The sequence below is a fragment of the Chamaea fasciata genome, unplaced genomic scaffold (assembly GCF_029207755.1).
Source record: "Chamaea fasciata isolate MVZ Bird 193981 ecotype frontalis unplaced genomic scaffold, bChaFas1.0.hap1 SCAF_11, whole genome shotgun sequence".
Taxonomy (NCBI): Eukaryota; Metazoa; Chordata; class Aves; order Passeriformes; family Sylviidae; genus Chamaea; species Chamaea fasciata.
The window spans coordinates 18,400,213-18,470,653 of record NW_027094096.1 but is presented as its reverse complement, the minus strand read 5'-3'; the positions used below and the strand labels follow the sequence as shown (position 1 = coordinate 18,470,653).

The 70,441-nt window shown below is 40.5% G+C and overlaps 4 protein-coding genes across 5 annotated transcripts; all 4 read right to left on the bottom strand.

The window, feature by feature from the left end:
* Nucleotides 1-813: 813 nt before the first annotated feature.
* KNG1 (kininogen 1) lies at nt 814-15,609 on the bottom strand. Of its 2 annotated transcripts, XM_066193517.1 has the most exons (11): nt 15,344-15,609; nt 12,363-12,473; nt 11,354-11,438; nt 8,941-9,113; nt 7,134-7,241; nt 6,595-6,676; nt 5,925-6,091; nt 4,386-4,493; nt 3,353-3,442; nt 2,179-2,338; nt 814-1,830 (listed from the first exon to the last, which is right to left on the bottom strand). In XM_066193517.1, the coding sequence occupies exons 1-11, from the start codon at nt 15,536-15,538 to the stop codon at nt 1,643-1,645; spliced, it is 1,467 nt and encodes a 488-aa protein (XP_066049614.1). In that variant the 5' UTR covers nt 15,539-15,609; the 3' UTR covers nt 814-1,642. The 2 variants fall into 2 exon arrangements, with proteins under 2 accessions (XP_066049614.1, XP_066049613.1); XM_066193516.1 differs by having other exon boundaries at nt 814-2,338.
* A 2,507-nt stretch (nt 15,610-18,116) lies between these two features.
* Nucleotides 18,117-28,712, bottom strand: HRG (histidine rich glycoprotein). Its single transcript, XM_066193515.1, has 7 exons — nt 28,460-28,712; nt 25,396-25,503; nt 24,324-24,411; nt 23,655-23,821; nt 21,873-21,989; nt 20,290-20,376; nt 18,117-19,668 (listed from the first exon to the last, which is right to left on the bottom strand). Exons 1-7 carry the CDS (start codon nt 28,643-28,645, stop codon nt 18,583-18,585), a joined length of 1,839 nt encoding a protein of 612 aa, XP_066049612.1. The 5' UTR covers nt 28,646-28,712; the 3' UTR covers nt 18,117-18,582.
* Nucleotides 28,713-36,296: 7,584 nt separating this feature from the next.
* FETUB (fetuin B) lies at nt 36,297-46,147 on the bottom strand. Its single transcript, XM_066193514.1, has 7 exons — nt 45,834-46,147; nt 41,393-41,503; nt 39,933-40,020; nt 39,236-39,402; nt 38,294-38,407; nt 37,313-37,396; nt 36,297-36,825 (listed from the first exon to the last, which is right to left on the bottom strand). Exons 1-7 carry the CDS (start codon nt 46,053-46,055, stop codon nt 36,370-36,372), a joined length of 1,242 nt encoding a protein of 413 aa, XP_066049611.1. The 5' UTR covers nt 46,056-46,147; the 3' UTR covers nt 36,297-36,369.
* Nucleotides 46,148-49,756: 3,609 nt separating this feature from the next.
* On the bottom strand, nt 49,757-56,433 carry AHSG (alpha 2-HS glycoprotein). Its single transcript, XM_066193513.1, has 7 exons — nt 56,180-56,433; nt 54,743-54,853; nt 53,501-53,585; nt 52,509-52,672; nt 52,112-52,225; nt 51,241-51,321; nt 49,757-50,397 (listed from the first exon to the last, which is right to left on the bottom strand). Exons 1-7 carry the CDS (start codon nt 56,381-56,383, stop codon nt 50,122-50,124), a joined length of 1,035 nt encoding a protein of 344 aa, XP_066049610.1. The 5' UTR covers nt 56,384-56,433; the 3' UTR covers nt 49,757-50,121.
* Nucleotides 56,434-70,441: the final 14,008 nt, after the last annotated feature.

The following is a 70,441-nucleotide window of genomic DNA, read 5'->3' as shown; positions in this document are numbered from 1 at the left end:
ATTTCCTAATGCAGTTAGAAAAAAAGGAAGCAGGCACTGAAAACAGGAGGTGTGCCTACACTGTCAGGGAATGCTTAGATTCAGGCAGTATGAGTTCTGTTCTGTGACGCGTTGGGGACTCTCCTGTCACAACCAGAGAGATCCCTCTCTTGCTTTTTATTTTTGTTCTTGCCCCCCCTTCTTGAGTTCCTGTCGTTTATACCTCCTTGACAATTCACCCAATTTTCCATCCCATTCACTCTGTTTCAATTTTTGCCACTAATTTGCTGTTTTCTTTTTTTCTTCTCACCCTGACCATATCATGCCACCCTGCCTCTGTTCTTCCCACTTCTGCGTCTTCTGACCTTTCTTGGCAGCTATCTCCTCTTTGCAGATCATCCTTTGCCTCTTCTGCCAAGACCTTCTGATCACGTTCCCATCTCTTTTGCACTCTCTGAGTCAACTTTCCCTGTCTAGTTCCTCTTCACCAGGGAGGTGATGGCTGTAGAAGCACGGCACACCAAAGGATATGTTCCCAGCTGTTGAGTATAAAGTCTTGAGGCCACAGCGATCTTAGCAGCTGGGATGAGCAGAATTGCAGCTATGGTGGAGGGTACTTCCACTGTGGTTTCAAGTAATGTGCTCTTTTACAACAAAATCAGTGAAGTGTTACCATTTTCAGGACCTCACCCTGTCAATAACCCTTTACTGGGTTGGATGGAGTAGCATTTCAAACTGGTGAACTGATCTGGCATTAAAATATTCATTTATTTATTTATTTCTGTTTTGGGTGTTGGTTTTTTTTTTTCAGCTGAATAAGTTATTGCAACTGTAGAGAGGGAAAACATATTTTTATTTTGCAAGAAATATTTGGTGCTTTTTAGCTAATACATTGCACCAAAAACTCAACCTTTGGAAGATACCCAGAACAGAAAAATCAGTCTAGTCTCAAAATGATGCACAACCTACTAATGGAAGAAGACACACAAATTTTAGGTGTCTCAAGAGTTCGTAATTTTGCCATCTGATCTGTAGTATTTGTGCATCTCTGCTGAATGAAAATCTGCCAATTAATGTGCATCTCTAGGTAGTTAATATGTATAGGGAATAATAAACCGGCTTTATTTAGGATTCTCTCAGCTGCCCCTGTTATCCAATAGAACAACTGCTAGTGATAGACTGGTGGCAATTTTGATTTGTTTAAAGAAATTAACAGGTAAAAAAATTACTTTGTTTTATTTTGTTCTTTTAATGATCCACTCAAGTAAATTAGAGAAAAATCATTTCACATAGCTAAGAGAGGCTCCCTTGTTCTATATTGTCTTCTGTTTTACCTATGTTTGGTTGAGATTCTTCACGTAATCTGCAAAATTCTTTCTGCCATTGTTTTAAATATAATACAGTAAGATTTGACGCAGTGACTCAGTTTGTGCATTTAGAAAATTGAGGCAGATGAGTTACACTGATTTACATATTTGCAAATATATGCAAATACACAGTATTGCCATATGGTCTTAGGTCCCCAGAAGTGCTGGTGACCTACTTGAGTATTTCAGTTAACAGAGTATGAGCTTTTGCCTCCTTGTGTTTTGTACATTTCAAAAGGCAGTATTATTCTTATTTTCTATGTAACATTTCTGAAAAGGATCCTACAATGTTTGAATTATGCCAAAGCATCTGTGAGATCAAAGTCTTCCTTGTTGTTTCCTGTAGCTGGATCGATGTTTTCTGCTGCAGAAGGCAAGAGATCCTCATTTGTGAATTCTCTGGGAAAACTAGGAGGGGCTGGAAAGCCCACAAGTTGTTTCCATGGTTTTCCAGGACATCTGGGGTGAGGAGATTCTGGGCGATCTGGCAACCCATTAAATAAAGAAGTATCAGGAAGAATTAGTGGCTCTGCAGGTCTACTGGTTTCCTCCCTTGCACCCCCTGTACCTACCAGCTCCAGTGCAGTTTCAGGACTGGATGATGGGAGGGTTTCATTTTGACTAAAACCCCTTTCATCTGACTCCTCAGAAGATCTGGAGTTTGGATGTTTCTGTTTATTCTTTTTACTGTGTTTTTTATGCCCACACCCATGGCCACTTCTGTGCCCACAACCAATGTCATGCCTATGCCTTTTGTCATTGTCACGATCCTTTTTACCTCCATGCCTGTGCTTATGCCTGTGTTTGTGCCTGTGTTTATGCTCAGGTTCACCTTCGCCTTCTGGTTCCTGTCCATCGTCTTTCCTCGTTTCTGTGCTAGGGCTTTGACTTTCTCCCTCATTTTTATCAGCATATGAAACTGCATGTCCCTGGCTTAGCATAGCAGTGCTTCGGAAAGGTGTGAATCCAGGAGGCCTTCTTGCAAAGAACACCTAAAAAACATTACAACAGTAGCCAGATTTGTTACATGAAAAAGAACAATTGCTTTAGATGTGGGAAATCCAGAAGCTGGCTCATTACAGTACATAAATCATTTTGCAGATTTTTAAAGTAAAATCTAAACTAAATAATTCTCTCCTCTGTGATAAGCACACAAACATAAACATCCTCCCAAATAATTCTGGAGTATCTTAGCAGCTGTATGAGTAAAAGAAAAATTTCTGTATCACTGAAATTTTGTCAGTGTAAGAGAGGAATTATATTACAGACAGTAAAACACATGTGCTGGTTTTAATTTATGAGCAATACATTTGGATTCTAGGACTAAATGTCCTGGCACTTATTACAGTGTTACACTCCCATGTATAGAACCAATTTTTGATGAAGGTTAACACATCTCTGAGTAGCATAAATGTCAGAATATACAGAAGATCTGTGTCATTTTGTTATATAAAATATAACTATTCAATTTTTTTATTTCTAGATTTGACACATGCATTTCAGAATATTGCCTGAAAAAAACACAGAGAGATTAAAGCTGATAGCATCAAACATTCTGTTGTTATTGAGTCATCTCTACTCCCTCATCAGCGTTCAACTGGAAGACAAAGGCTGAATACATGGTGTACAGTCACTGTCCAACACGAGTTTCATTTCTCTCCGCCAAAGTCTCTGATCATTATCTAACTGCAAATCAGAGTTATTTGGGTTGAAGCTAAATTTGAAAGTTGATATGGATAAAATACTGTAGTGGAAATAGAGAGGAGAGACATTAGTTGATACATAACAAATGAATATGTACTTATGAAGGTGCTGAGCACAGTGAAGTTATTAGTTATGAGGGCAGGGTAATCTCTCTTTATTCAGTGGCGCACTGGAGTCTCTCAGTCCTCAGAAATATCTGATAATAAAAAATATTTCTATTCCATTGTGAGATTTTCAAAGTGACGTGCACTCGGGACTAGTTCATAGTGGGACTGAGCAGGAAGAAATTGGAAGAATCTTACCGATTGCTGCTCTTCAGTGCAGTTCACCTGGGGATACATTTTATTCTGCCATGGGATCACGTGAATTTGTGCCTTGCATGACAGTGATGCCTGTGAACAAAACAAAAACCAACACATTAAGGCACCAAAACTTCAGACACAAAGGAAGAGACTTGGGCCTGAAAAAGAAACTTTTTTAAAATAATTCTTTAAAATCCTTGGAACTTTAATCAAATATTTATGAAATCTATCTCAGTGATGAGTACTTCTGTATTGGGACACATCATGACTTAGCTTTTCAAGGTTATGGTATGCCTGTGTGAACACTTTAATTCAACTTTGGATTTCAGTTTGGATCTTGAAAATTGGATTTTTCATCTCCATCAAATTTGAAGCACTAACTGCATAATCTTCATGATATTCCTAAGAAATGTTTTTTGTTTATGGTGTTTCTCCTACTAAAAATTGGGAAATTGAAATAAAGCCTTATTTTTTTCTTTATAGTGCCTGCTGCACTAACAAACGTTAAAATCTCACAGGTAAGTACTGTTCATATGGTGGGAAAAGAGGTGGGAGATAAAAGCTCTCTCCCTAAATAACTCCCTTGCCAGTGGTTTCTGGCCCTATCAGCATTCCTTTCCAGTGTCCAGAACACATTTTCCCACTATCAACAGCATGACGCACACTCCAGAAATGTCATTCCTTTGCACACAAGTAAGAGTCTCATGTTTTCCTTTGCTGTAAGTCCACAGAGCCAGGAGTATTGGAGCAATTTCATTTGGCAGCAGTCTTCTCCTCTCCTTTCTTAGACTGATTATTATCAAAAGGAAATTTCTTTGGTTTTGCAGTGAGCACTGATCCTGCAGCTGCAGTTTAAGTTTCAGGGTTTCTTAACTTGGGTTACAAACAGTGAAAGCTGCCCTTCTTGGAACAAAAGTTTACTGAGAGAGGTAACAGGGCCCACGATATGATTTTACTTAAACATTTACAGTTTCTGATGCAAATGAATTTGTCCATTACAAACATTACAGTTGATAAGATCATCATTACTTACACTGTTTGATGTGGCTGTACAGTCTTCATTAAGTTTTTCAAACTCACTTTTAGAGCAGTTTGTCTTCCAGATTGTAAATTTTACTTGGTACTTTTTCCCTGCAACCACCTGAAAAATTAGCAAGAAGACTTTCTGTGCTAAAGGCATTTTATTGAAAAGGTTTCACAGGAAAGATGATTTTCTGCAAGCTTATACAACTTGTATTCTACAAGTCCTAACCACTGGGCCCACATTTGTGAAGAACAATATTAAGATATTTGGCAGTAAATTTATCTGCTTCTAATCATGTAACTTATTTACTCCCTTTCCTGTTCTCAAAAATTCTAGCATTGAAGCTGAAGGAAACAGAAAAAGTCAGAATAATATCAGGCCTGCAATTATTAAATGTCTGTAGTAATTTCATTAGTAACAGATGAAACAATTAGTGATGGGACTGTAGAGAGCCAATTATGATGTCAGAAAAGTGGAATGTGAGTAAAACAAAGTGTGTGATAAACAGGCTCAGTTGAAAATGAACCCATTTGCCAAACCCATTAAAGAGAGAAACTGCATGGGTTCAAGAATGTGCCTGCTATGAGTTCTCTTAGTATTTTTCACAGAGCTTGAAATAATATATCTTCCTTCAGGGACATCAGGCAAGACATGAAATTCTATTTCCCTGAAATCTGTTTTAAAGGTGTATGCATGCTAATATTAGTCATGATAGGGAAAGTCAGAATGAAGAAAAAAGTTTGAAAGAAGAAAAGGCACAGATGTCAGTAAGATAATATGATCTATTTGGAAAAATTCTGGTGTGCTTTTAGTGCCTTCTCTAGTGGCACCTTATGCTCAGGAGTAGTTATGACCAGGTATTTTCTGAACTACTCCACTGTCGAATTTTCAATTCTATCCGAAATTTTGTTTTGATGTGTTAGGACAGTAAACAAGGCTGATGCAAATGCTGACCAATATTATCCTCCTGATTCCTTGTCCTTTATCAAACTCTGTTTATCTGTACGTATTAAGTTATGCACAGATGTCCTTTTCTGAATCTAGCTAGAGTAGTATTAGTAGCACAATCAGTATATAAAATAACAGATTTCTAAGGGAAATTAAGACACCTCATTTCTTGGACCATACAACAACTGTAGGGTCGACACTGCCTAAAATAACAAGGAGACTATTGGTGTGGTGGATCAAGGGAGTAGTCCTGTCTAATAAACTTTTGTACTTTAAAAGTCAAAGGTTTGTTACAAAGGTAAAAAGTAGGGTAGATACACAGAAATCAAATGCCCTGAGCCAACCTTCTTCACATCCTTTTAAAATCATTTTGTTTTAAGAAAAAAATAAAATTCAAGAGAATTCAAAGCTTTTGAATCATTTTTGAATCCAAGCCAACATTAGATTTTACAGGAAAAATTGCATGCATATTTCAGTTACCACATGAAAGCACTTAGACAAAGACATTATTTCAAATCTAAATACAAACTTAAGGTAACATTCAGCTCAGGCCAATAATTAACGTCATGTCTGTTCCTCATCTATGTGATATTTCCCAACCTGAACTGTCGCTGATTCTATTTCTCCACCTTTATAGTAGAAATCATCATTGCTCTCCGAATTATACTTCTCCAAAGAAACCTTCAGTAGTTCCTTCAGTTCTGGACTGTCATTTGGGATAGTCCTTGGACAACCTGGGCAAATGGCAGCAACTACTGTTTCTTCAACTGAAAGAGAACAACAGGTTTCAGATCTAAGAAACAAAAGATTCAATGTAGATAAAGGCTGGGAGAAACAGTTATAAAGCCCTGCTTTCTGGAACTCTTCATATTTGGGTCTATGAAATGAAAACAAAATATATTTGAGTTTTATATGATCAGCAATATCGTATCTTGGTTATTTAAAAGAACATCAGCACCTACTGTCACATGGGACACTTAACAACAGTTTTGTCATAGAAATAAGAATTGTGTGTGCCAGTTGTAGGCAGCCAGAAAATATGGAGAGGGAACAGCTACATGTATGGGAAGACCTGATTAGGGTGAAACAAGAGATGCATATAACTGGCAGTGAATTTGTGTGTTGAAGAAAACCTTGTCTTAATGGGTGAGAATGCAGCACTTACTACATGGAACAGTATCTGTGTCCAGATAAGCTGGAGGAAAATGTAGCAATGAATAAGACACTGAAAACTGTGGAACTTTCAAAACTCATAGTGCCTAAGACATACCTGGAAGCTTACAGTCGCTGGCAGTATCCACGATGTCTGCCTGAAGATTCTGATATGCTTTGGCCTCACATTTAGCTACACGCTGGAGTCAAAAAGGCAGAACAGCTCCTTGTTATTTAAAAATAATGAACAAGCTCACATCCTAATAACCTTCCTGCTAACAGAATAAGTCAAGCATGCTTCTAATAATTCCTTCCTTCCTTCCTTCCTTCCTTCCTTCCTTCCTTCCTTCCTTCCTTCCTTCCTTCCTTCCTCCCTCCCTCCCTCCCTCCCTCCCTCCCTCCCTCCCTCGGGATTTATTATTTGGGTAAGACTGGTTAGATTCTGTATTGTAATCTGGAAATCTTTCAGTAGTCCTCTTAGTCACTAATTCAGAAGATATGGATGTCCTCATACATAAGAGATAATTATGTATAAGACTGGATTTAAACTTTGTTCATGAAATAAAGCAAGACTATAAGTATTTTCTTGAGTCAGAGCTAAATGATTATTTGTTAATGTGATATTTTCTTGATAAAGAGATTTTGAAGAATACTTACACCTCTAGAAGTGATTTTGCATTCTGGAGTTAAATCTTGAAATTGGTCTTTGGAGCAATTAGTCTCCTCAATTTTGTATTTAATTATGTAATTCCATCCAGCTACCACCTGGAAGAGATATTTAGGTTATACATTATGTAAAACAATACAAACTTGAAAGTTAAACTATTGAATGAGATTAGCAAAGAAAGCAAAACTACTCATCTAGTGCCTTCTATCTATCAAATTACTTCGCACTCATTAAGCTATAGAGTGTTCACAGACAGCAAAAAAAATCTTGTCCTTGCAGTACAAAATGTAAACTAAGTCCTGCTTTTGTTAGAAGCGCACTTTGTATTTGATGTCCACTCCTGGCAAGCCTGCAGCCTCACGCTGCTGGAGTCCTTGCACCTTCCTCCAAAGATCTGTTACTTATTACTCCCCTTGACAGGAAGCTGGTCTAGATAGATGATTCCAGTAACACAGCCTGGCAAGTCCTGCATTCCTGAGCATGGGACACAGTAAAACAGTATCAGAATCATGTAACTTTATACTGCTGGCATCATTTTTACTGAGTGTTCTGCATTTATCATCTACCCATAATTGTGTCTACCCTGGGCTTTACCTTCCCACACACACTGTTTTGTCCAGGTTCATAACCCTTTTAAAAAATTTTCTCTCCAGGAAGCTCTTCCATTTTCCTAACAGTGGCTATGTCTTCCCACTCATGAAACATCTCCAAATCATAGTCTAGGGCCAGGTAACATTGAATTAAAAAGGAAAACCAATCAAATACAAGAACTTTTTATCCCAGGTCAATTGAAGTGGAGAACGCTGACTTTTCTCTGTTTGCAGAGGTGACATGATGGTTCTCTTTCCAGCTGCTAGATTGCAGTCTGTCTGCATCATTTTGTCATGTGGCTTCAATGTTGTGCAAGTTTATCTTTCAGCAAAGAGGATTGTTGCCATCAGTAAATATAAAGGGGACAGTGTGATTTAAATCATGAGTCAAACTGACATGAGACCAGAAGTTGCTTTTTGGCTAAGTTAATACATACAGGTTCAAACAAAAGGGTCTGTGTTTGCTGTTGGGTTGTACACTAGCTAAAAACCAAATAAGAAACTTTACTTTCTAGCAATGTCACACCAATCCATAGGAGAGCCTTTTCCTTTCACAGAAAAGGAATTCTTGCATGGAATACCAGATGACACCGAATTTCTGCAACCCGAGTAGTCATTTCTTTCAAAACAGATATTCCCATGAGCAGAAATCTTGCAGCAAGTTGGGTTTTTAGGTTCTCTTACCCATTTTTCCTATGTGGGGTTTACCTGTCCTATAGCACGTAGTAGTTGCTGACAAATGAGCCCTATTGCCTGCAAAAACAGAGACGCCTGCTGCTGTTTGAGAGCCTAGTGAGTGTGTGAGACATCTGTGCAGGCTGGCAGCTTTGGCTCAGCCCCTAGGAGGGATCTGCTCCTGCTGGAGCCTCAGGCCAAGGCTAGAGGAAGTACTCAGGAGGATCTGAGATGATGCAGGATGCATGTGCCAGCACAGAATGCATATAAACTGGTGCTGAACGTTGCTTAGAGGCAACTGCAGGTAAAGAAAAAAATGTGTATACTATCAGTTGAGAGCTCTGAAAATGCAGTAGGTAACTGTTAATGATTCCTTATAAATGAAGATAATCATTTATGGACTCTACCCTCTACATGCATTTTGTGTGCTTTATTATTAAATATAAGCCCCTTTAATATCAGAAACATACACAAAGTACCTGCTTTGGGTTGGATTATTTTGGTAAAATTTAGAGAAAAATCATGCACAAACCTGTCTCTTAGCTTCTTGTATTTCCACAAGCTTAAAAAGGGCAAGTTCATCACTGTGCTTGTTAAACTTTTGAATGGCTTTTTTCAGAATTTCTGACACTTCTGAACCATCACTTGATATAGGATGAAAGCATCCAAGACATGGAGCCTCAGTGAGTTTTATCTTCGACACATCTGGAAAAGAGACAAAACCAAAAAAACATAGGGCTTCATGCAAAACAGCCTTAGGTTTTCATTTTTCCTATCTGGTAGTGAGCAAGAACCTTTCCTGCTTTTAACTGGTGTGATAAGCAAACTTTATATTCCAGTTTCAAGGCCAACAAAGACATTTTTATATTTAGGAACATGCTCTGGTTGTGGTGGCAGGGACCACCCATGACCTTGGAGTCCAGGCATGGTTTTGGCAGTGTACCCCATTCCAGGAGTTACTGAATTTCAGAAAAGCCTTGCATTTTAGTTTTGACGCCATTAAGGAAGGTACATTACTCATTCAGCCAGGGAAGAGCCAGTGGAGGCTACAACTAAGGGGATGATTTTCAGATTCTTCAAAGCTCACCCACAGTGTGCAGCTGCTTGCTGTCCTCACCACAGCAGGATGGGGACTTCAGCAGAAGTGTTTGGGCTCACCAGTGTGAGCTGCTGTGACTCTGAGTGCCCCAGGGACTGTAGTTGGACTATTCTTCTCTCCCTGCCAGTTACCACTTGGTGCTAACTTCAGGCTTAACCAGCTGGATTGGCTGTCGATAGACAAGCTTGACAGGGATGCTCAAACTCCTGTTTCCTACTACTAATCCTATTAACTCTCTTCCTTTCTAGTAATCATGGATTGGATTTTCATAAATTAATTTTATAGTTCAGTACATAAATTAATTTCACGAGTCAGTGAGCTTGAGAATGGAAGTGGGACAATATGTGGTCTCTGTGGAATTGAAGTAAAATTTGTGTGCCTGATCTTCAGCTGGCATTAACTGGCTTAAATGGACTTGTGCCAGTTTGCACCAGCCAGGAAACCAGTCCAGGGTCAGTTCGATCAAACTGTTTCACCTAAGAGGCAGAACAGTGTGGTACCAGTATGGTGGGGAAATCCCTCACCTGTCAGGTGTGACCAAAGTCTGGCTTTCATATTTCTAGTGTGTCTTGTTTTGACTCAGTAATGACAAATAGATCCCTTACAGAAGAGTGTGACCACATTTTCAGTAAGTAGTCACAAAGGAGATAATGAACCAACAGCACACTCACTTCTACACCAACTGTGGTCTCAGCACTTTCATAAGGTCTATGCTGAACAAAAGTGTATTCTTTTTTCAGAGTTGCTGCACCTTGGTAAGAAGAGATGAGTTCCTTAGGCTGAAAACCTGATTCATTTAATCTATATATGGGGATTTTTTTCTTTCTAAGCAAAGATTCAATTGCAAATTTCCCGTGTGTTCTCTGTGGGATTCATACAACTTTTGCTGGCAACTAGGTGTCACCATTGCCCTACAAATGCAGCGTTTGTTCAGTGCAGAACATGGAGTGTGTGTACTGCAGTTCCTAGAAGGACACTGGCTGTAGGTAAAGCCATTTCAGCTTTAAACAAGATAGCTAGGAACAAAAAACAAACACCAACTGCCAAACATCTCAGAAATTGGGGTGAATATTTCTGTAGTTAATAGATAGATGGATATATTAAAGCAAGCTTGGGTATGTCTTTCAGAACACCAAGCATAGAGATCTCAGTTGGAAAGCTTTAAAACAATGTGATCACTTTTTAATAAGGGAAATTTCTATGTGAATATGATAGTCATAAATGAATATATTATAGGTGAAAAATGTGGTACTGCTTATTGTTAAGGTCTGAAAGATCAGTCTTACATAATTACATCACCATCAGATTTTGATTTTGTAAATGAATTTTTTCTTGTTTGGGGTAAATATTTGTTTTGGTAAACTTTCACAGAAATAATTCAGTCATTTTTATATTGGAGAAAATTAAGGTGCAATTTTGTCATACAAAGTTTTTTTTTAATAATTCCTGGCACAATTTTGTACTTAAATAAGTAAGGACAGAAAGTTGAATTGTGACAAGTTTTATCTAGTTTCTTAAGTTATCGGTATGCTTTTGGTCCTAAGCAAACTGAATTTTAACTTGGCGGAATTCTAGTGCTTGAAGAAACTTACTACACACATGTGCTGGTTTTTATTACCCTGGGCAGAGACTGCCTGTGCTTCACTGACTTAGTCTATATGTGTGTGACAATGAAGTGAAATTTTATCTTTAAACTGTAGTTGCTTACAAAAAGTTAGTTATAAATGTCTGGCTAGAATGATAAGGAGCTTCTACATTTAAAATTACCTGAAAGTCTCAGTATAATATTAATTCCATTCTTATTTGTCAATGTATTTGTTGAACGCTGTTCTAAATAGTTACGTACCTGAGAAAATTTTGCACTCTTGTGAAACATTAGTTGTTTTGTCAGCATCGTTCATATGAACTCGAGCTGTGCATTCTCCTGTTTTCTGCAAAAACATATGGCAACAATTGTCTGAAACTTGCTAAAGAAAAACACAATGCTTTGGCTATTGAACACAGCGGACAGTCGCAGACTGATTCTGGGGAAAAGGTTCATGTGTATATTTGTAGTAATGTCTAACTTGCCGTTTTGTTACTTAAAAAAGATCAGTTTTGTTGATGGTGAGGAAAGTAGGGAACAAATGGAGCAGATAACTTGAAGGATTGCTTTGTATCTGTATGATGTATACTGATTAACTAAACACTTTACGGTCAGAACAATGGAAATGAACACATGCCCATGAATGAAGACTGTATAAACTAGGTATTCGTCCATTTTCCTCTCTGCTAGCACAAGATATGCAGCGATGGCCATGGCATTTCACATAGATTCAAATTATATTGTCACCATCATCCCCTCCTGTGGACTGTGTGAAAGAGCAGTGCCATCCCCTGGGAATGTGCAGTGTCCTTGCAGTGTGTGCTCTCGATGTACCTCCCTTGTGTGCTCTCTGGTAGCATGAGCCAGACGTGTTTGGTACTGCTGAAATCCCTCTGCCAAAATTTCTGCCATAATGGCTTCCATGTCAGTATTTGGTTGTGCCAGTTTCCACTATCCATAATTGATACCCATTTTTACAGTCCTTAGTCTCAGAGTGCACAAATCTTATGTTGGGTTTATTGTGAACCTTCATATTGAAGCACTGAAATGTTTCTTTCTGCATATATTCAGGATTGTAATGGAAAACTCAGGATTATAATGGTTAACTTTGGGGTTGTAAACATTTCCGTACTGTAGTCATATATGCTCTCAAAAGCAATGCAGCTAAAAAAGTTAATTCTTCTACTGTGTTTTTCCCCAGGTGTTTGCGGTCGTGGTCATTATGCTGATGTTTCTGCACAGGGAACTTGTAAAGAGAAGAGATACTTACAGCCTCTGCAGATACTTTGTAATGACAGTGTTGCCAGTGTTTGTTTTCCTCAGGGGCACAAGTGCTTTCAAGTATTCTGTATTTTACATAGAACTGTGGGTCAGGACCTGCCTGGATTAAAACAATATACACGTCATCATTTGCATGGTAATAAATCAAGTGAAAAGATAAGAGTTTCAAAAAAGGAAATACTTTTCTTTGGTTACCTTAGATTTTATAGTATGGTTTCCCATTAGCTGCTGGTCTCTCAGATCTTGGTAGTTCAAATATTAAAGTACCTAATTAAATTTCTTAGCCCTTACCTACAATGACAATATGTTTATATAATAGATACAATATGCTCAACTACCCTTATTTTAGCTTGTAGTATCAATGGGTTCAGAACCAAAAAGAAGTGGTTAGGTTTTATACTCTCATTCAACTGTACTCCAAAAAAGCCATTTTGGGTGGCTGTTTGGATAGTTAGCATAATTACCAGCTTGGACTGTGCTCCTGTCTGTCTCCTGTCTGACTCGCTGTCACTGTTAGCCTCCTCCCAGATTTTTCCACTTTCCTTCTGTACAGCTCCCCTGGCAGCCCAGGACCAGCAGCCAGCAGCCCTCAGGCAGCCTCTGCTCCTTGGTACCGGGGAGCTGCAGCAGCCCAGCCTGCCCGGGAAGGGCTGAGCAGGGATGTGCTCTGGAGACAGCCTTGGGCACTGCCTGCGGTTTTCCACGGCTTTGAAGGCTGGGCTGCAGGGCAGGACAGCCTCAGGAATCCCATAAGATGAAATAAAAAGCATTAAGCAAAGTTTGGCCCGGCCAGTGTAAGTAATTCAGAAGCTGGTAAATCAATAGTGGGCATTTTCTCCTTGCCATAAATCAAGTAGTGGGCCTGTGCCTTCAGGTGACAGTGACAACACTGAAAGGTTTGTGGTTCATCCTTTAGAAAAGACATTATGTCAGAAGTTACTAACCTTTTACAGCCACTAAAAATGCTCTGCCAGTGTGACTTTTCAAAGACAAACAGGCAGCTGCTGTAGTTTAGCAGCACTGATATTTTAAACTGATTATTCTAAAATAGCCAGTTATTGTTCTCTGTTTCTGCTGGGAGGATTAAATGATAATTCTTGCCTTAGTGCTACCGAAAAAGTGAGACTGAGCTGATATGGTTAGCATATACTGGATTTATACTGATGTAGACCCAGAATTATATTCTGCCTTCTCCCAATTCCTGTTGTGTATTGCTACAGGTACGAAGAAGTGTAGAGGTACCTCATAAAATGGTTGCAAAAAAGGATAAAAGGGGCTCTAAAAATATAATAGACTTAATCTTCAGCAGGTAGAAATTGACTTTTATGGAACTATATCAGATTTGGGACTTAAAAAGAGCCAAATTCTGTTCTCTGTTACAGTGTTCTAAATCTGCAATATATCAGCTCAGTAAGTAAACAAATAAGAAAAGACATTGTTTCTGTATAATTTGCTATTAGTTTATTTCATTATTATTATGAACATCTATGCCTTTAACTGGGGCAGGTTTAGTCTTTCACTAGTCAGCTTTTATGTTTTATTACGCTATCAATAATGAATGTACATGAATATGTAATAACCAGCTATTTAATTAATGCATTCAACATTGTGAGACTAGCGAGGAGTAAAAGCTATACTCTTTTTAGAAAAAGAATCTCAAATATGAGGAAATTTCAATTGCAGATTCCTTTTCTCTGTTTTTTACTTAACATCATAGATCAATGATTCAAAGCAATAATTGATTTCCACTTCATATCTTTTAAGAAAAGGAAAGATGGATATCTAGAGAAGGAAAATGAATAATAATTGCAATAAATATGTATTCTTAAAAATAGAACATTGTTTAAGATAAAATTCTGAAAGTCCTATCTCTCCTTTGGGAACACCAGCAAAAGGAAGGTAGGTGGTACTACAGCTCTGATATGGAGATATTTGCATTTGGCTGCTGTTAAGGATGTATACAATTCAGTGATAACAATGAGACTATTCATTTACTTAATATTAATCATATAAAGGGTTTTCTGATTTTACTCTTTGTCTCCACATGCTGAAATCTCCCCAGTGTGCAAACAGGAACACGAAAGTGCAGGTGCCAGGAGATGTGGGTAGTTTACTGTAAGTGTTTAGCAATGCATGGCTCCTTTCTGAGGTCAGTTTCTATCTGGGTAAAAGTGTCTTGTGATTTTGGAGTGCAAAATAGTCTCTCTAATGCTGGATTTCTTGTGGTTTACATCTGAAAATCCAAACCAGCAGAAAAAAATGCTAATGTTATTTTCATGTAAAATAATGCTTGTCATTATTATGGTAATACCATCTTTGTATCCCTCTCCGAGGTAAATACTCTTTTGTTAGATTAAGGCTATACAGAAGGACTCCAGGCAAAGGATCATGTTGCATTCTTCTTTCTTCTGTAATTTTAGCTGTCACCCTATTTGATTAAAATACCACCTAGTGCTTCTAGATAGATCTGTGACTTAGGACTGGTGTCAATCAAATAATATTCACAAACAATTCAGAATATTGTGAAAACTTTATCAGGTGATTCTTTTTTATGTGCAGCACCAGCTCTTTCCAAGTCAAGATTATATTAATATTTTTTAATAAGTGTGATTTTGCCGTTGGTCTGAAAACCTTACAGATGATGGAAAGGGGTAAAATTCCAAATAAAGAAAAAGGAGAGCAGAGTAGAATAGTAAGACAAGTTGTGCTGGTGGTAGAAATTTTCTATTCTTTAGTCCTTGCATTAGTAAGCAATTCACCAGCACACAGAGTTCTGCTGATAAAAACACAATATACATCCCTGCTTGTCATGAGAACAAGTATCTTAGTGTGCAAGTCACTTTAATTTTTTTAAAACATTTTTGGAAGACACTGTGCTGTCATGCTTGCCCCCTTATAAATGAGATAGAGATAAGCTGATTCAGAGTGCATAAACAATTCCAACTTTTTTTTTTTTCAAAGTCTACTTACAGTTCTCTTGGCTTCCATCACCACGTATAGAGCAAATTGGTTACCAGTTGCACTGTCTTCATTGTATTTCTTCAGTGCTGCGTCAACAGCTTTGAAGACATCAGGGTCATCACAGTCCGAAAACTCCAATGCAAGAGGAATGGCACTGCTAGAGAAAAAACTACAGCAGAGTGCTAGTACAATGAAGGCCTTCATAATTACATGAAAAAGGCCCCCTGAATTAGAAGGCTCTTTAAAACCAGATGGAAAAGGAATGCCTGACAGGATTTTAGTCACCTCTTCTCTTTTTCAGGAGCAATAGTTAAGTAAACAGAATGAGTGGTTGCTGGGGTTGGTTGGTTCTCATCATACCTGTTTATACTGCAAATAAACTTCTGAGTTTATCTAAATAAACTTTGTTTGTTCACCAGAATGACACTAAGGTTATCCACCTGCCATCAAGATAACAGGATAAAAGGCTGCAACTGGGGAGCAGTTTAGGCAAAGCAAAACAAAAGAGAAAGAAGTGTCTGTAGCTTTCTGACTTCTTAACACCTAAACTGCTACTGAGAATGAATTTTACAAAGCTTAAAAAAAACCACCCAAGAAGGTCACAGTGGCAATGAAGTTTTGGACAGCAACCTTGTAAATTTTATAGATCTATTTAGTGTTCAGACTCCAACAGTTCTGAGAACTACAGTACTCAGAACATGTTTGAAAAGTCTTTGGACAGATGCATGTGGTTGAATGTCACGTAACCCTTCAATAGCACTTGATAAACCTTGTCCTTCATGGTCCTATTGGAAAGTCCATCTCTGCTGCCACATGGACATTGCCTGGACTATGGATTAGTCCGTGACCATAGTGCTTTGTTATCGTTACAGATATGTGACCCAAGAACAAAGGATTAAACACTGTTGTCTAAGTCTGACCAAGACAGGATTAGAGCTGGCTGAGAACAACTGCTGCTTGTCTCCTGTGTTTGGCCCCAAATAGCTTTGCTTTGGATCTGTGAACACCTTGGGGTTGCCTCAGCTCCTGTGTTCCAGCTGTGTCTTGCTACATTGGGTTTGTGTGGCAAGGTTTTGATAGCAGAGGATTACAGGGGTGGCTTCTCTGAGAAGCTGCTGGAAGCTTCTCCTATGTCTGACAGAGCCAATGCCAGTCAGCTCCAACATGGATCCAGTTCTGGCCAAGACTGAGTCCATCAGTGCTGATGGTAGTGCCTCTGAGATAGCGTAGAGGAAAATGGAAAAAAAAAGAAACTGGGAAAGAACAGGAGAGAGAAGAGTGAAAATATGTGAGAAAAACAGCTATGCAAACCCCATGGGCTATGAAGAAGATGTGGGAGGAGCTGCTGTGGGTGCAGAGCAGAGATTTTCCTGCAGCCTATGGAGCAGGCCATGGTGAGGCAGCTGTGCCCCTATGGCCCCTGGAGGTCGGTGGTGGAGCAGGGAGGATTCATGCCAGAACAGTTGGATGCCCAGTGGAGGCTATGACCCTGTGGAAGCCTGTGCTGGAGCGGGTTTGCTGGCCAGACTTGTGAGGGCATCCATGCTGGAGCAGTTTGTTCCTAAAGGACTGCACATCACGGAAAGTACCTACACTGGAACAGTTCATGAAGGGCTGCCTCCAATGGGAGGGATCCCTGGCTGAGCAAGAGAAGAGTGTAAGGAGTCCTTATCCTGACACAACATGTGATGAGCTGTCTGCACCTCCCATTCCCATCCCCCTGCACCAGCTGGGGGAGAAGGTAGAGAAAATCAGGAGTAAATTTAAGCCTGGGAAGAAGGGAGGGGTGGGAAAAGGTGTTTTAAAATTTTGACTTTATTTCTCGTTTTCTTACTCTGGTTTGATTTGTAATAAACCGATTCCCCCAAGTCCAGTCAGTTTTGCCTGTGATGATATTTGGTGAGTGATCTCTCTGTCCTTACCTTTACCCATGAGCCCTCTGGTATATTTTCTCACCCCTGTCTGGCTGAGGAGAACAGTTACAGAGCAGCTTTAGTGAGTGTCTGGCACCCAGCCAGACCAACTCACCAGACTTGCCACAAGTTTTGATTAAAGAAAATGCATTTTAGAGACTGTGGATAGACTGCACCGGAAATAAGTGTTCATACATGATAACAGACTTTTAAAAATTAGTCAATCTTCACTCAGTCACACTAAGTCCTCATTTTGTTTCTTTTTCTTCAATGTGGCCCTTGCACTGTGTTTCACTTTATGCCATTAAAAAGCTATTTGGATGGTCAAATTACTAACTTTTCTGAGATTAATCCCATATTTTTGCTTATGACATAGCTGTTCTGAACCAGCTTGCTGGTCCTCGGACAGTCTGAATGAACTCGACCTTGATGCAGGCTGGAGTATAAAGAGGCACCACTATTCTTTCTTCCTGTTCCTCCCCACTCAGTTTCCAGTGAGGAAGGTTCAGCAGTAAAGAAAACATTTACATGAAAGAGTTATTACATGCATCTGCTTTTCTGTTCCCCTGAGAGCAATTATGAACTATTTGAGAAGGGCTGTCCTTGACTGCAATATATCTGCGTATCAGCACCAGCAGCTGTAGCGATGGAAGCACCTGTGCAGGCCACCCTGCAGTGAGACAGCAAGTCATTAACTGTTCTCAGACCTCTTCTAGATAACAGTGCTAACCCAAACACCATTAGTCAATTTATGCTAGAGTTTGCTTTGTGGATGTTTAATGCTTGATAGTTTAATATAATTTCTACTTCAATATCTAATAGCTAATTACATGTAGTGACAAAAGCCAAAACCAAAACAGGCAACTGTGTCAAGAAAAAAATGCTTGCATGTTTTTATTCTCTTTAAATCTATATAAAGCATGGATGAAGTGTCATGGATTACTCTTTATGGAAAGCAGTCAAATTTCTTCTAGGTCAGATTCTTCGGAGAAGTACATTATAATTATGAATGATGAAAAAAATGACAGATTTTAGATGGTAATTTGCACTATTAGGGAATTTTCCTTTTAGTTAGAACTGAAGGAGCATTATTTTCTGGGGAGATTTTTACCCATTCACATTATCTGAGGCACTCAGAATTTTGAGCCTTTCAGTTACAGCGGAGCTTGAGATAGCCAGGATGAAGAAGCAGGTTGAAATACTTAATGATTATTTTCAGTGGTTCTCCTCCCTAGAAACTGAATGCTTTTCCCACTTCTCCATGTGCTGTTTTCATTGACTGTGGGACTGTGATTGCCCCTGAAATTATCAAGTCAGGAACATCTTTCTCTGAGGTCATATAGGAGATTTTTCTGTTACAAAGCTATGAGGAAATAAAGGCAAAATTTTTGGAAGGTCAAGTTTGGGTTTTCCAGGGCATGACTTTGATTGTGTGGGGTGATCTGGAAAGCCTGGAGCTTCTGCCTCCTCCTTCAGTTTTGAGGCAGTGCTGGAAAAGTGAAGGTTGCATTGGGATAGTTTAGGAAAGTTTGCAGTGGGAGGTGTGAGAGAATCCTGCTGATTTAGAACTGGGATACGATAGAGAGCTCCTGCTACCTGGCAGGGAAAATACTTTCCTGATATGCTTGTCTTGTTGTGATGATGTCTGTGATAGTGATGACGGTGATGAGGAGGGTGTCCTGGAGGAGGGGGACAGGGTGGTCCATGGTGGTGAGGAGGGTGGTCGTGATCTGGTCCATGGTGGTGGGGAGGAGGACAGGGTGGTCCATGGTGGTGAGGAGGGTGGTCGTGATCTTGTCCATGAGGAGGGGGACAGGGTGGTCCATGGTGGTGAGGAGGATGATCATGATCTGGTCCATGAGGAGGGGGAGGAGGACAGGGTGGTCCATGGTGGTGAGGAGGGTGGTCGTGATCTTGTCCATGAGGAGGGGGACAGGGTGGTCCATGGTGGTGAGGAGGATGGTCATGATCTGGTCCATGGTGGTGGGGAGGAGGACAGGGTGGTCCATGGTGGTGAGGAGGATGGTCATGATCTGGTCCATGTGGGGGGGGACAGGGTGGTCCATGGTGGTGAGGAGGACGGTCATGACCTGGTCCATGGTGGTGGGGAGGAGGACAGGGTGGTCCATGGTGGTGAGGAGGGTGATCGTGATCTGGTCCATGTGGAGGGGGAGTAGGATGGTGGTGATCTGGTTCATCATGGGGAGGATGGGGAGAAGGTCCTTCATTCCTGTCTTGATCTTGCATGCTGGATTTGGGGTTGTGCTCAGGGTCTTCAGGTCTGGACTGAGAAGAAGGGGGATATTCATGTCTGTGGTGATGTTTATGGCGATGTCTGTGTCCAAAATGATGATGACAAGGGGGATGTTTGTGTGGATGTCCCAGAGGTGGATATTTCCCTCTTCGCCCACAGCCATGGTGCTGTTTATGAAAACACCAGGGAGGAAGTATTAATCAGGGTTTGATAGCGCAGAAGAAATTGACGAGAAGGAGAGAGGTGGGAGTTAGGTTTGCATTCATAGCTCTGATGATCTTTAAGGATAAAAATCTGCATTTTTTTCACAATGGAGGAGAAGGAGGAGATAATAAAATGCCAAGTTACTGAAAATCTGCTGGAAACACTACACCATGTTGAAATTATATAACCAGCTGAGAAATCTTTGTGACAGATCAAAACAAAATAAATCCACACTGGAGTAGCTGTTCTGATATAAACTGGAATACCAAATACGATCATCTCCCTTCCTCTTGCTTTCTAAAATTTCTTTGAACTTGTTTGCCAATATCTACTCACTTGCACTTAGTCAAGTGATTGATCCAAGAGAAGACACACTTGGAAGGAGTAGTAGGGGCAGCTCAATTATGATTTATCCTTTGATTGATCTAGGACTTGCACGTCAGTGTGTCCTGACATGCGGCATTGTACCCGGGCAAGAGATTATTGTCATAAATGTTACAGTCATCTGGCAGTCTGGACTAAGCAAGGTTGCTGTAAGCTGCATGAGGATACAGCCAGAGATGTGTCTATAACTCAGTACATACCCAGGGACGGTAGATTTCACAGCTTATATCTGTTCCATCAGCTTCATCTGCATCACTGATAATTCTTGCCTTGCAGAATCCGGTGTGCTAAGTGAAAGACAAGGGAAAAACCCCACAATGCACATCTGGGTTCTTGTGATGGAATTAGTACAAACTACTGAATGTTCAACATTTTGCAGGTTAGGCTATTCCTTTGATACCTGAGTGTGTTCACATAACTTAGCCAGATCCTGAGCCTTCTGACCAATGCTTGCCAGTGATTTATAATGATTAATATATGTGCCATTTTTGAGAGTTCTTGACTGTGATGCACTCCAGATGCACTTTGCCATGTGCACCTAGAGGGCTACTACTCTGCATCTTGCTTCCCTTTTGATGTCTGAGAGATTGGCCAGCTACTAATGCCTCCAAAATTAGTACACTTGGGTGCCTGATTTTACTTCTTTTTTTTTTTTTTTTCTGTCTTTGCTTGTCAAAATCTGTTCAAATTGGACTATTCTATAATTCTGCTCGAAGCTCTCAAAACCCAGAATTGTGTAGCTATGCTGCTTCCGACAAAGCTCAAGGCAGAGCTTTCTTCCATTTATTTTTTAAAAAGCAATTTGTTATAATTTTTTTGCATTGCTTCCCTTAGCATCCTGTTAGCTGTGACTTTCTCCTGCTGTCCAGTCATTGTGTGTGGAATTGCTCATGTGAAAGAGCACAGAACTCAGGTGATGGGTTCTATGTATGCTCTCTGTAGCGGGTGCTTTATCTGGATATTTGTTTGGGCCATTAGTAGCCCATTACGATCAGTGACTGCAAATGGTAGTGGCATTTTACACACTAACAGCATCGGTGGCAGCACTGAGAACAGAATTCAGACCCTCTATAGCCCTCTGCCTTGTGCTTTGTTCTAGTGAACTTGTGGCTCCCTTACCAGTTAATTCACAACTTTTTCCAGTCTTCTGGAGTATGAAAAGCCAGAGAAGGTGATGGGTGTATATAAAGCAAAAATTTTGCATATTTTATTTTTGTCATGTTTTATTTCATTATCTCAATTTAATTTCTGGGGAATAATTTATTCTGAAATTATGAGATCTTGCCTAGCTGTTTCTTTGGTGTAGACTATAATAGTAATGGAAAAATTGGGTGAAGAGAATACTTTAGTAGTGTTCTGCAGATAAGCTTGAGTTATTCCTCTCCATTCCTCTGCAGCAGAGAAAAAAGTGACCCTGAGCTCACTTGGATGACATAAAACATATATTTTTTTCAGGATCTATAACTTATATTGGTGTAAAAGTTTTTATGGACATAGCATGAATAATTTGCTAGGGATTGGCCACAATTTGAATGCAAAAGCCAGATACGACCTGAAAAACTCTAGGCCTCTAACATGCCAGATTCCAGTTACATTAAGATTTGAGAGTTCAGACTGTTTCCTTTTAAAAGATAAAGGAGCATCTGTAAAACTAGGATCTGGGCTTGGACATACTGGATTTTTAGTTTTGAGTTTGGGTGCATGCTTATAATAAACATTTGAAAATATATTGATAGAATCTTCCCGGTACCACCCATTATATCAGTTCTCACACTTTACTTACAGCGTGCCAGTCATGCAGAAAATCACATTCCAGTGCCTGATCTGTTTCCTGCATAGATTTGGAACAGTTGGTCTCTTTTATAGAGAATCCTAAAATGTGACCTTCACGGGAGGCAGTCTGAAACCAAGAGGTCAAAGAAGAAGTGGTAACTAGGTGTATTTAAAGTCCTGTGATTTTCAGAGCAACCATACATCATTTTATTGTCAAAATCCCATCTACCTCATGCTTTCCTTAGCTGTCCTGTTCAAATGTTCATGCACATACACATATTCAGCAAGAAAAAACTGGTTAGATAATTTATATCTCACAACCTTACAGCTTCCAGGAACACTTGCTTTAATTCTTTGTTCAGTATGTGTGGTTTTTTAGTACTTTTTTTTGGTATGTGTGTCTACAGCCGGTGTTTTTAGGAAATAGTGTCCTTAGAGTCTTCTCCCTAAGTTTAACTGCTGCTCCTGTGAAAGTAGAGAGATCTATTGGATGGCAACCACCCCTTTCCAGTGATGGGAGTGCATAGAATAACAGTGCTGATGTTAATTTGAGGTGAAATTCTGCCAGTTACTGTGAGAATGTTGCTTTCTCCATTGTCAAGGGCATTAGTTATGGAGAAGGCCTTACTCCATACGAACATGGGAGAAAGCCTTTGTGATCCTATTAAAATCCATGAAGAGGTGTTTCATTTTAATTTCCAACTATAGCAGTACTTTTATTTCAAGTCGGTGTTGAAGGTGTCCTTAGCACGTGTGCACACACAAGTCTCACTAGTTTAACTAAATTGGTTAAAAGTGCATGCACATACTTTATGGTATGTTTTTTTCATTGTAATTCATAGTTTCTGAGCATTAAAATCCATTGGTACAATGTAAAGTGTTGCTGTAGCTGAAGATGGTGAAGTGTGAAAACAAAGTGTTTGGGGAGAAACACACGAACCCAGGCAATGTGAAAACAATCCCTTTCTAAATGGCAGTAGGGATACATCATGCACAGGGCTACAGTGTGGGACACTGTCAGGTTTCTGAGCAATAGTAAAAGCTGCAGGGAGGTGGGTTGGGCATGCTATCATTTAGGAGGTTTCCAAGATCAATATGTATTATGGTGGGAGCCATGGGACCTCATTACAGAGTTGTCCTAAGCTGACACATGTGTTGGCAGAATGATCCTGTGCTGTTTAAGTGAAAGTCCAGTATCTACCAACAAGAAATTTTGTTATTAATATACTTCAAATCACCAAGGGATACGTCTTCATGTTGACATCATGTAGATAGGGAGATATTTACCAGACCCAGAGGTTCTTCAAGAGCTGTAGCACAAATTCACCTCCCATCCTCAGAGTGCTGCTTTGCTCAGCAGCAAGAGTCAAAATGATGCTGAGCATGTTCCACTGTTGTACCCATGTGCTAAATATTCTAAGAGTAAAAATTTATCTGTCTGCAACTGAGAAAATGTGTGACTGTGATAATACATTACTGTCCATCTTGAAGTCTGCTCAGTAGTAAATAAACTCATGTATGTCATGATAGGTAAATAGGCATTCAAAATTAAAATGTGTACACATAGAAGGCCTTGAATTCTGAATGTCATCACACTGCCATAGTTCTTTAGCAAATGAGAAATCCTTTTGCTTTAACACACCTAAATTGAAGTTGATAACTAGTCTTTGCTAAAGCAGGACCTTCAACTTCGATCTGATCCTAGAAGGGTTTGAGTTCTGGTTCCATGGTCTTGGAGTTGCTCGCAAAATCGTGTCATTTCTAAGCAATTCTAGGAGAAAGTGCTACTTACCATCTTTATAACTCTTTCAACTTTATCCACAGCAAAGTTGTTTGTGTGGTTACCTTCACTATTGAATTTCTTCAGGGCCTTTTCAGCAATGTCTTTATGTTGCTCAGTGACTTCTAAGGCTTCAAGTTTCACAGGACAATCTTTGCACTCTACTAAGTCAGGTGGAACTGTGAAAACAGATAATTTATTAGTATTACAGTGGATATTAATACTCTTAGGAGTGTGCCCACGCCTTTAATGTGAATTCATAATGAGAAACTTAAATGCAGCGTTTCCTTGGAAGTGAAATAAACTGTCCCTTGCTCCACAAATATGGAATGTAATGTGAAAAAGCCCCAAACCCATGAAAATGAGTATTCTTATAAATCACCTTAGAATCTTACCACCCCAAATCTGCAGTCTTCCCAAGTTTACATTTGTTCTGATATTCATTATCTTATTTTGGTGGACTGGAATGGTGATATCATCTGACATCAATAAAGTCTGGTTTAGAGGAGTAGGATAACCTTAATTGTATTACTCATTCTTAACATTCCATTTGAATTATCTAAAATATGAATTACAAGCAGATGAATGAATCTGTTATGGTTTCCATACACTGGTAGTGTGCAGACTTTGGTAAAGGGCTGGTTTGAGGTATGCATTGGCTTACAGCAGTGGTTATTTTACCTGGACTTAATGTACAATTAAATCCATATAGTTGAGGTTTCTTCAGCAGATGGTTTGTATATGTGATAATCTTACATTGCCCAAAGTCCTGAGAGGAAAAAAGAATACATGATTATGATGTTATTTTCCCTGGATTTAATTGGATGTAGGCAATCATAGAAATTATACCTCCTTTTAATGTGCAGTACCTCTAAGAATAACAGATGTGGTCATTAATGGAATGTTTGATCAAGTACCGCTCAAAATTTGTCTTCAGATAAAATGGGATCTCTCTCTACAAGAGCCTTTATTTTATTCTCAGTTTGGACGATTGAGTAGACAGTGGAAAACTGAACCAACTTTCTTAGTCATCCTGATAATTATTTAGAGTAGGATTAGACAAGGTGGCAGGGAAAGTTAGAATGCCAAGTTACACAAATCTTTGTCAAAAGTGGGTGGGCCTTTTCATCCTTTTTTTTTCCTCCATTAAGAAAAAAAAAAAAAAGGAAGAAGAAGAATAAATGCTTTCTCTCCTCTCCTCCTGGCCTTTCTGCTTTATCCTTTGTCATAGCATCACAACTCTCCTATTTAAATAAAGTTTTGGACTGGGAGTTCTCATCATTGGAGTGCAAAAGAAAGGACTAGTATTGCTGTATATTGTTCGTGTACTGACACTACCAATATTTCACATTGTCATACCACAAATGCTATGACAGAAAACTGACAAAATATACCACTGGTATTTCTGGCTCGTATACCAGGAATATGCTTTAAAAATAATTTCTAGTGCCCTTTAGTTGTCAGCAAATTACCCTTAAAACATAAGTTCTGCTACAAGCAGTGGAATGTGGAGTATAGTTCCTTTGAGACAACAAGTTAAATAAAGCTATATTTATTTGAAGAGTCAATCCTTTCCCAAGCTTTTAGCATATGTTTAACAGTTCTAAAATTAGATAGATTTTGGTTTAGAATGAGCCATAATAAAGCCCAGTCTTCACTGAGAGATTTTGTGACACAAATTTCTGGGCAGTTCAGATGAAGATCAAGTTAGTGCGTTGTTGGTGTATGAGTTAGTGCAGATTCCATTACTTGCCATTGGATAGGTGTCACTGTATTCACAGGACTCCCAGTGTCTTCTGGATAGGACAGGGCATTCAGTTTCCAGCACATCCAAAGTTAGATAGAGGACCGTTGAATTTCCCTGGAAGAGAAGTGCAAGTAAAAAAGAGTTTGTAGACAAGGAGTTTGGTCTGAAAGAAACTTTTTTTGAGGTCAATATGTTTAATCTTTAATGAAGCTTCTCCAGTTCACTATTAAGGTTTTTCAGAGCTGACAAGCACAGGAAGGGTTCAGGCTGGAAGGGACCTTGGGAGGTCATCTTACCCAGCCACTTGCTCAAGGCAAAGCTGAAACTTCAAAGTTTCAACTGCATTCTGTGTATCACCAAGACAGACATTCCACAACCTCCCTGGGCCATTCTTTCTCCATGATTCTTTTTAGCCTTTTATGGAGTCAGAATTTCCCTTCCTGCAACTTACAACTGTTGCCTCTTGTCCTTTTGTTGATAACTTGTGAGAAGTGTCCGTTGTTAATCTGACATTCATCAAGTAGGGAAAATGCTGCTGTTAAAAGGTTGCCATTCCATCTTTCTGATTTTCCCATAGAACATACTGCTCTATTAGGACATCAGTTGTCTAGGCAGCCAATTATGTAGCTACATCCATTTCAAATTACCTTAGTGACCAGATACTCTTTCAGAACATTGCTTCTTGCTCAATTTATTCAGGGAGTGATGCAACAAAACTCTAATAATCCCAGTCAGAATCCTTAACTGTGAAACTCTTCTAGTATTTTCTGTCTCCTCAGCAAATTAGATCAGGAAATTTAAAATTTGAATTTGGGTGGCAGTGTAATGGGATGTGGTGCTAAGAATTTTCTGTGGCCCACAGTAACAGTTTTGGAGTGGATTATTTAAACTTTATTCAACCCTTGTATGAACATTCAGAGTAAGCGCATATGTATTTTATTTTGTCATTTAGATAAAACCATGCAAAGCCTTCACTGTGAATAAGTGTCCTTGGGTTTTTCAGAGTTCCATCCATTCAGCTTCCCTTTGCGAGTGTTTCTGTATAGATGACACCTTGTGAAAGAATTGCTGCAGTCTAGTGTAATATTTTCATTAGTAAGAATCTATCAATGTCATGTTAAACACTGGTTTTGCAATATTTGTATATCTTAGCATTGTCTCTAATTTTAAAATAGGGCTTAAGTGTCTACATCCAAATACACAGTAGAAAATTCCTCTTTTCACCTGCTCAGTAGCTCTTAGGGAAATAAAAGGTGCCTTCTTGGTTGTTTTAAAAGCATTTTGGTCACTACAGTTCCACAGAAGTCAAGAACTGTTTTGTTGTGGATACTTGAGTACCTTATGCTTCTAGAACTCCTGCGTAAACCCAGTAGAAAATTGGCTGGAATTGTTCTGCTTAGTTTTCTGAGGGGACTGATGGGATAAACCTGTTTCACACTATTGCATGGAGAAACAAGAATATTGTTCTGGTCTTTTTTTTTTTTTTTTTTTTCTTTTTTTTTCTTTTTTTTTCTTTTTTTTTTTTAAATAAATGCATATTCTTAATGTTATTTTGGCAGTGGAACCAAAAAAAGTTCTTGCACAGTAGTGTACATGGTTAGTGTGCCGGAGGTCACATCTGGTGGCTTTGGGCCTGAGAAGGTTCAGAGACCTTACAGGGAGGATTCCTTAGCACTCAGATAGTTAGAAGTGTCTTTTCTGTTCTTGCAGACACTGTGTGACAGCTGAAACTGAAACTGTGGCCCTGGACTGCAAAGATGGCAAAATTCTTTAAGGGTACAAAGCAACACATAAACATGGTGATTTAGTGCTTATAGCATTCATATGGAAATGAGAATCCTCAGCACTAGTCCATATTCCAAGTTATGGTTTATACCTTATATAATCAATAGTTGCTTAAAATGTAGAAACACTGACATTTTTCTTTGTAGACACAACTTTGCTATTTATCATTCATCCAATGCATTTTGCATGTTTTACTGCCTGCTGGTACCACTTCAGAGGGGTGGCACACACATAGCTGCATGGCAGCAGAATTCTTCAAAGACAAGAGATTTCAGGGTTTAAATCTCTTAATGCAGAAGAGATCTTTCCTAGATCAAGCTCTTTAACTGCCTGGCTATTGTGTAAAACCCAATGGTATAACTTGCTGCACTTGTTTTTGAAAACCAAAATAATCCATCAGGGTTTTTGCAGGTGTACGTGAAGACCTGTGGCAGCCTGGGCTATGGGACACTTTCTGAGTCTGTGCTTGTCCTTACAGGCAGTACTAAGCAGCTCCATCAAAAACTAGCCTGTTTTTTCTATTGCCATACTGAGACTTTTGGGATGGTGCACAAATGCCTGGAAACTAATTTCATCGTCAAGAGCTAAAAGCTACCAGGTGGATTAGTAAATCTGCCTGTCCTTGGTCTCTTTTATGTACTAGATAAAGATATTTTTATTCTATTGCTTTTTCCACTATTGATTTGTTTTGGCATTTCGGCAGTCACTGAGAAAGGTTTATGTATCCTCTTTAAGAAACAGAAATAGAAATAGGAATGATATAGGAAATGACTGGTAGGGGTTCTCTGTCCAGTCCCTCCCCTGTTTTGCAGATTAGCAAATCCTTTGACTTCCTCTGCTTTTTTTCCCTTTCCACCAGTTTATTCACCTCTCTCTGAAATTAAGAAAATAACAAAATACCAGTCTTGGAGGATACATTGGTCTAATTAATGTTAGACATTCATGGATTAAAGAAACCTTCTGAATATAAATTTTGAGTATAACATCTGAAACCAGACAGCAGACAGGACAGATGAATTTGAAGAGTTGTATAAAGCTGCTCAGAGCATCTCTTATGCAAACATCATGCTGACCAAGAGAAGAGAGGCCATTCAGCATTGTTTGAAATCAAACTTACATGCAATAAATCATACACAAATGAATACTGAGGTGGCATAAATCACAGCTGATTCATTGGATTACATCAACATTGTTCCAGTAAAAGCAAGAAACATAAGCTCTTAATGACCTGGCTCATTATTTAAAAATCAGTCTTGTGTAAATCAGCCTTTAAGTTCATACTTACTAATTGTAGTTCATGTGCATCAGCAACCCGGAATAAACCAAAAACATAACCATCTCTGCGATGTCTGTTGACCAAATCCAGGGCCACTCCTGCATCTGTTTCAATGTTGTTACAGTCTGCAGGTGTAATTTGGGCTTTAGAGCACTGCAGTAGTGTTAGAAAAAAAGCTGAAGCTAGAAGCAACATTTTGTTTGCAGTGTTAGGTCACTTGTGCCCATGCCCTGATAAAGCCAGCCTGCTTTTAAATCAGAGCAGCCCACCAAAGTTATAAATGAATGCTAAAAGGGCATGGTTTTATATATATTTAAGTGTCGTGTCAGACAGTCATTACCTTGACCCTGGCTTAACGTTTGCAAACAGCAAGTAAATGATTATATGGTGATTGGGCAGATTTTGAGTAAAGTAGGCTTTCTAACACTCTCTGGACTACCCATCAAAGGGCCTGTTTGTGATTCTTTAAGCTGGCATTGTGCAATGGTGCTTTACCACGGAAAGTACTTCTAACAGCGTAAGGCTGAACCTGGCAGAGAGAAGGTCCAGTTTATGTGTGCAGATATTATACAATCTTGGTCTTCTGTTTACTATTAAAACAGTTGAACTGAAAATATGCTGAAATATTTGTGGTCACATTATGGCTATATCCATATCCCTGTTTTTACAAATCCTTAACCACCAGGCAACTAGTGAAAGGAAACCAAGGAATTCACTCAGATGTGGAAAAGGGATATAGCTCAAGGTCCACTGCAGGCTGGTGGTCTGTAGCTGCTATGTGAGTACCTGCTACTCCTTCAGCTCAAGAAAATTTAGAGCAGATTTCTATCAGCTTTACATCATTTCAGACTGGTATTCAGAAAGCGACTAACTGGCCTAATACCCATGTAATCTAGGTATGGCAAGAAGTTACATAAGGGTGCCCTCACATTCTCAGCCTGAGCAATTTTGTGTGCTTTTTAGCTGTGGTAGCCTTCATAGACTTCTTTAGAGAATTGCTGGTAATTTTTCATTCTGTATTTAATAAAATAATGCAGTACCCAGTAAGATTTATACCTTTCAAGGATATGCCAATATCCTGTCCTAAGCAGAAAAGATGAGATATTGTCTCATTGTATTCAAAATCTTTTATTCAGGATAGTGTAAGACATTCTTAAAAGGCAGTAATTTCTTGTCAGGGAGTGGCTGAAAATGGAATACAAAATTCAAACTGAGTAAGAAAATGCAAAAATGCAAAGCAAGTCCAAAATGACAAGGTCAGACTCGGATGAGGAATTTTCCAAATCTAGGTTGATGTGAAGATTGGATTAGCTTCTCACAGAAAAGGTGCTGGCTGTGTAATTGACTTGGGAGTTGGAAGCTAGACGATCTTTTAGGTCCTTTCCAACCCAAGGCATTCTATGATTGTATGACTTGGATTTACATGTTTGATCATGAAGGGCTTTTTACTTTTTTTTTTTTTTTAATGAGAAACCTTCAGAAATACAGTGAATAATCACCATTAACAATTACCTCATTTCATTAATCTTTATTTTAAAAAATTCCACCTCTTAATATGTCTGCTGTCTAAGAAATCATGTTTTAATATAAAAGTTTGAACTGAGCTGAAGCGGTAGATTTCATTCATAGGTAGTTCAGGACACACTTAACAGTTCTTTGGTAATAGATAAGCTAAATGGAGCATCTTACAAGATTAGAACCAGGGGCACCCCAAACCCTCATAAGTAAGTTTAAAATGGTTAAAAATAGTCCCCCCACTTGTGGAACTTGTTGCCACAGGAAGATCTGGATGCAGATGCTGTCCTTGGGGGTAGAAATTGCTTAGAAATGTCCATGGGCAGCAGGTCCTTACCTGGATACTAGAAGGACTCAGTAGAAGAATACCCTTAAAAACCCCTGGTACAATGATTCTGGGTGCTGGAAAAGTACAAGGGGAATGGTTTGAAGAGAGGGGCAGGTCATAAGCTTCTTCTAACCACAATTGTCTTTTGCCACTGGGAGAGATGGATACTGGGCTGGGTGAACAACTGTTCTGATGAAATACGGCATTTCTTTTAGTTTGGTTTTATAATATTTCATTATAATGACTCAGAATCTCCTCCAGAAGATGGAAAAATAGCAGTGAAATAAATGTTGTGTAAATAATCAAAGACGTTTAAAATATATCTCATCAGTTAAAAATAAAATTCCCATTATTGCTGTGTTACAAATTGCACTCCAATTCATTTATTACAATACTGGTTAATTTTTTCAATTGGGCAGTGATACTGAAGACAGGCGTTGGATTAGGTGATTTATAACATAATTCCCTCAGCCGTCTGTTGTTTGCAGATTGTTCTTTTTTCCTCTTCTGTTCTGGGTTGTTCATTGTGACACTCATCATTTTTTTGACCAGAGCTTATGTATATTTTATGTATGAAATTGAAACAGTATGAATAAACAGTGGAAAATGTGCAATTCCTGCAAAATTGACTGTGGAAGTAAAGTAAGATTCTGTTCCCACTCTAGAGAGTTTTGTCCTTGATTTCTTTGAAAAAGAAAGATTGGGCTCTATTATTAAAGTATGGCACTGACAAGAACTCCAGGCACAGTAAGAGCAGTTAATTAAATATTGGTTATACTTAAGTCGGGATAATGTATTTTTATCACTTCTCCTTCAGTTTGATATCTTTTCAAGAACTTTTTTTTTTTTTATATTTATTACTTTTCAGTTTTGTGTATTGCTATAATGAAGCCATCTCTGTAAATAGATTGCTGGAAGGAATAGAACTATTTATCCAAACATGGCATTTCTCTTGCGTAGCGTATCAAAACCTCATTTATGACTTTTACCAAAGCTTGACTTACAACAGTAGGAGGTGATCCACATTCAAACTTTAAGGATATGGTTATAAACATCCATCCTAAACCTCTCCAGAGCACTGGGAGAACACATCAAAAAGAGGCTTATCTTCTCCACTTGAAAAACAGTGTATGAAATGCGTAATAAATATAACTCTTAACTAGAGGCATAGGAAAAGGAGAGCTGACACATAAAGGAGATGATATGCAATAACCAATTCCTCCTTTCCTAAAGTACAGCTGTAACTATTTACAGATATCCCTGGTTTCTTGGGAGCACAGCTGCTATGAGCAGACTGGTCTCTGCCTTCTGCAGGAGTGCTTCACGCCCAGGCTGGTGCCACCACATGGCACAGCTCGGTCATCTGTGCGGGCAGCAAGGCCTTTCCCATCTCCTCTGCAGCCACTCCTGTTCCTGCTGCCAAGCCAGAGCCCAGGTAACACAAACACGTGTGGCTCCAGTTGCTTAGAGGTTAATTCTGGGCTGGCTTCTCTCTTTTTTTTTTTTTTTCAGTCTGAAATTCCACAGAGCTTCAGACCTTGGTGGCATTAATGCAAAAACCAAAAAAGATTTGCAGTTCTTAGGGTGGTTCTGCTCTTTACAGGAATGCCCCCCAAGTAGGGTAGAAAAATATGTAAATGTGACATGTCTTATTTTTATCCGCTGGGTGTAAACAGGATGCCCCCAATGCAAATGCAATGTTAGATAAATTTTCTTTGGCTGTGGTTTTCAGAGCTGCAGCTCCAGCTTCGGCTTCCCCTCTCTGCCTGCAGCTTGTTTTTCTGTACCAGTCACCATTTTTTTAATCAAACTTGTAGAAGTTTCATCACCATGTCTATCAAATTTCATTCAAAGAGACCTTAAGTTCAAAAGCATTTGGAGGAGACAAACTGTCAAGTGAGCAGGTTGACAATGCAGTTACAGAAGTCTCGTTGCTTAAGGGGCCTCAAGGTCTAATACAAGAAATAAAAAGGGTCTCAGTATTCCTTGTCTTGTCCTCAGTGTCTTTGGCTGCTTTTCAGGAAAAAACAGTAATTGTAAATCAATGACTGTAAGGATATGTTGAAAGACTGACATTTTTGCAGAGGGGCTTGAGAGGCTGGGAGAAAAGGTGAGGTTAAGAATTTGATGTTAAGAATGGAGTCAGAGGGAGTTCTACATCTCAGATGCAGAAGAGAATGTTTAACTATGAAGTGTGTGCAATAGGTAGGTTCTGAAGTCATACAAATAGAATTTTTATTTTATTTTATAAAAACCTTGTTTTTAAAACCCGTCTCAAGAACTTTGATGTCTGGGTCTTGCTTTTTAAAATCTTCTGTTTCCTTTGACTATTATTGTTCCTATTTTTGCATTCACGGTGCCTCACTTATATTCTGAGGTAAAGGCTTGATTCAGATAAAAATGTCAACAGTCCTGGAGGTCATTGACCATCATTTATCTGCGCCTGAATAAAAAACGTTGTTTATCTAAAATTGGAATGTTTGCTCAAATAAACAGACCACATTTTAGCTGGACATTGCCCAGATAACGAGTTATTAATGGATGATATTATATCATAAGATCAATAAGTGTTGAAAAATCACAAAACAAAGTCGAAAATTGATTTGGGAATTGTCTGCCCAAATCCATCTGCTTCTCATCTCCAGTACTGGTTGAAGGGCTTCATTGTGTCACTGACCTGTTTTTCTGCTGGACAAGGACAAGCAGCACGTAACAGTTCAGAGTCCTGGCAGGAGGTGAGGAGCCCTCGGGGTGTGGCTGAAGGGACACAGGGTGTGCTCCTGCCCAGCTACTTTGTCAGAGAGTCACTGTGTGGAGACAGGCTGCCCACGTGGGTGTGCTGGAGGGAGAATGCCGCAGTGCTGGCCCACTCGCAGATTGGCATAAAGGTGCAGAATCAGCAGCAGGATTTGAAGTTCTGATGACTAAATGCTCCCAGCTGTTAATAATATCAATGCCATATGGGAGTGCTGCAGTATCCAGGTATGTCCTGAGGACAAAGGAAACGCAGGAACTGTACAACCTCAGGCTCCTTATTGCAATGCAAGAATTTAATCTTGGACATCAGTACCGAGACTCTATTATGGTAAACACTGGCGGTGGCCCAGGTGACACTGAAACTGGGTATGGTCTCTGTGCTGGAATGGCCGCAGCAAATGAAGGAAATGCTCATGACTCTGCACTGACCACTGGTGCTCTGCTGATCTGTGCTGGAGGTACAGTTACTGCTCAGATAAACAGCCCTTCTGCTGTTTATTTTTTAATCGGAGAAGTCTTTGAACCCAAATCCCAGATCCAAGTTAGGGAAATTATTGATTCAAATGTAATTTCTGAGCCTCATCTGCAGAACAGGCTACACAGTATCCAAATGGAATACTCAAAACTGTGCATCCAGACTTTCCAGTTTCCCTGCTTATGTTCACACCAACTCCACTCCATTTATCCTCACTCACTGCAGCTGTTCAGTTTACTGCCGTGAGGAGCCATAGTCAAGAAAACGAACTGAGTGAAATGGGGTATTCTTGGCTGTGACTAGCAGTTAATGAAGCTGATTTCTTCCCCAGTGCCCCTTCAGGGGAAGAATCTGGTTGTATATGTTGATAAAAGTCTCAGTATGGTCATTAAACTGATGGAGCCCCAGTGAGAATAGAATCAACATGCGAACAGTTAATAAAAAGGACTGTGCAGCAGAAGTGAGAAGTGTGGTGATTAACTGGAAAGAGGGGCAAACCCAGCGGTTTGAAAATCCCTCAAGTGTGACAGGCTGTTGCCCCAGTGCTCTGTTCCCCGACTCACTAAAGGCAGCCATGGGTGCTCTGTGTGAAGGCATGGAGCAGTGCCCGGGATGCCAGATTTTGGCATATGGCAGATCAACAGCTCCTGTCCAGGGAAGGAGAACACGCTGGTTGTGCTGGAGAAACCTGAGCTGGCAAAGGTGAAACTTTCCAAGGGAAAAAAAAGATGCTGTAATTCAACGACTTGATGAAAAAAGGAATGCTGACACAATCTAGAGCTCCTACTGCAATAAAAATTAGTTAGAATTTGAATTTTAGGATTTTTCAAGAACTATCTTATTTTGAAAGCTCTGAAATGAATGAAACTGAAATATATTGAAATTTTTCATAATGTAGGATTGAAATGGAATTATTTTTGGCTCAGTTGATATTTCACACATCAGTTTTTGGCTTATTTTAATCTTTGAAGCAATTAAATTACTTCTTTATATCAAATTTATGTTTGTAAGAGTTTTGCAGACTGAAAATGTAAACACAGTTTCTGTGAGTATAATTCCACACAATATTTCAGTATTATTTTGGCCCCACTCAAAATAAAATAATACTTTATATTTTATTTATAATAATAAAGTAATACATTTTAATCAGCATGCATAATGCCAGGATACTTTAACAAAACCATAATTTTTTTTGTTGGAAGGCTCTTTAAATGTAGAAATTATCCGGGATCTCTAGGGATGACACAGTATCATAAAAGCTTCAGAAACAATATTTTATTGATTTTGTTTTGAACAAACGGTTTTACAGATCTGGTGGCAACTGGAAAAAGGCTTTATGGTCTCATACAAACCCCTTATTGTTGCAAATATCAGTGTACTCCTGGCCACAGATGACATTTCTTTCCTACATTCATTCTTTTTCTTCTTGTCTTCTCATTTATTTATATTTGTTTTTGTCAGTACAATTACCATGTCTGACTTTAGTGAAATCGATTTTTCTTGGCTGCAGGCTGCCGAGTGTCCCTGTGGCTTTTATTATAAAGCAGTTAATATGACCTATCTCAAGAAAGAATTAGGCTGATTTTTTAAATCATTGTTTTTCCTGCACAGCAGCCTCACTAGAGCATAACAATCTCAATAGCCTGGATTTGATTCTTCACCAGCCAGAATTATGTGCAGTGGCTTCAGATGTGTGTAGGCTTTTCCACGTGCTTTAAGTGAGGTATGAAGCATTAAGGAAAAAAAAGTCTTTCTTGAGGTTTTCTACGGGAAATAAAAAATTAGGTTAAGGTCTTCACATTATAATTAAGAAGTTTCCCCACAAAATAGCAGAACCTCACAAGCTTTTAATGCTACCCAGTGCTGAAGTGTTGTCCCCCCTTCATGCCCTGTCACATGCTGTGACACTCAGGCCCCGAGAGTGTCACTGCTCCAGGAGGGTTTGGTATGGAGTGCCAGGCTCAGCACATCGGGGCTGTTCCTTGGGGACCTTGGGGACCTTGGTGACCTTGGGGACAGGCTCCCGGGCACTGCTGGGGGAGGCCACAGCCAGGGCTGACCCACCCCACTCCCCTCAGGAGCTGCTTTAAGCCGAGGCTGCTTGGGGCCCCTGCCCCAGGTCCAGCTCCTGCTGCGTCGCAGCTGTGCCTGTGCCTGGCCACAGACGCTGCAGACCCAGTTCAGACCCAGTTCAGACCTGGTCCAGACCTGGTCCAGACCTGGTCCAGACCTGCAGCCCTGTGTCCCTCACACCTGTCTGGTCAGTGCAGACTTGCTGGGAGACCGCTGGGCTGTGCCTGACTCTGGCTACCATAACCACACCCTCCCCTGACCAAGCCTTGCTAACTCACCTTCACGGCTTGACCTCAGACCTGCCTCCCTGCCCCTGAACTTACCTGGCTGACCTGGCTCCTTCCTATGACCTGACTTCCATCCCTGGGTGTGCCCTGCCACCTCCCTCAGGCACCACAGGACAGGCCCCTGCCCCACCAGCCTGGTTGTCACACGTGGCTCCATCTCCCCGTCCCTTGGGGAGCAACCATCCCACACTTTTGCACAGATTTTGCAACCAAGGATATTTTTTTCTGATGATTTTGGGCTGTCCCAGCCCTGAAAGTTCTTTTATCTTCCACAGTTACCTTTCCTTCATGCTCTGCCTGATGGGGGGAATTTGAGAATTAAAAGCCAAATACTTCCAGTGGAAAATACCCCAGTTAAATTTCTTTTCCCAAGCTGTTCTTGTGCTTTCATAAAGCTGAGAATGCCGAGGATGAAGACTGTAATAAACTATTTATTTATTTGAAGGTATTACACAAATTGAAAAGCATGTGGCCATTTTGGCTGCTATTTTGTTGCCGATAGTTGAGGGGCGTGGGCGCTGGCTAGACTGGGGGTAGGCTTTCTAGTTATCAAACGATGGAGGATGCCTTCTGCCTGCTTTGCTTCTCCTGGACATGAATCTGATAGAGAAGATTCTTCAGGAAAAGGGAGAATAACTGGTCCAGTGACTGGTTTGGTCAAGTCTGGTTTGTTTACTTGAGTCTTTTCTCCATCGTGACTGTGGGCAGATCCTACAGCCTTAGGAGGAACTGGCTTTCTGTCTTCATGTTCATTTTGACTTTCTTGTAGGCTATGGAAAGTGATGTCCTCATTTGAAGGGGGTAGAATTTTAACCCAGCCCACTGTTTTTTCCAGGTGTGGTGAGAAAGGATTGGCATCTGAAGGGGAAGCCTGTTGATCCTGCCTGGATCTTCCAGGTGTCTGATGAGCTTCCTGGTTTTCCTCTTCAGTGGCAGGATCCTAAATAACAAGGAATAAACATTATCTAAATTGAAGCAATTCCAAATTCCTTCAGATATGAAGATTACCCTTCACACTAAGGATCTGCTGCATCTCTAGTCCTCCAAGACCAGCTATGGAACAGAAGCTCAAAGGATAAACGGATGTAACTACTTCTCGTGCCAGTGGAGATGGGTGCATCAAACTTGTGTAACTACAGTAATATCCCCTTGCATGTATTCCCTTTGTGATTTACAATTTCATTGTAGAGCATTCTGAACACACTCTGCAGGATTGTCTCTATACTCACTCTATTGCGTTTTTATCCCCCCAACAACAGCCTGTTTTATCACAAGAGAGATTTCTTCCTGATCTGGCCTTATCACTTTCTTGAAGTACATGTCTTTGTGAATAAGAAAACTTAAAAATGACTAGGCTTTCAAAAGTTCAATACTTGTTTTGTAAAGGAGTATTACTCTTGCAATATTAAGATTAGATTAAGAAATACCTGCTGACTGTAGATTTCACAGGATGTTGTGACAAACTGTTGAGCAGGACTGTTTACTACAGAGCCTTTGCAGAAACCGATTTTCTGTAAGAAGAAAATACAAGCATTTTTTTCACATGGAGCCCTGATACTAAGCTCCTATCTTGTAAAATAAGTGATTATGAAAGGCTGAATAGTTATAGCTTCTTAGTGTATTTGTAGGGATAAACAGCTTGGGCAAACTTTTATTTTGCAATTGGCAACCTCACAAAGGCAGGCAGTGTTTTGATAAAGGCCTTGTGTTTGCAAAGGAGGGTTAGGTAACACAATAGCAAAAATAAGCTGGCTACTTAAGGCCAAACTACAACAGCTTGCTTGGATTCCCCTGCAGCAGAATATCCCTATGCAGGAAAGTTATGTGTGGAACAGAATATAATTTTCCACACAGAATCAATTTCACGCCATACTAGTGCAAGAAACCATGAAAAAGATGCTGTTTCTAGTAGTTGTGTTTGTACTGGGCTGTAGGTATCATGGCTTGGATCTCACTTAAGATGGGGCTTTAGATGTTCTCATTTTCCTTACGAGTTTTTCCTTAGTTCCTAAAGGTTTTCCTTAGCTGACCTGATTGTAGTCTGAATATACTCTTCATGCATTGTTTGTGATTTATTGTCAATGTCTTTTTCTTTGGAAGAAATCCTTCACACTCATTCAGTTTTGTAAGGCGATGGCTACTCCTTCTTTTTCTGGGTAGTATTTTTTTTTGTTTTCTTTGCTTATGGAGTTCTGGTATGAATTCAGAACTTTTGCCGAAATGTTTCTCTATTCTAAAGCAGTCTGTAAGAGTTGCAAGACACTATGGAGCTATGATCCATAAAAAGATGACTGTGGGTTTTGGTTCTTGTCTGCAAAAAGCCAAGGAAATAAATACTAAATTTCAGTATTTCACTGAGAAATCATAGTATCTGGAAAACTGGTGTTTCTCCAAGGAAAAGTACTTACAGCTACTTCTGGTGGAAGCGGCTCACACATCGAGAGGTCAGCAACCGTGTCATCTTTGGAGCAAGATGTCTCCTGAATTAAAAACTCCACAAAATATGCAGGACCAGTGACCCACTGTAAATGAGAGGCCAGTGGCAATTAGAACTCGTGCATGTCTCAGTAAGAATAAAGAATTCTAGTGACCTTGAAATATACGAAAAACTGCTAAGTCTGGAAGGAACAGGCGATACTTGGGGCATTACTGTTAGTTGTGTTACAGAGAATTTTTTTTTTTTTTGCCAGTGTTGCTTTATTGCCTGGTCATTTTTTACTTCTTATATATGCACAATCTTAGAAACTCATGGATTGGCGTCATGGAAATGGGTTTAGGTTTTGTCATAAATTAGCATCCACATAGAACTACATAGCCAAAGACCCTCTTCAGTGTCTTATTGACAATTTCTGGTTGTTTTAATGAACAGGATCATTTTACTATTTCTGAAATTGGAGTTAGGAAATGGAAGTGATTAAATAATACATTGTAGTAACACCTGATGGATCGACAAAGTTTTGCTATCTACACATACTGAATTTTAGAGAGACTAGATGATACTGTGGTAATCAAAGAGGACTGAACCATGAGATCATGAGCTCTCTGTTAGTTTAAAATTAGTTCTAAACTATGCTTGGACTCCTTCAGTGAATTACAGGTATGCATTGGAAGGTATGACTGTGCTTTTTTAAATACTTTCTATCAGGGAGTTGCGAATTCATGGGGTGGAAGAAGAAGGAGTTAACAGTGAAGCTTTTCTGAACTTTGGAAGCAAGTCTACATCTTGACTTTTGCATAAAGCCTTTCTTTTTACAAGAAATGGAATCAGAGTCTTGGATCAAGCAGATCAGGAGTATTCTGAATAGAAGGATTCTTGAGGGCTAAAATAAGTCAGATGAACCTTGGCTTACCTGCATTGAAGCTCTTGTGACATTAAGGACAGAGAAGTAATGAGTTTGTTCACTCTCTCTATTGAACTTGGCAAGACTTTGAACAGCAGTCTCCAAGTATTCAGGCTTATCTGGAGAATCATCAGTTGGGCAGTCGGGACATATTGACGTAATATATCTGCGTGGAACTTTTTATTCAAACACAACAGTGTCATTAGGGAAGGCATAGCCATAAAAGCATGTTGACAGTGTAGGTCTCTGTAAATGCATCTATGCCCCCAACCCTGCCCACTTGTCCTCCACTCCCCTGGAGTAAGAATATGCGGTTTGCACCCCTCAATAATTTTGAATCTTTATGTATTTGCAGACCCATAAAAATGTTTCAGTGAAGGCAGACGCTGAAGGAAAAATTCAACCTCTTGACATTGGGCTTGCTGGTTTTCCTTGCTTTTCACAAAACCACAAAAATGTTTTTTGGTTCAGAGGATAAAAACCCATACAGACATTCTGCTGAGTGTCCCAGAGGTTAAAACAGTTATTACTGAACTCTTTTGAGCTGCAGCACCTCCCTGGCCTTATGGTCACTGACTTGAGAAAATCAGGGCAGCTGAAGCTAATGGAGATACTGCAGAGTCATAATTACGTTTAAAATTTTAAATAATGCTATTTGGCAAATAGCTTCTCTGGTTCTTTTATAAAGAGTATGTTAAAGACATACCTGGTTGTAAAGTGCACTCATAAGTATTCAGGTGAGCAATATTTCTTGCCTGATTAATATAGATAATTGCTTTGCATTGACCGTAAACCTAAAACAATATGAACATTTAGAAACAATTAATATTGCACCCTTTACTGATCATCTAGTACCTAGACAGGAGTGGGTAATTTTCTTCTTGCAAGCATGGAATTCTTTTCAAGGCAAAAGTTCTGTTAAAACTCAAATGACAATGAAGCACATTTCTAAGCATCTCATTTTAAAATAAAAGGCCAGCTCCTCCCCTGGTGTGATTCTGAGCTATACAGATGCAATGCTTGACTGCTGGGTGTCCTGCCCAGGGCCTTTCTTCTGGCAGCTGAGAAGTGCCCAAGTGTCATAGAGTGCTCCTGGGTCTCTGTCCTGGGCTGGGTCTGTGTCTGGAACCAGAGAGTTTAAACCCAGAGGTAATTCAGAGTGTCTGGATCCAGTCACCTGTCTTCCACCTTCCCCCTTTTCCCTGCAATCATAGGTAGAGTGGTAGGAAGGACCATAAATCGGTTTTGTGGCATAGTAAGGTCATCCTTGCACACATAATCTCTGACTTTATGGCCAAAAAAATACAGGCCTGTTAATATCCATTGTGCTTTTGTATTTAAGAGTTGAAAGTATATTCTCTGGGAGCTTCTTAGATATTTCTACATGTTTGCTCGAGGCCTCTGGACATGCATTTCTTGGCTTCACTGAAGCCATATCAACCATATATGCTTTGTACCCTTTTTCTGCTGAAAACATTGTAATAAGAAGTGAGGAGAATTCTTTTTAATTTTTTCTAATTTTTCATTGAAAAGTTGAAATTGATTTGCCTTAGAAGCAGTCCAGGACAATTTAATCACAACTTTTTTTTTTCATATGAACCTTGTTTCTTGTCATTCTTCATTTTCTAAGAGGTGTTTTTCACTTTTTCAGAACAGTTTTGGTCACCTGTAGCAAAAGTCTTGGATCCCTTTCTGTCTTTGCAGCTTAAATTGCTGAGCTTTCCTTTTTCTCCTATTTCAGTACAATTTTTGCAAAGTTGTCGGAATAAAAGTGGAATTAAATTAAACCAAAAATCATGTGTTATATAGAAGTGTGTTTCTTTTATTCCCTCCTTGACAGGCTGTCTTTAAAATAAACTCTTACAGGGTTGCTATAAAAAGTAAATCATTATTCTAAATAGTGTCCTAGCATGGCTATTTAGTGTGGTCTCTTTATTAGCTCTGGTCAAAAACTTTCTTTTAATTTTCACCTTTTAAAATAAGTCTTACCAGTCTGTAAACTGATTAGAAGGCACAGAGTAAAATTGTGGATATTATAAAATGGGCTTTGATTTTTTTCTAAGCTTTGTTGCCCACTAAAAATGCAAGTGTTGGGATTTTGCAGTCATCAGTAGTACCTGCGTAACTCATCATATGTGAGATTAAATAGAAAAATAAAATCCTTACAGTTGAATGAGCAGGTCTGGTGTTACAGTTCTTCCACAACTTTTTGCTGAGAACATGGCATTCAGTATCTACTACATCCAAGATGAGATAGAAGACAGAACCAGCGATCTCCTGAAAACAAGAAACAAAGGGGTCACATCCCCGTTTTGTATCAAAGTCGGGACTCATAAAAAGGGGAGACGGAGAAATGGAAAACACACAGGTGGAATGCATAGATATCCTGAAAACTGAAAACTCTCTGTGACAAAAGTGGCAAATCAGGCAGAGTTCAGGTCCTGTTAGAACAGACTTGGTCATGCAGCTAGCCAGCTTTATATAACAAGAAGTGCTTTGGTCAGTTTTATTTTTCTGATTCTGGTACCAACCAGAACTCAAGAATAGAGACTAAACATGTTGATGTTTCCACTGTCAACTGCATTTATTATCAGATTTGAAAGGTCGGTTATTTTGCCTGAAATAAGAATGAGATTGTAAATACCACAACTAATAAAAAACTGCTAACATGGAACATTCCCAGTAGGCATTAGAAAGAGAAATATCTTATTTCTGAGGGCAGTGTCTTCTTCAAGTGTGGATGCTTTGCACTTGCTGTAGGGAGGCAAAGGCTGCATTGATAGAGAAGCCTAAATACTCTCTCAGCTATCAGGGGGTGCTGTGAGAGACCTTGCAGAGTCACATGGATGTCTCAGACTCACTTAAAGCCTCCGTCCAGTACTTGAGTTCTGACCTGTTTAAATCCAGAAACCTTTATTCAGTTCACTGCAGCACAAGGCACACAAAGCAATTCAGGCTCAAATTTTGGCCAAACATCTTTCCAGGCAAGAAGTACAAGGAAGGACTAAAAGTACAGCTCTGTGTATCTAGTGCTTACATCATGTAGTGCAGGAAGATGAGATGCTGTGTGGTGCAGCTCCTCATTCTGCTTCCACTGTAGATATGGGTAAGCACCTTTCCAGCGTATTTATCAAGGATACAGCTTCGTTGGATCATGTTTTATTTATATCCTTAGTGAAAAGCTAGGAAGAGGGCAGCTGTCATTTATACATCCCAAAGAACTTAGATGTGAGCATTAGCGGCGTGTTTAGACTGAGATGATGTCTTTGCTGAAGGGGGAGAAAAACCAAAACTGAATGACAGCAGTGTTCATTCATCCCTGCTTGATTTTGTGGGTTTGTGGAGAAAACACTAAATGGGGCAACAGTCTTGTGGAAGCCTGGGGCCAATATCTGTGTCATTTTGGCTTTAGTTTTGGCTTCTGTTTAACAGTGACTTAATACCAGTCCATAGGGCCTATAAAGCTGGAGTACTGCTGACTTTTTTGTCTTCATACTGCCTAGAAAACCACTAAGTGGTATCTGCTCTGGAGTTCTCTGCAGGTCAAGAAATAAAAAATACCCTGATCACACCCTGTAGAGACTTGTGAGATGCTGATTTTATGTGAGCTCTACCATATACACTTGTAATATTAAACCCTTTAAACATGAAAGGGCAAAACTAATAGAAAATAAATATAAAGAATGATTAAATTGTTTTGTTATCATTGTCTCTTAGTTCTATTTGTACATATGCAACTTCTCATGCTTTCTACTATTTTTGGTATTTTTTTTCCCCAAGTGCTCTATAAAGTCATCTGGTAATGCCTTGCACTGAGATCTCAGGGCTTGCTTACACTAATCCTGAGGTTTAATTATGAGTTTCGTTTTGAAGACTGGGAAAAGATCAAAAGTTATTTTGACAAAGAGCCATGCTGAGGTGCAGCAGTGTTTGTGCAGCGGGACAGCAATGTCTCCACACCTGGCTGCAGTGATCCTTCTGTGGAAGGGACTAATCATAATTGTTTATATACAAGATATCTGAATAAATATATCTATACTGATGATAATTCTCTTTAATATTATAGCTAATACAGCTTAAATCAGTGAACACAAAGTAAGACCAGTCAAAGAGTAATTGCTATTTGCTGAAAATGTGTTTTTGAGTAGTGCAGCATTTGGTACAAGTTTGTAACTTTAAATATGACTTCTGTAAGAAAAGAGCCATCACTAAGACTATCCCCATGAAGAAGAAATAGCCAAGAAAAATGTGCATCTTTAAGGAGTCTCATATTTGGAATTGGCGACTTGAGCTTTCAAACTGGTTGTTAAGGTATTCTGGAGGCAAAAGCACACAAACACCTCATTGAAGAAATGTTCTTATAATGAAATGTGTTTGGTGTTAGATGGGTTTCCTCAGCTGCATCATGAATATTGATTATAAAGCATGTTGATCTTAGAAGCACTAAATGGAACCAGGGCAGACCAAACTGTATTTCTTTTTGCCTATAGGTCTCTTGTATAATACCAGCTCTAATAAGCAGATAAGGTTATTACAAAATCTACATATCTTTTGGTCTACCTGCTCCTGTATGTATCATCCTCCACTGGGGAAAGGATAATTTGAGGCTTATTCAGAGCTCAGCAGATCACTGAAGGTTTAATCATCCTTATTTTAATTTTCATTAAAAAACCGTTATGCAAAGGCCTTTTGATATCTGCTTAGTATTGAATAAAAAGTTGTATATCTTTCCAGTGCCAAAAAGATCCCTTCCTCAGCACTGCTGGTGCCAAGCTGCAGCGTGTGCTGGGCAGCCTGGGGGCCAGAGGAGATGTGGCAGTAGGGTGACCTGGTGCAAGGGAAAGAAATAAAACATTTTGGCATGTTTTGTAATTTTGGTTAAGTGCCTATCAGTGAAGCTAATCATGAGTATCTTGTATGAAAGCAAGCTCTGTCCTACTTGCATATAAGTTAATAGCAGATGGCTCATTAGTTTCAATTAGAGCAAAGCTGAACCACAGGTTGCTTAAGGGCAGATTTGAATTTGAAACAACTTTGAAAATGTTTTTATCCTCAGTACTGCTTAAGAAAGTGAGAGGAAGGACCACTGATTGGTGTGGAGGAAAAAAAATTGTTAATTTTTGAGAGGAATGGGAGGTGGCATAAGGCTGTTACTGTCTGTGACAGTGACGTTTGACAATGCTGACTGCTCCTTATGTAGTAAGTCCCAGCAGTGGCAGCAATGGGACAATGGGCTTAGAATGTCTAGTATGTTATTGCAATGTCTTGAAACACCTTATTTACAGGATGCAATAATAGATGGGGGAAAAAAAGAAATAATGAAAGTAAATAGGTAAATTAAACCCCCAGATGAACAAAGTACAAAGAACAAACTTTTTGCCCTGAAGCAAAAAGTTAAATCTTTAGGAAGCTGAGTGACAGAGAAATCACAACCAAGGACCAAAATTCTCCTGTGCTGAGATATCTTTGGCACGGGTGAAGGGAGAAGAAGGAAGATAACTGAGGTCGTTTGCAGCATGTCTGCACCCACTATGCTGCACTCCAGGGTGGTCATAGGGGGCTCTAATTATTGTCAGTAGGAAATAGCCCCCCAGGAAGGAGTCTGAGCTCCTAACTCCAGGCCTGGTTTCTGGGCCAGCTCACATCCATCATGTGCAAAAATTCTGATGAGACCTGATCCAATTGCTTAGTGGGTACATTCTGTCACCTGAGCAAGACAATATAGAGAACACAGCGCAAAGCACAGCAGAGCATCTTTAGCTGTGAGATCTCGGGTTGCTGGAGTCCACAGTGTGTCTGCAGGAACCATGTCCTTGTAAGAGCAGCAGGAAGAAGTGTCATATCCTTGCCAGCACAAATCTTTAAGCGACTGGCAACAAGCCTAATTTTCTTTAGAGTTCAGAGCTCAGCCTTTCAGGTAATCCTATGGGAAGTGAGCAGGCATTGCAGGGAATGCTAGCAGCAGGCTTCCATAGTGCCTAATCTGCTGCAGGCCCTGGTGAATTCATTTCAGGCTGTCCCTAGTTAGTGCCAGTAGATTCAGTTATCGTAGCACAAAATCATCATAAATTAAGCACACACAGAGAAATACAATACTTGAGGAAATGTGAGTGATATTCTATAGGTATTTCCAGTGTATTTTTTGCCCTTGTACTGGGTTTCAGGTTTCTTCTGGAGAATGAGTCATCTTTTAGAGGTCTGTAAAGGAATTCCTTGGTCCCAAGCAGGATGTGTTTACACCTGTTAGTGCTCATATCTTTTGTGCAAAACACACGATGACTTACTAGCCTTTGCACTCCAACTGCTCAAGGCAGTGGGAGGAAGGTGTAAAATGAAATTAAATCAGAGTAGTGGTGTTTCATATCAAATTTGAACTGATGCCTGGAGCTATTCCAAGGGCCTGCAGCAGAGAGTCATGACTGAGATTTGCTCTCTAATTGCCCACAGTGTGATGAAATTGTTTCTAGTCTGTGCATAAAGTTGACATGGCCTCTGGAGTCCTGTGAACAGAGCTTTGCATTTGCCTTTTGAGATATTTCTTCATTCAGATAGGTATTTCTAAGAAACAGACACAGGGAGAAACATATTGAGCAAGAGGGTGACTTACCTGTGGCTGCTCTCGGGCGCTGACAATTCTGTAGAGGCTGAGTATGTAGCCCTCCTCTCGGTCAGCGTTGATCTGGCGGAGAGCCAGGTCTGCAGCCTCCTCCACTGCAGCGTCATCACAGCGGGGGGACAGCAGGGCAGCCCCTGCTCCTTGGGCTGCAGGGGCAGCAATGCAGGAGCAAAGCACTTGGATGCCACAGAGCATCCAAAGAAGCCAAGCCATTCTGCTTAGAGAGCTGTGCTGCAGATCAGGGTTGTCAGTCGGGATGGAGGGGCTGAGACCTGAGTGAGATCACAGACTTCTATAGTGGAGCCATGTCTCTTTATAAACTTGTGCCCCTTTTTTATTGTATACTGACCATCACCTTTAAACTTACAGCTGGAACAGTAAACACTATGTCAATGATTACAAGGCTTCATAGAACTGTTGTTGCTTCCTCTGAGACCAGAGAGCACTTTTTCCTCCTGTCTTTCCATCTCTAATTTGGACTTCAGTGGGCAGATCATGCAATTTTGACCTCAGGGAAAGGGATAAGAATACACACACAAAGCTGCTTCCTTAAGAAACCAGATTTGCTTGAATAAATCTATGTGCAGAACAGGTATGTTCTTCAGTGGTCCGGTTCTTCTCCCAAATAAAACAGTAACAAAGGTCTTAGTAATCTGAACAGAAAATGGATAAATGCCACAAGGTTGGCTGATTTTGCAATTTATATTTGTTAAATGCCAGTTTTAAACACAGATATTGACTCTATTATATCCAGTCAATGAGGTTGTGATAGAAAGCTCAGTTTGGATTCATTCTGTGAGCATTTCTACTCATCTGGGTACCTACAGTTGAATGCTACCCCTTAGCTCTGGAGGCATTGAGATCCCTCAAGGGTCATGGAAAATTCTTCCTGGAGAAACTTTAGTTTAGAAATGACAGCGGTGTGCCCTGTGAATAACCTGTCAGGAACTCCAGGCTGGAGACAAGGGGGAATAACTTTACAAGTAGCTTCTCTCTTGAAAATCTGGAGAAGTGACAGTGTCCATTACTTGGGAGGATCCCAGTCAATGTCACTGGTTTTCTACTAGGGGCCAATTCTCCAGCATTTCACCTTAAAGGATACCAGAAGCTGGGTTACCACATCCTTATTTTTTTTGTCATGGGACTCTGTGATTGCAGCAGTCTTCTGGAGGACACCACATAAGTTTAGGTTTGAAACTTCTATTGAATGAGGAAGAAAAAGTGTAAGTGAAGGGCATAACTGTTTCTTCAATACTACTATGATGTTTGGAGTAGTTAAAAATTTCTATATTGTCCCTTTTTAACTGGCTGTGTAAAGAATCTTAGCCCAGAAGTGTTTAAAGCATCTGGGAGACAGCAGAATGTGTCCCAGGGAATGTCCGTAGAAAGCTGGGATTATAGATACAGCCAGAAGACTTGCAAAAGCACTGGAGCTGAAATTCTTCTTGGAAGACTTTGTTTGGTGGCAAAGGTGCAAAACTCCAATAGCAGGACAGAAGGGGCACATGGCTGCTCGAGTGAGCCCCTCACGTGTTGGGTGAGGGATAATGCACAGGCTGTATCCCAGAGGGATGGGATACAAGGGCTGAATGTTGAGAAACTCTGCTGTAGCCATAGTACAGGAACCTCAGAAGCAGCAATGCAGACTCGCTCACATTGTTCCTTGTGCCTGGGGATGTTTCCCCTGCGGCTAAAGGATAATAACTCATTTTCTTTATCCTTACAGTGTGTGGCATTTCTATGGAGATGGGTGCCAGTTAGTACTGGCTGTGTCAGTGCTTCTTATAATAGGGGATTGTTATATCCCTGACTCTGTTCTTTGTACTCTTCCTCTGCCTGGAAAGGAAAAATTTCTCTGTTGAATTAGCTGACCTCAAAACATGGACACAGCTGGGAAATCCGAGCATGTCCAGCTAAAGCAGCACATGAAGTACATGGGCTTTTGCAAAACAGGGTCTGAAAAAGCTGAAAAACATTGTCAGCCAGCAATGCAGACCTGGCAAAACTCTTCATGCTGCATTTCAAGAGAGGAGGCATTTGTCTTTCATCTACCAACATTTCACATGTCTCATTGCCCAGAGAATCGATTGTTAAATACTGAATATGTTACTAAGGCCCAGGTGCATGAAAATGGGGCTATACTGGTGGGAGACAAACTGCTTGCTTCAAAGCAGTCATGGAAAACAGATCTGTAAGGGGGGACAATGCGTCCTTAAAAGGACAAATGTTAAGGAGAAAAAAGATGGAGTACAGCTACCAAAGTGGAATACAGAGAAAATTTTTTTCTTCCTATTTTAGAAAACAAGGGAGTGGTTTCACCAGGTATAGGGGAACATCTGTGAAGTATAGAGCCTGCAGATATTTCTGCAACATATCTTTGTTTTGTGTGGTTTGAAAAGGCAAGAAGAAAATGCAGCATTTCTGGATTTCAGGGATCCCCAAGGGCAGAGTTCCCCTTCTATAAACATTGTGTTTGCCATCAGATAATTTTTTAAGCCTGGAAAACACTCTCTTCTATAAATTAGTTCCTATTTCATTATATAGAAGACAATTTTGAACATTTAGTTATGGTGATTCCTAGTTTTGAAAAGGCTCATGTATCTGGTGTCACAGTGATGCAAAACAGAATAGTTGCCATTTCATTAGATCCTGGACTGTGTCTCATGCAGTGAGATGGGAAGACCATCTATCTTACTGGATGGAGAGATTTCTACAGCTTAATACTAGCACTTTTTGAAGGAATGTCTGCATGCAGGATATACTGGAATCGCTGATTTACAGAGAAACAAAAACTCCCTGAGCCACTGACTGGCTGTGGCTGGTGCAATTGCCCACAACACACTTCCTGCAAAACTCAGCATTTGCTTGAAATGTGAGAGCAGCTACCTTCACAGGCAGAGCTTGCCCTCAGTGTGCTGCCATCACATTAGACTGTGGTTTATAGAGTCTGAGCTGATTTACCTTTTCTTTACACACCCAACTCAAGCACTGTCTTTTCCCTTCCCCATTGACAGCAGAGCAGAACCTTTCTGTATTTGAGCTGTTGCACTATCAACAAGAGCAAGCGTTAGTTGTGTTGCTTACTGAGTACTGGATGGTTGTAACTAGAACAGGACAGGTTATTTGAAACAGTTCAGAAATGACATGTGTTCTGCAATATTTTTGCTGCCTGCATGATAATTTTCTTGTAGCAAGTGCTGTTCCTGGTTAAACATTCATGACTGTCTTTGAGACTGCTCCCCAGGGCCTGCAGAATTCCAGTCTGGCTGGCAGTAAAGAACCTTCTGGCCCCAGCCCCTTATTAATTTTCTACCTAGAATAGATTCTGCCTCTAACATGTGCCAGAAATTCAGCCAGGATTTGACTGCCAGGACAATGGTAAATTGCCATCACTGTCTGGGTCCTGTTATATGAGATACATGCCAGTCATAATTTTTTTATTCCCTTGAATTGGCATTTCCTCATATGCACACAGACCATGAACCCCATGATTGTACTGCACCTGTGTGTCTGCTGGAAGACAGACGATACACATGTATTTGGCTGCAGGGATTGATGCTTTCAGTCTGCCAGCAATGATTGTGTCCTGACTCCCTGTTCTTTTCATAGACATGGATGCTCTTGTGCCATGTCCAAAAGTTTTGAGGTACTTCTGGTGGATATCAATAGGTACATGGTAGGAAATACTATAGGTGGAAGGGAAAAATACCTTTTTTCCTGCCACTTCTTTAGTGTTATTGGTGTGTGATCAAAAGGGAGGACTGACCTGATTTTCCGCAGTGCTCAGCACCCACACATCCCAGTGAAGCTGATGAGAAGTGCAGGAGCTTAGTGTTTTTGAAATCAAGCCCAGAACATGACTCATAATGCTGTGAAGGAGATACTTGACAACTAAATGAAAATATATACAGATAGAAGGTAGCAAAGCATTGAACATTTTATTGTGAACTAACCTTCCAGGTGGTGTTTCTATCACAAAGCTGCAACTGTTGTATAGCTCTTACAACAGTTTCACTGAAACAGTATTTTCTGTATTTTAACTAGAGAATCCCTGTATGTAAAGTAAACTACTGCTATATGTTGTAATCATCTCTATTTTGGAGCAGGCCTTTGCAAGACCCTGACCATGACTCTGCTCTCTAGGAGGATAAAACTCATTTGGGCCCAGAGTCAAGTGTTCTCACCTATTTGCACTCATTATGGTCTGTGTGTTGCTGCTGCTGCTGTTGCTGCTGCACTGGTCTCTCAGTTTGGCTGCATTGCATGTCTGAAACACAGCCTAGATATCGAAATGGCGAATCCTCCCAGGGCAGGGAGGAGGAGGAGGCACAAAGCCAACTGGGCGAGGTACTTTGTCATGCTGAGCAGCCTCTGCAACTGCTCTCTTTGTTACTGATTTTGCTGAGAGCATGGAACGCAAAATTTCTGAAGAGCTGGATTCAGATGCAACAGGATTGTTGTGGGCAAGCCCAAGATTATGGTTTGTGAAGCCTGCAGCACTAGGTGCCAGTCCTGCTGATGTGTCTTGACCTGAATGAATGTAGGTAACTCCAGGCTGGAAAAGAAAAACAGGTTGTGTTAGTTTTCAGTGCTTTGGGGCTTGTGACATACTGGTAATTGATACCTTACTAGGTACCCTGCTCCTAATTAGCTATAGGCCTGCAACCCAGATTCAAATGTTCCTGACTATCACAGAAGTCTGATTTGCATTGGAACACATGCACAGGAACCCAGGAACACATTTTTTATAGCCAGTGAATCGTTAGGACCAAATTCTGTGCTATATGGTCTTTCAGGGCCACCTGCACAGCTGGCGAGACATTCAAGACCAGCTGTCTCATTTTCTCTTTCATATACCTCTTAGACAGCTAATTACTGTTGAGTTACCAAGAGCTGTTGTCCACAGGAAATCTTCAACCACCACAGAGTCCTCCTGAGACCAAATGCAGGCTAAAATACCTGGAGAGTACTCAGGTCAAGTGCATGTGTTTCCCTCCCCTTGCTACAGCAGTGCAGGACAAGGTCCCTGAATTCAGTCATGTCTAAGGACTAAAAGCCTCCAGCCTCACAATGCTGATTCCTGTTTGACATTTATCTGCCCCATCCCTATAGCTGAGCAGAGTTTGGTTCCCTTTGCCCTGCTAGACATGTGAATCTCCCAGATGGTCAGGAGGGCAAATTGTGTCAAACATGGATTGCAGACATGACTTAATTCCCAGCACAGAAATCCATAGGATAATCAGGAGCTACCTTACCTTGGCTTTTAGGATACAAAGTAAAGTTATCACAGGTGGCTAATGCAGTCTACAGTGAAAGAAGTAAACTCAAGGTGATAGCTTGCCACAGTACTAGTAGGCTAGAATAGCCTGGAAAGCAAGGGAATATCTGGAGGTGGTACCTGATGGCCGTACAGCTGGCAGTCCACCTGAAGGTCTTGTGAGGGACGTTTTACCATCACTGCTGTGCAGAAACCAAAATTCTGGCAAAACGAGACGTAGTCAAGAGAAAATAGTTAGAAAATAGAGGGAGGCTGCATTAGAATTTTAAATTTCATCACATTTAGAAATGGCTACTTGTTCTCATGTTTTATCTGAGCAGTAAAGTGTTTGCTTTTTAGCCTGCTGGGCTCAAAAGCCAAGCTCTTTAAATGCATAAGCAACAAATAAGGGAAACTCCTGTATTCTTCTATAGTAAGATCATTTGTATGTGTGGATATGAGGGAGGGAAAGAATATGTAAGAATCGAGGTAAAGAGCTCCCACCCCCTAAAACTGCTTAGGACTCAGTTCCATCAGAAAAAAAGAATTTTAACATGGTGAAGTATACAGTACAATTCTCAAGAGCCTATGTATTAGAACTGAGTGCACTGGAATTGTAGGAGGGGGAAACAGTCTGCTTTTTTTTTTTTGCTTTTTTTTTTTATGTGACTGGGTACTGTCCAGTACAAAGAGTCTGATTTTCTGAGGTGCTTATTTTAAGAATAAACAATAACATATATATTCTGTTGATTAAAATATTTTGTCTCTGGTCCTCAAGCCTTTTTCAAATGTATTCAAATCCGTTAGAATTCAGTCCACATACCTCAGAGAAAAGAGGTGTGATATAGCTTTAAGAATGATATATTGAAAAACATATCACGATGGTACACATCTCTTGCACCTTGATCCCCACAGGGGTCTATTTCTGCTCCAGTGGAAGCACATCCCAGCATGATGCTGCTTTTCTACCTCAGAGCTGGGGAGATTGGGGCTGATGTGCTGCCATACTCACAGACTGATCCTCGGGCAGCAGCTGACAAGCCCCCACGTTGACTTTAGCTTCTTCTGCAGAGCAGTTCGTGGCACCCACAGCAAACTCAGTAACAATAACGTGCCCTGGGTGATACTGATAAAACAGGAAAATTGGTTAACTGACTTTGCACTTGGAAACTGCAGAGCTGCTGAGAAAAGATAAAAGGCAAATGTTGCGGCTTCATCTCCCACTGGAGTGAAAGGGAATCCTGTGGCTAAAATGTCACATAATAGTTGGGAATTAAAAGCAAATCAGGAGGACAGATTAGAACAAGGAAATTGTGTCTGTTTGCAAATATAACTAGGTAGCAGTGCACAATCACTGTAGATGAAATATTATGTTTACATGAAAGGCTGGACATAGTTCTAGAAATTACCTGGATTTTGGCTCTTCCGATCTCGAGGAGTCTGAGGTAAGATTCAGTGGTTTTGCTGTTGTAGTCATTGAGTGCAGCTGACACCGTTTCTAACACCTCTGTGTTGTTCAGTTTTGCCAGCAGTGAACAGTCGGGGCAGACTCTGAGAAGGTCTTCACTGGAATCTGCAGGAGGAATAGATCATGTTTTGATCAGATTGTAAATTATTTAGAAGAGCATTATAGACCTATTCAGTAACACAAAACACTGTTAAAAGTCTGTCCCGAATTAAATTGTCAGGAATTTTTCCAGTGCAGGCTATAGATGGCAGTGTGTCACACGACTTGGCCATTCAAATCTTTCTGCAAGACAAAGTGCTGTGGGCTTCAGTAGCACATTTTATACGTTCTTACTCGGTTTTTAGTAAATTTTCTTTCTGGAAACCTCTACATGACACCAGTGAAAAGGTGCTTCAGCTCACACAAGGAATGTTAGAAAAAGGAAGATATTTTAATTTATTGGAGTTGTGTTTGTTTGTGTTATTTGAGTCATCAGTTTTGACAGTGGTACTGAAGACATCTTGTACAGAGCAAAGAGATCTCACACTGAGCATGCAGAATAGACATTCTGCTTTCCCATGACAGTATTGAAAATGCTGGTTTTGGTTAAAGAAGCTGCATCTGCCAATGGGACTCTGATGACCAACAAACACAAGTAAACCCAGACCAGCAAGGAATCAAATTCTTAAGGTTAAACTGCTGACTGAAAAGACTTGCTCCCCAGTTACTCTTACAGTACCTTAATTGTTACAGTAAAGAGGACCAAAGAAAAACAGTGGGTTTGTTAGGGGATGAAACCAGAAAAGGGGGCTGGATTTAGAAAACCCATTAACTGTTGTCCTTCATGCCATATTTATACCCAGCAGTTTAGAATCAGAAAAGCTACTGTACTGTAACCACTGAAATAAAAATACTCCAGCCTCTAGATTCAAACCTAGAGAACAAAGCCTTTACCTGCATGTGAGTGGCATTTGCTAGCAAGTACAGATAATGTCCCATCCACCTTCTGCATTTTAACATCACAGTCACCCTCAACTGCCTAGAGAGAGACAAAAATCAAAGGGTTACATTGTTCAGATAAATTGGATTTTCTGATAAAGGGCCACTAAATTCAAAAGAACAGATCCTGGCTGACCATTCCTGGCAACATTGTTCTGATGGCAAAGGCACTGCTAGGCATGTCCTGATGGCTGTGATTTTGTAAAAGGCAGATCAGAGCTACAGAATTTGGATCCAAATCTGGATCTCAAAAGTACCAGGGTAGCAAGATTGTGGACATTTAGTACTGGTTCATTTCGCATATAGAGCAAAGAATATGAATACTTATGAATTAAGACCTTCCACAGAGCTGTTTGATAACATTCTCACTAATCTCAGCTGGTCAGTGGCCATGGTAACAGCAGAGTGTGCTGCCTCGTGTGAGCAACCTGATCCAGCAGGGAGGAGATGTCAAAGGCAAAGCTGGAGTCACTGGGAAGAGGGAACAGTTAGAGTTACCTCCCCCCCGATGGAAAATAGAATCTGAGCCCTGATGAATACAGGGGTAGATCATGATTCATATTTAGTGAGCTCTGTGAACTGGGCCTCATTCTAGAAACAGCAGGCTTAGACGACATTTCCACTGCTTTGGTCAGGGAAAGCGTCTCACAACTGGATCATACTTGCATAAGAACAAAATATCGGAGGCCAGTAAATTCCAGCTGAGCATTACTTCAAAGGCAGAGCCCTTTCTGACGGGAATAGCTCATCTGCAGTTGTAACTAGGAAGAGATGGCTTGGTGGAATTGCGCCAGGTAACAACCCACATGTAGCCAAGGGAAGGGTGTTTTTGTACACATGCACAACCTGCCCTGTCTGTGGTTTGCAATGAGGCAGTGGCATCTGGGCTGAGCGAAAGGACTGAACCTGGAGCCCCTAAAGAAGGCCTCATGGTATTCATGGACTGTAGTGTATGTGGGACGTTACACTGGCAGAGATCTGTCCTCTTCAGATAGCAGGACATGAAAGAAATCCAGGAGTGAAGCCCTTCATGACATGAAGGCAGTGAAGTCAGCAAGGAGGTTACAAGTGATTGAGTGGTTACAGGCTGTTACAGGGATACGACATTTGCTTGGGAATCTGGTGACAGCCTGGCCTCTGGCATCAACGCATTGAACATGCACCTTTGGACCCAGCTGGTAATGTTCAGGTACTCACATGTTCTGCAAAGCTCCTCACTGTGCAATTTTCAAGAGGTGTAGGGCTGAGAATGGGGCACGTGGTCTCCAGTAAGTCAAGCTCAAGAAACATGATGTCATTATTTGGCCCCTGAAACAAAAAAAATAAACCACTGGAATTGATGTAATTTCTTCACAAAACATCACCAGATTTCTTCCCTGGGGCTGCACTGGGGTCTCTGTTGCTGACTACCATGGGTAGCTCCAGGTATACACCAGAGTAACTGCAAAGGTCCTTACTTTTAACTTCATAAAAAAACAGGACTCCAAATCTGGAGTAAGTCAAGATAATCACACTGATTTTATTCCAGGTAATAAGGAACAGGCTCATAAATTTTGTAAAGTCAAGCTTGTATCCAGTGAGTTGGTTCTCTTGAGATAACTTAATTTTGTGTTGTTGGGTAGTTTTAAAAAATCAACAGCTTTCTTTTTGATGAAGAAACTTCATGTTTCTATAACCAGATACCCAACAAACACCAGTGAGCATTGACCTGTCTTGTTTAGTCCATTGGAATTACACTGAATTGCACCAGTTCCCTTGCATCTGTAGCATAAGACACAGTTCCTTGGGCTCCCTAGGTCCAAGATTGATTCTGATGTTCGAGTCGTGAGCAATTCCGTTTAAACCAATTAAGTTTTTTAGTGTAAAAGCATTAATATGAGCAAAGCAATGTCTCCAGTGTTTTTGTGTGGGTAACTGTGGACACACTTGTAATCTCATTTATGTCTGTTGTAGTCTTTTCTAAATGTGTCTTTTGGTATCTTCTCTTTCATAACAAGTAGAAAAGAGCCATGGAGTTTCACTCGTCATTGTTTGGGACTATTTTCCATATTTTAAGAAAAACAAAGGTTCTGAATTGGCACATACATTGTATTCATGACCATTTCTATGGCCTCTCTAGATGCCAACAATGATGGCAATAGATCTTAGGGAAAATAAGCCACTGTTATTTCCATTTAGACCCCTTGGCAGCTCAATGGGACATTACGTAAAATTAATGCCTACTACAAAATCACTAATAGCATGGAGTTTTGATAGGTATGTATTTATCCAAAGAGTGATTACCTGCATCTCAAAGATTATCCTCAGTTTTTCTCCAGATTAGCTACTGGGCTTGCGAATCAGCACCTGGAATGATCTGGTCTTGCAAACGTGCTGCATTTGTAAACCAAGTCCTTTCCAGCATTGTACAAAACTGTTTGAACATTCCTCTCTCCCCCCTCTGTTCTGCTCTTTGAGAGATACATTCCAGTGACCTGGATTCTCCACTGCTACCAGGTGTCCTTGCCCCATTTAAATCAACAGAGCCGTGCTGATTTCCCCGTGTGAGGATACAGCCCTTGCAGGCCCTTGCACTGGTGATTTCCAAGCATCCCCAGGTGAACACAGTGTTCTGCCTGCGAGCTCCTCACTTACCTGGGGTACCACGCGGATATCCTCGATTCTGTTTAAGGCAAACTTGTATCCATGATGACTGTGGCCATTAATATAATTCACAGCAACTTCAGCTGCTGCTTCAGATTCTGGGTCATCACAGCCCAAGGGAGCAGGGGGAGCTGCTGGTACAGCTTTGTGAATTGGAAGCTGAACAAGCAGTATTAAAGCCACTAGTGCCTTCATGGCACCTGAGGAAAACTGATCCCTTTCAGAAATAAAGATCTAAGAATACAGCTCAGATGGTAGCTAGGTAGCGAGAACTGGGGCCTCATTTATATAGTACATACCTCAGATTTACATGAGCACACGCCTGATACTTGTCCCAGTTCCAAGAAGCATTGCAAACAACAAAAGAGAAAAGTAAATGTTAGGACATCAAGCTGACTGATTAATTTTGGCCAAAGTAAATTTTATCAGGTGGGATATTGCGAAGTCTGCTAAAGCAGCTTAAGAAGAAAGCGTCAGCAAAAATGTAACACAATTTTCAGACACTTCTACAAACCAAATACTGTCCATATAAGAGGAATGTGATCCCTTCTGTTAAATGTATAGAGATGCTAGTGCTAATTAAGCTTTCTTGTAAACAGGACACATTCTTTTGGGGCCCTAATCTCACCAGACACCAATCTAAATTGTGAGATCACTAGCATGATAATTTAGAAAATGGAATTTTAAGTAGTTCTAAGGATCACATTCAACAGCAAATGTAATTGAATAGCAACTTTTCCTACTGAATTTATTTGGATAAGGAAATGAGGCATAGTTCCTAAATCCTTTGCATCAGCTCATTCTTTCTCTGAATAATCTGAATATGTCCAATAGTTCTTGGAGTTTTATTTTGCAAAGCAGGCATCTTGTAGGAATATTTCTGGAATATGTTGTATAGATTTGAGGATTTGGCAGAAGATCATAAAGTGCACAAAGTGTTTTAAGGAGAATATAGAGGAAAATTAGCTGCTTAAATGCTTAGGAATGCTGGATCCAATCTTATATTTACATTCACAGTGTACATATTTACAAAAGAGTAACAGGATAAAAAAATATTCTCTGTAGCAGAATAAAGCATCTATGATGTGTCCAGAATTTACAATCCTTGATTTAAGGTGAGATGACTTTGGCTAGATTGATTCTAGCTAGACAGTCTGGCTCAACCAATAGAAATTGTTTTCCTGCAGGGGTTTCAGAGCAGGCTTCTACCATCCGTGTTAGGGCAGTGATCAGGCTGCAGAACAGTAAAGGTCCCTTTTGGCTTTTACATGTCTGAATCTCTGTTGTGAATTTTTAGAGTTGAGGAACTAGCTGCAGATTAGAGATGAATAGAAGGGCTTTTGGCATAGAATAGGAGGATTTTGGCAGAATTAGAAGTTTTTTACTTTAGGTAATAAGTATTTCTCCTCTGTTTACACAATACTGGGAGAGAGGCTAAAAATTTTGGGAAAGGAAGCAGTCTTGAGTCATGCCCCTCTCTTCTAGGATCTGTGAATACAGAAAACACTATAAATAGAAATGGTTCAATTTGACAGATTACGTGATAAAGAAGGAGAATGGGAAGAGACTAAAAAGATTGGATGATTTGCTTCAGTTGTGTGGCATGAGGTGTGTTTTGGATGCTAGGATTTGCAGATTGAAGAGATTTGTGGGGAAGAGAAAGGCTTTTTCTCTCGCTTGCATTAAAAAATTGATCTGAGCATGATTTGTTTCTTCTCTATGACTTGCAGCAGGTGTTATTTGGCATTTGTTCTGTTGTGTGGATGATCATTTGTTTTCCTGACTTTGGCCTGGAACAATTAAAGAATGAAGGTTTGGTGTCCCAAAACCCCATTTTAAGTGTTCAATGTGGGCATCTTTTGAATCACACAGATTTATTTAGAAAGATAGTATTTTACTCTTTACTGTTAATGCACAGTTAAGTTTCTCACCTGTAAATCTTTTAATTCCCCTTTTCCCTTTTTCTGGTATGAAACATTGTGGTGAACTTCCACCAGGTGCAGATAGAAATTGTTTTTCACCTGACATATAATTATCCCAGTGAAGGACTTAGAATATTATTTATAAATTTCATGTGGTCATTACTCAGTTTCTTAGGCTACATCTTTTCTACTTCATAATTGCAAATACTGTAGGATGTATAACATTTCTACAGTCAAGCTCTACATATTCCTAAATATAATATATAACCCAGTTCAGTCAACTTCAGGTTCCAGTTTCAAAGAACAACTTAAAACCTCAAATAAAAACCAGGATTTATTATCTTCTTTCTTCCCTCTTCATTGTCACTCCCATTCCGTATTCCATTTACCAAGCAGGACAAAAAGGAAATACTTTGAAGCCTGCTGTACCTCTCCTTGGTTTCTCTATAGGCTTACTCAAGCCCTTCCCCTCTTGGCGACTCTGTGAACTTTCTTTGTGGGCATACAGAGGATCAGAAATGTGCCCGCATGATTATTAATGTTCAGTGCCATGTGGAATGTTTGCAGTTAGCAGGTTTTGGGTGACTTGTGATATGTGTAAGGAAATTTGTGTTTGATTTTTAAGTTTGGGAAAGGAGTTTAAAAATACAATCAGGTAGTTTGGGTACAAGTAACACGACAAAGGAGCCTTTCACCTTTTGGGTACAGACTGACACGTATTTGCCTAATTATTCCCTCTGACAGTGTGATTTCTGGTGTCAGTCCCCTGCAGGCCTGAGGCCCATCATTGCTGGCCTTCTTACAGCACCCTCACACAAGAGGCAATAATTGCAGAAATAACTTCTCACTGAACTCAGGGCAGATCTATTCTCTCTCTTTCATGCCTGAGACGTAGTAACACATTGTCCTGTATTTGCAATACTGGCTGCAAGTAGTTCTTACAGCACAAGAAAGGGAGCTGAATCCCATGGGCTCCTGCACAGAAGGTGACATCTCAACCCCACTGAAGTGAACAAGCCTTTCACAGAATCACAGTATTGACTTTGGGAAGGACATCTGGGGGTCACCTTGTCCAAGCCCACTGTACAAGTAGGGAGGGTCACCTTGAAACAGAACATGTCCAGGTGGCTTTTTATTATCTCCCAGAAAGGAGACTCCACAACCTCTCTGGGCAACTTGTGTCCATGCTTGATCACCCTCACAGTAAGGTGTGTTTCCTGATGTTCAGACACAACCTTCTATTTCAGTTTGTGCTCATTGGCCCTGGTCCTGTCACAGGATACCAATGAAAAGAGTCTTGCTGCACCCCTTTGGACCCTCTCTTCTGGTATTTACATCCATTAAACCCTTCCAAGCCTTCTCTTCTCTGTGCTAGGTAGTCCCAACTCTCTCAGCCTTTCCTCACAGAAGATGCTCCAGTACTTTAGTTGCCTTTGTGGCCTTTTGCCACACTGTCTCTCCCGTATTGAGGAGCACAGAACTGGGCACGGAAACCAGGTGTGGCCTCACCAGTGCTGAAGCAGGGGAAGGATCACCTTCCTAAAGCTGCTGGTAGTGCTTTTCCCAGTGCAGCTCAGGGTACAGTTAACCCTCTGTTCACCAAAAGAACATAACTGGCTCCGCTCAGTGCCTGCCAGGACCCCCAGGTCCTTTTCTGCCAAAGCTGCTTTCCAGCTAGGTGGGGCCCAGCATGTTTTCCTACATGTGCTCCCCCAGGGGCAGGATTTCAGACTTCTCACTGAACTTCATGAGGTTCCTGTCAGCCCATTTCTGCAGCCTGTCACGGTCCTTCTCAAGGACAGCATGACCGTGTGGCGTATCAGTCACTTCTCCCAGTTTTGTTCACCATCCAGATCACTGATGAGGGTGTAAAACAGGACTGGACCCCATTATTGCCCCTTCTGGTCCACCACTGCTTACTGGCCTCCATCTCAACTTTGTGCCATGATCAGCACCTCCAGGCCCGGCTGTTCAGCCTGTTTTCAATCCACCTTTCACATCAGTGGTGTGAGACTTTGGCCCTGGTGAATTAGGTTGCCTGAGAGACTTGACATGGCTTCACTGTGATGGAAGCAGAACAAGCTGGGTTTACTGCCCTTGTTATATAAAATATAGTATTGATTCTATGCTCAAAAACTGAGTCTCCACTGAATCTCAGTTCTTAATAATTCATATAAACCACAATGGAAAGGTGAGTTGATGGTTTTCTTTTTTGCTTTCTCTCTTTTTTTTTTTGGTTGGATGCTTGGAACAACTAGTGATGATTGGAAAGTTGCTGCCCCTGCTCACCCTCTTTTGGAAAAAAAAGCAAAGAACCACTTCCCTTGATGTCAAATTGACACCTTTCTGAGCTTAAAATTCAAGCAAATTAACCAAGCAAACAGATAAATATCATCTTTTTAAAGCTTCACATCAAAGTTAAACACTTGTGGGGATTTCTGAAGCTCTCTTTTCAGATTACTAAAACGTCATTTTTTGGTAAAGCAGACAGAACTGGTCCAATTCTCTGCACCACATCAAAAGATGCATTTCTGAGCAGTCAGGCATTGTACAGTACTGCAAAACTTAATCACCTTTTGCTTTACACTTGATTAAGTACATTACTTTTGGATCATCGAGTTCACAAGATATTGGAACATCAGGGCTGTCTTCTATATAGCCATCACCTACTCAGAAACCTGCACGCAAAGGCAAGAAAATGTCTGCAGGGAAAATGTCAGAAAGTTAAAGTCACCAGTCTTGTCAAGGCAGCATATTGTCCCCTTAAATGACAGTATAATCACCATTTAAAAAGAAAGTGTGTGAAAACCCATAGAGGTCTGAGAAAAACCTCAAGACAAATTAGACTAATTGATTTGCATAGTCTTATTGGCCCCTTTCCACTACATGGGCAAATCTTCAGCAGATGTAAATTGGCTCAAAATCACTGCAGTCCAAGTCCCCCATTGTCCCTATGACAGGAATTTCAGGCTGAAAAAAACCTGTGAAGTCTGAATAGTTTTACCAGATTGTAATAGTAGAATATTATATGTAAATTAATTTATTTTTATTAAATACGAGGGTCTTTAAGAGAAGGAAGGCTGACCATGTGCCCCAGTTTGCTGTGCTATTTGCAGGTGAGAAATTTCTTACTGTGAGATATAAAGTGTGTGGACATGGCATCTAATTTGGGAGCCTCTAGTCCTGGGTGTCCAGCTAGAGATTCATTTTCAGTCACCTTTGCTGTTACTCTTTATTTTCTTTTACCTGTAGGATGAAAATAACTGTTTTCCCTTATAATTCTGTGATCTGAAATAACTCACTGAATTTTGTAAAAATGTTTGGTGTCACTGGGTAGAAGGATGTATTCAAAACATCAGAGGAATCCAAGAGTCAGGAAAACCAGATGCCAGTCAGAAAAACTTTGGATAAGACTATTTCCTGGACTTACCAGAAATGTAGGAAGATTGAGAGGGTTGAAATTTGGTCTTCCAGATTTAGTATTTATTATTTGAGAGACATTTTTCTTTTAAAAAACTGTATTGCTTTTATTTTTCTTTTCCCTTGAAAGAGCATTAAAAGTTGTCAAGAATTTTGAAATTTTTACTGAAATGGAAATTTTAATTTTTGACCAGCTCTCCCAGACAAAGCCAACCAAGTCTATTTCTGTTCTGTTCTCTCTTGTTCTATTTTGCGCTTCTATTGTCTATACTGAAATACTTGAGTGCCTTCCAGAAGTACATCAACTGACAAAACTAGCATTTGTTACATGAAAATCTATTCTCCTTCTCTTCCCAGTGGGAAGATTATATAAGATGTTTTGTCTTAGTGAAGTTTTTGATTGATTTAAATTTTCCTCCCCATTTCCGCATTTTCCCTGCTCTGTTTTGATGTTGCAATCAGTAACAAGAGCAGTTTTATGAGTTGAGGGTTTTCAAGCCCCTGATTGACTTACCCTGGTATGGGAGACCCACCCTTCCTAAATTTGTTGTACTTTTTTACCCTTTTATCAAGGTCAAAGTTATTTATGTTGCCATGCAACTCTAAACAGTGGGATATTTTTGCTTCAGCCCTGCAGGGATGTCATGGTTCTCTCAGTATCATTCCTATGCAATTTGATGGGTGTGGGAAAGTTGTGTTGGAGATGGATAGGTGGCAACTGTGAAATCAGAGATTAGCAGCTGCGGAAGGATTTGGGGGGTTTTGGCTACAGTTTGTTCTTCCAGCTTACATGGGTGTTCCCCTGATCATTGCCTCATACCAGAACCTAGAACAAACAGGGCAGGATACCTGGGAAGAGACTGCAGGGCTGAACCACAGGAGCAAACAGTGGATCAGGAGCAGAAGCAAGGTATTTCACACTGAGTAAACAGACGCCCTGCAGTCACACTGACCTCTCCTCATCTCCATGAACAGCAAGGGAATTTCAACTCCACTCCCTGGGAGAGCTGGTGACTGTCCTGGCATTACCACGGTATCCACAGACACATGGCTCCAGTTTAAAAATGCAAATTGAGACATGCCACATTAATTCCTTTTACTTACAGGAATCTTTAAAGATGTAAGTGCACGATTTGTCTGGGTGCTGTCATGTTCTATGACGCTGTTAGTCTCTGTGATGGAGAACTCCACATGATAACTCCACATGTTATCTTCCCTTGCTGAGTTAAATCCTGAAATTTAGTAGCAAGTGTTAGGGAAGCCTGCTGTGCTCTCTGGATTCCCACACGCTCAGCTGCAATGACATATTTTTGATGTGAGAAACAAAGTTCACTCTTGGCACTGTAGGTAAGTGCTTTTTTCCATTGAGTTTTGTAGAAAAAACTGCACATTCATTCTTATGCCGTGGCAGTCTGAGAACATGAAATTGCTCTCCACTTATGCTGGCTACTGTTTGGAAAACAGTGCATGTGTTTCCATGTGGAAGTTCATTGGCATGAGTGACAGGAGCGTCCACACTATTCCAGGCAGGGCTAGGGAATGGCAGGTGGGAGGATGGCAAACTGATATCCTTTCTCACCTTGGAGCACTCCTTCAGGGGCATGACAAACTCAGTCAATATCCCAGTGAGATTTACATAATTCTGACAAGCAAGAGAGTCTTAAAAAAATTAAAGTTATTTATTTTTAGTGAGGCAGATGATTAAGTCCTATGGGGGTTTTTTTACTGCTACATGTCCCTAAATCACCCATTTAATTCAACTCTCTGCTGCCTTCCAGCCACATGGCTAAAAATCTGGAAGTAAGATCGGAAACATGAGGGGGACATTTTAATTTAATAGTGTGGAGGCAATATATTAATAACACATTTGCAACAGGGGAAGTGGGTCTTTCCAAGTTAGTGCAGTTTGAAAGAATTTATATAGACATTCCTGCTTAAGGAGTTGAAATTTTGCATGTTAGACATAAAATACGGATGACTTTTATGACAACAAAGTAACTACACTTACAGCTTTCCTTGCTTAATTTACACAGCCTGGGATTCACAGCAGACAGGGACCCCAGGCTGTCAAGAGCAATAAACACGAGGCTCTCTGAACAGACACATCAGTGCCCAGGTGACCTCCTCCTCAGTGTCTCAGAGAAAGGGAGATGAGAATGTGAGCATCGTGGGCTGATCAAAAACAACATTCAGTGTCACATTTCTATAAAGAGGTGCATGTCAACACCTTTTCCCGTTATGTTTGAGAATTTGTTAAGTTTTGTTATGCCAGGGGAAAGAGAGCTGTAGCTTTGTTTACATCCAGCCCAGAAATTCTGAACCAAACAGGGATGTTAAATGTTGCCAGTTAGAAATTGTACACATAACTGGCTAGTGCAGAAGACGGCTATTGTACTCATGGATGTATGAATAAAACAGGCAAAGAGAACTCACAGAACTGCTTTGGTGAGGCTACAAAGTTCTGTATTGGGCATCTCAGCTTTTGCCCCTGGCATGTCCCCTCTGCTGTTCCACTGACCCAGTAAATTTCTAATTTTTCCAGTCGTTATTTCCATTCTTCTGTCTCTTGAAGGGGATCTTGGGTCTTTTTGAGTCCTACTGTCTAACACAACTACTCTGGGTCTGCAGCATAATTTTTTTCCTGTCAAATGTATCTGAAATCTCTGTTTTATCTGTCACTGTAGCTCAGTACGTACATGTTACAATGCTCTCCATACAATGACTTCCTCTACCATTGGTCCTACTCCCTAAGCAAGGCTGTATTTCATCATTTCTGCAAGTGGTTCCCCATTCACAAGAACAACAAGCTCAATATTCTCCTTGCATCTGCAAGGCTCTGGTCAAGACGAGACCTTCTCGCTCAACCTTCAGCTGGATGTCACCTTGTCCCTTCTGCCATCACCATCTCTTTGAGCCATTCAGCCTTGTCACTGACAGATACGTCTCTTGCACTCTCTTCAGAAAGAATCCCACTTCTGAGCTTGTCCTTGAGGCCATCACCTCTCTGAGTTCTCACAAGGCCTGAAGAGCTGCCCCTTGTCACATTATCTGCAGTAAAGTGTTACGTGACTTTTAAACCCGTTTTTGTTATATGGGTGGTTGCACTTACACTGAAAAATTTTAGGACTTCACAAGGCAAAATGTTTGAAAACTGCCTGAAATGGTGAATTTATCTACCACATTTCTGTTTTGACAGGCATCTTCTTAATCTGCCTTTTAGAGCACACATGGCAATGCCACTCTGGGGACAGTCTGGTCTTCTTCCTTACCCAAAGCAGTTTGGCAAGAAATGATTCTTTGGAAACAGTCTTATCTGGTCCCTTCCTAACTCTTGCCTTCATTTTGGGATATGTGAGGAGCAAAGAAACCATCCTGTAGTTCATACACAAGTCTCACAAATAAGACTGACCTTGGGGTAGCTGGATGAAAGCCTTTCACTGACAAAAGGGAACATATAATATTTACTTTTTATAGAAGAGGAAGTGAGGTATAGTTCATACATTTTGAAACCTTTGAGATCCTAAGAGAAAGGTTGGTAATACTGGTGTCAAACATTGTTATTTGTTTTATGTAACTCACCTGTAGCTCAACTGCAGTTTTAAGTGTGCATGAACATGGGAGCATAAGGCGTGAGTAGGACTATGGTGTTGCAACTCCCAGGTACTTTCTGAAAGGAAACATAATCTTTTGCAAACTTTGGGCCAATAAAAATATAGTAGTTGTCATTTGTATTAAGTTTTGTGACAATTGATTTTATTTCATTTGTGTGAAGCTTCCGTCTAATGACACAAGTTAAGGATTTGGATTTTGGAGCATCTGCTGGGTGTTGGTAAGAAGCCTTACAATCTAAAATCTCACTCAGAAGATATTTCCAGAAATGGTCATTTTCTGACTACAGCTGAAGATGTTAAAGATGACTGTGTAATGTTTTGTGTGTATTATACGAACACGTAAAGACAGGCACTAAAAGGGGATTTCTTTGCTTGAAATTCCCACCTATTGTCAGTGTTCATCTCTTTCTTGGCTTTTGATACAGCCCTTCAAGTTTTTGAGAGTCAGATACTTGGGCCAGGCTCATGGAAATGCCAGGACAGATGGACAGATGTGCTACATGTGCTTTGGAGAGCTAAAGCACTGTTGCAAAGAATTGCTGGAGACTATTTGTGCACAGAGAAACAAATAACTCATATTCCCAGCTCTGTAATCAAAAGCCATTCTTGGCTGGGGGAGATCCCTGCAACAACATTCTTGCCTCCCCTTGAGAGAAAGAAGCCAATGATTATTCTGTTACCCTTCATTATCATTCAGTGTGGTATAAACTGCCCAGGACTTGAACTCTCAAGTGCCCAGGAGGGCCAGAACATGAATATACCTTGTGTCAGCAGAGGCCATTTCAAATAATACAGATGATGACAGATTGATGTTGGTAGCTCATTAGGCAAAGCACTGACCGAGACATCAAATTCCTTTCAGCGAGAATATGGCTAGAGTGTTTGCTGTTGTGCATTAAAGGAGAGACACATTTTTCTTCTTTGATTTCTCTTGCTTCCTGCTTCCCATGTTTGCATCAGACAGTGCCAGCTATCAGATCTGTCATCATGTTTGACTTTCCTAATGTGAACAGCTGTGCCAGAAGAATCAAGGTGTAAAGCTAAACCCAATCTGCAGATATTGTAAATATAGTATATTTCAACAAAAGACCTGTGTTCACAAGCCTCCTGTGGTGCACAGATTTTAATATAACACTTGCCTTCTAGCTTGTCCAGATCCAACAGTACAATCATCCCACCCGTGCCTGAACAGATAGAGAACAGATTTCTGAAACAGTATAAGGTGTATTCAGATTGCTGTCTCCTTGATAAGCTAACTCCTGCTCTTGTGGATTATGCTTTCACACTTTTGGGGCATGCCTTAACCTGCGTGGTTAAGCTGGTAGCCTTCTGCCTCTTCCTGAAGAAGATGGGGAGAAGTTTTCCAAGCAGCAAATGCTGCCACAGTTCTCTACCTACATATCACAGTCCAACAGAGGAAGCCAGGTGACTTCTGCTGCTATCACATTCCCACACAGTGATCTGTCTGTGGAGGAAGAGAAGTGCATTGCACAATGTGTTCTCAGAGAAGAGAGCTAGATCCAGGATTCAGTGAGGGAAGGAATCTCCAGTCCATATTTGGTCCTTGTGCCCGGACAGGATAAAATACTTCTTAGTGTGGGGGGCTAAGTAAGGGCAAACACACCTGAGGCTAGTTGGTCACTGTTGTGTCAGTGCCAGAAAAGAGTCCACAGCTGCTGAGAGGAACCACAGAGATGAGACGGACACCAGAGGAAGAAATCAAAGCAAGGAGAGGAGGAGGGAAGTATTCAGCAATTGAGAAGCCCCCAGGGTGAGGACATACCCAAGGCTCTGTTGGCTCCTGCTGCATGTGGCAGCTCATCAGCCACTGTTGATAGCAGGCAGCCAGTCCAGCACCACTGCACCGTTCTCTGCAGCCACACAGTTCTGGGGCTTTGTATGCACTAGGTGATCTCACAGCACACAAGGTTCTTTATGCCCACAGTGCTTTTCATATCCAAAATGATTTTACAAACTGTATCCCTTGGAGGTAGGAAGAGACAAACACTACATTTATACAAAATACAGTATTGGAAGAAACATCACTACCAGACTAGTGCGGCAGAGGGATGTCACAGAAGGATCTGACTGCCACGGTATAAAAATGATGTTTTAAAGTGAATGTGTGTTTTTTCCCAGTTTACTGTAGTCTGCTCTGCTCTTAGGTCCTTGTGTTTCAGGTGTGGTCTAAGGTATATCCATAGAGTAAATTGCAAAAGTCATGATGAATTGCTTTAAATAGAACTGGCTCTAAATAAAGGCAATGAGAAATGGCATTATGGGGCAGAACCCTGTCAGACATTTCCCACAGCTCAGTGTTCGGCTAGACTGACATGAAAAGATTAGACTTAACATTATGTCTAATGTTACTAGTCTGATGATTCACATACCTTTTATTGATTTTGTTTGAATTGAGTTTGTAACTGTTGCTTTGGTCTTAATTTATATAACCAGTGGCCAAATGCACTGTTTTCTTAGTAATTCTTGCATTATAGAGAGCTACATGCAATGACAGTAACTGTGCCTGGCAGTCTACCATCTGGGTACATGCTAATAAAATAATCATCTGCATAATTTTGGAAGTCATTGCAGATACTGGGGGAAAATGTATTGGGTTTGAGATGAAAATTGCAGGCAGCCCAGTAGAATAATAATGATACAAATAATTTCCCCTAAAATCCTGGAATGGTCTCTGTTGGGATTTGTTTTACGTGCATCATGAAGCCGCCTATGATAGCTTTGCTTTGATATGAAAGGTAAATAGAGGATGAATGATTAAATAATTTCTATTCAGTTACGTTGAAAAGAAAATATAAGTCAGTAAGAAATGAACAATTTCTCTGCTGTATTATGACAGTAATGAAGGAAGAAAACCCTTTTCCCTTGCATCTCTAAGTAATAAACTAATAGGGATTATAGATCTCAGTTAAAACTGGGTTCCACTGTTAGGATAAATATGTGTTTGTCAGTAAAAGACAGTTTGCTCTGTAAGGAATATATGCCCTTCGCTTCTTCTGCATTCTGAAATCAACTGAAAGATGTCCCCTAATAAATCCAGAAAAAGTAATAATTCCATAAAAAATATTCCCTGTGAGAAGAAACACATGATTCCAGCAGATTAGCACTGTATTCAGGAGTAAATTCCCCTATTCCAGTCCAAAGGCCCTTTCTGCAGTTGGAGCTGAACACAAAACATCTTATTGGGGGGCAGGAATAATTTCTGAAATAGCTATTTCCATCTCCAGTTCCCACTCTGTCCTCATCCAGTTTATATTTACCAGAGACACTGGAGAAAGTGCAACAGTGCCCATGAGAAAAACACAGGAGCAATGAGCCAGACTGGTTGGTGTCCTGGGTAGAGAAGGGAGGTGGAGGGGAGATCTTTGGATATTTACGACCTTGGATGCCACAAATTGAAACCTCTCAGCAACTAAAGACTGTGAAAGGAATTGTGAGAGGGAAAAATAGGAAAGCCCACTAAATTCCACTGAAACTAATCAGGTTAGAAGGGCCAGCATGTAAAGTTTTGTAGATATTTAAAAAACCATTACTGGCCTGTCCCTTCAGACTAGGTTCAGTGTGGGATATTTAACACTGAAGTTTGTACTCAGCCTTTTGGGTGATTGATATTCAAATGGTAAGCTTGAGCTGGGAAACCAGTTTAGCCAACTTTGAAGGGACTACAGAATGGAAAATATACCAAGAGCAAAAGAGATAAGATGGTGTTAAACAGACTTGCAGAGTACTATGGGAAGCTTATGGAAGAAGGCAGGAAGAGATGAACAGGCTTTCTTAGAGCAGAAGTTCAAGTTTGCTGCTTAAGAAAGGTCAAAGAAATTGAATCTGAAGTAAGAGCATGTTTTTGAAGATAAGCTAGTAGAGCAGAAGAACCTGAGCCTACAAACAAAAAATGCTTCAGAGTAGCTAGAAACTAGAGGAGAAGCTATGCATGGGCTTAAGGACATTTTACCTGCTGCCAAACTCTCTTAATGCTTAAAACTTTTGGCTTTCAGAAAACTGTGGAAAATGTGCACAAGTGACATGTCCCAGAGAGACATATTCTGGGTGCAGGGGTTTGTACCTTCAGCAAGATGGTGAACATGCTGAGAGAAAATTAAGGAGATGGTTCTACTAACAGGTTTTCAGTCAGGCTCAGGGACTGCCCCTGCCAACTGTTTTCAGCCATGGGTCCGTGCCTGCAGTCCAAATGCCAGGACCCATGCCTAATGCTTCCCAACCGCAGCAAACTTGGGGCAATCTGGCAGATGTCCATCAGAGGTACTCAACCACACCTGTGGCACTGTGACAGGTCTGGGGAACGGGGCAGGCGTGGAGAATGGAGCAGGCTCAATTCCCATGTCTGTCCCAAAGGCACGGGTTGACGTTACGGGTCGCTGATGTAGCCGCTAACTGCCCCGGAAAGGGGAGGTCCCACTCCCTGCTCCTGGCCACTGGCTCTCACCCTCCTCTGGCATTGCTCCTTCCTTCACCCAGCCATGCAGTGTGGTGATGCAGAGAGTTCTGCCATCAGAAAATGAATCACTCGTTGTGGTGAGGTTGGTGCTTTGGCAGATTAGCTCCACGAGTTGGGTTAACACAGATCTTGGGCGAGTGGCTGTGAAACCACATGGAAACAACAGCTGCCAGAGAGGAACCTGGATAATCTAACCGGTCGAGTCACTGAATCATAAAAGAGTTTTGGAAGGGATCTCTGGAGATCATTTGGACAAACTGCCGACACAAAGCAAGACTATCACCGGCATTACAGCAGCGGTTGGAGGCACCGGCTGTTTCAGCTTCAGTTTCTGTGCATGGAAACAGGGGTGACACCACACTGGAGAAGATGAATACCTGTTTGGTGAAGCATCTGGAGATCAACAGGTGACAAGCTCTGCCTTAGCTTGAAGGACATAAAAGAATACTCAATGCTGCCGGTGGTCAAGGATAAGAATTCTGTTTTTCCTGGCCTTTGTATAAGGCTTGTGATATGTGGATCCATGTTTTAGGCACAAGAATGCTGAATTTGTTCAAATACTAACATTTTAAAGCACAACTTACAGAAAAAAAAATACAACCCTATTGGTACATATGCCATTGAAGAGGAGATGATACAGCCCTAGATATTCATCTGTTTCCCAGTAGATTTAAAACCAGTGAATAGCCTGGAATCTATTCCTCATGTGATACTGGCTGTCATATTTGTTTACCTAAACTGAATGATGTCAGAATAGAGAGACCTTCTTTATAGTAGCTTCCATGTTTCAGACTGGATCAGGTATAAATATTTCCTTCAAAGAAAA

Excerpts from the sequence above, each read along its gene's own strand:
- KNG1 (XM_066193516.1), bottom strand. The coding sequence starts at position 15,538 with ATGAAGGCCTTCATTGTACTAGCACTCTGCTGTAGTTTTTTCTCTAGC. Across the intron at positions 7,242-8,940 it reads TACAAGAAGCTAAGAGACAG|GTGGTAGCTGGATGGAATTA; the intron begins GTTTGTGCATGA and ends TATCTCTTCCAG. Across the intron at positions 6,677-7,133 it reads GCAAAATCACTTCTAGAGGT|CGTGTAGCTAAATGTGAGGC; the intron begins GTAAGTATTCTT and ends TTTTGACTCCAG.
- HRG (XM_066193515.1), bottom strand. The coding sequence starts at position 28,645 with ATGTTGCTTCTAGCTTCAGCTTTTTTTCTAACACTACTGCAGTGCTCT. Across the intron at positions 24,412-25,395 it reads ACAGTGACACCTATCCAATG|GACTTTGGGCAATGTAAGAT; the intron begins GCAAGTAATGGA and ends TTTTCCTCTCAG. Across the intron at positions 21,990-23,654 it reads TTGAAAGAGTTATAAAGATG|ACTGCCTCCCGTGAAGGTCA; the intron begins GTAAGTAGCACT and ends TCTTGGTTTCAG.
- FETUB (XM_066193514.1), bottom strand. The coding sequence starts at position 46,055 with ATGGCTTGGCTTCTTTGGATGCTCTGTGGCATCCAAGTGCTTTGCTCC. Across the intron at positions 41,504-45,833 it reads GCGCCCGAGAGCAGCCACAG|GAGATCGCTGGTTCTGTCTT; the intron begins GTAAGTCACCCT and ends TCTTGTTTTCAG. Across the intron at positions 36,826-37,312 it reads GTGAAATCTACAGTCAGCAG|GATCCTGCCACTGAAGAGGA; the intron begins GTATTTCTTAAT and ends CTTGTTATTTAG.
- AHSG (XM_066193513.1), bottom strand. The coding sequence starts at position 56,383 with ATGAAGGCACTAGTGGCTTTAATACTGCTTGTTCAGCTTCCAATTCAC. Across the intron at positions 52,226-52,508 it reads TCGGAAGAGCCAAAATCCAG|TATCACCCAGGGCACGTTAT; the intron begins GTAATTTCTAGA and ends CTGTTTTATCAG. Across the intron at positions 51,322-52,111 it reads TGCTGCCCGAGGATCAGTCT|AATTTTGGTTTCTGCACAGC; the intron begins GTGAGTATGGCA and ends TCGTTTTGCCAG.